Genomic DNA, 55,209 nt, shown 5'->3' with positions numbered 1-55,209 from the left:
AATTATTGTATCAAATATCAAAAGATTAAACATGACAAGGGTCTATTCTTGCATTTATTACAAATAACGTAAATTTATGTTAAATTCAGATTTAAATTTTTTAATAGATTTTTTTATTAATTCAAAATAAAAATAAAAGATTAAAGTAAAGAGCATTTATTCTCAGCCTAGTGTATTGGTATCGTTATTATTGCAGGATTTTAAGGCAGTTTTTAACGGCAAGGCACAATGAAAATCTTTAACAATGAAAAGATAAATTACCCTGTTCAATTAAAATATCTTATTATAGGTTATTTAATTATTATAGTAGGAATTTTGCAGACATTTGCCATAGCCAATTATTACAAACAAAGTAAAATAAATGTCTGCAAAATTCCAAGTAATAAGGTATAATTGCCATCACTAGCATCAAGTCTTTTAAAAACCATTAAAAAACTCGAATTTTGCTTTAATTCATCCAAAATCAAACAAAATTTGTATGTAAAGAACATTAATTCTGAGCCTAATGGATTAGTACCGTTATTATTGCGGGACTTTGGGGAAATTAAGACCATTAAAATTAACCTGTTCAATTGTAAATATGTAAATAAAATCAAAATTCTTTGTCAAGAATATATCATAACAATAGTTACAGGTAAATATTAAATATCTTATTATCCCTTTAATTAATTATTATAGCAGTATTTTTGCGGACATTTGCCATAACTGGTTAGTAAAGACAAAGTAATGATAAATGTCTGCAAAATTCCAAGTAATAAGGTATAATTGACATCACTAGCATCAAGTTTTTTAAAAACCATAATTGATAATTAATTGGTTCCTGCAGATCAAAAACCAATAAACTTAGCATTGATCATATAAGAAGTATTTAGTGAATGTGATCAAATATTATCGTTCATCATAAAATGCATTGTTGTATAAAATTACACATCATACAACGTTTTCCACATATTTGACTGCGAATTCGGCAGTGGTTAGCGGATGATTGTTGTAGGTCGGCCGCGGTGCCATGCCGCCACGGCCCTACGCGCTGCGCACACTGGTGCATTCAATCTCTTATTATTGGCGTGATTGTTGGCCTAATATCACAAAAGTCATATGTATATTGTTTGAAATTTAAAGCTCTTCATTTTACTAACTGGGTTGTATATACCTAATTTATGTATTAACGGAGTAAAATCAGAAAAAAATGAACTAGACACATTTGAAATAACAAAAATCGTATTTAAGCTACAATTATTATATATTAAAACTATGAAATACCAATAAATGTGTTATTTTCTTGAAGTAAACTTTCTTTAGAGTAGTTTGAGCTTCATACGATTATTTTAAGTAGAATAAATCTGTAGTTATAACATTTTCCGTAAAACCTTGCAAGTTTGATTTGTCTCGCCGCCATTTTCTAAGATGGCGGATTTTGCTGAAGTGGGATTTTTTGGGAATTCTCAGGAAATGTTAAGGAGTGTGTCCCAAACACATTCCAGAAGAGTTTACCTTTGAACTAATTTGTTCTAGGTTAGGGTCTTTTTTTGCATAACTGTCCTGTACTACTAGGCCTGTGAGGCTCACTCACCTGAGGTGCTGGAAGTTCTAGAGATAGGGTAGGCCTACAATTGGAAATTTCATTTCTTGCCTGTTCAACATCAGTAATTGAAGTATCACTATCAAAGTCTTCAGGTCCAGGATTCCAGATTTCCCCACTTCCAGATGAAAAATCAAGAAGAGATTCATCAGAGCTTTCATAATTTTCACATACACCATTCTGACCAATGTCACTATCAGGATCGTCGGCATCACTTTCAAGATCTTCTAAGTCATCAAAAGCGTTCAACGCATATCGAATAGCACTAGAATTGCTTAGTTCACTCATTTATAAATAATTTTTCTATTATAATGTTCTAATAAAACAAAAACACTATATAGGATTGTAAAACAGTCGTACACAACAACAAAACAGACAACAGTCAATGCCGGCAGACGACAGCTGACCAACGGCAACAATCCACAAAATCCAAAGACTTATAAAACAGATAATATTCGTTTTTGGATTGCCGACTGCCTTCTAAATATAAACTGACTGTTTCTCTTCAGTACTATATGAAAACTATTAAAATCGGGCGACGATTATTGATTTTCTGGCTGTAATAGTGACGCGCTGCAAAAGGTATCGCGATCGCGACTTTAGCGTTTTAAATAGGGTTAAAATAGTCGCGATCGCGACTCATAGCGGATAGAGGGTTAACCCTCCGAGTGTTAAGCGTCGCGTAATCGACGCACAACACACCCGCCGTGGTGTTATGCGTCGCTTTTGCGACACACAAACATCGTTTACGGCGAAGGCTCTGGGACTGACTGAATCAGATTGAACTGGATCGAGATTGGTATCGTTGTTTTCGGCAGATTCTAAGCTTTCTCCTGATGTCTGTTTCTAGACGCTTTTCATTTTAGTTCCGAAAATATTGTAGCAGACAGCTGACGTGCGTATTTGTAAACAACTTGGTTAACCTCGCACCGATGACTGATGTGTTTTATTACGTTTATCATTGTTTTAGTGTTAAAAATAAAAAGTAGTGATATACATGGTGCATTATAAGAAGATTTAAGTGATTTTGAAGGGCTGGTTGATGATTCTGAAGAAGTAGGTAGTGATATTGATGTACATTGTCGGCTAGATTCCTAGCTATGGTTAGGCCATGCATTTTTAGCTAACGCTAAATGTATGAAATCTGTTTTTCACCCATAACTTATTTATTTGCAAATTTACTTCATTATATTTTTGTAATCCTTAAAAAATTTAGAACAAAGTGGCTATTTTAAAATACTTGTAGACTTATAAATTATAAAAATTTATTGAGCGCAAACATAATTTTTTTCGTTTATTTTATAATTTTTGAGAAATGTTAACCCCACAAAAATTGTTGAAAATTTTTTTGTAATGTTTTATATTGAACCCATAATTTCCCAAACTAAATAATATATAAAACAGTATACTTTACATTATTTTTAAGATTCTAAGATACATTTTAATAAAACCCTGCAATTGTGTAATAAATGGGCGGACATTAATACCATTACTATGGACACTTGGAGGGTTAAAGAACAGTATTTCAGAATTCGTAACAGTGAAGTTTTTTTAATGTGATTTATCATATTAAAATAATGTCAGGATAGTAATTATGTTTTGTTAACTTGTTCATAAAGATTTCTAGACAGCTAAAGGTAACTCTTAGTGGTATTACACTGAAACTATTCTCTACATTACAGCCTTCAGAAACATATTTCATAAACTGCATTTTAGCACCTTGAAATACAAAAATTTCCGGGGGGCTCCAGACCCCCCTATCCTGAGAGACTATTCCTTACCCCCCCCCCCCCCCAAACAAAATCCTGGCTACAACACTGCAGTGGTGTATCATGATTTATTATGGGGAATACCACTAAGTTACAATGTTACAAACACTTTTTAATTTTAATTTTTAAAACAAAAGAGGTTGTACCATTTGCTAAGAGTTCAAAGAACTATAATGTACTAAATTTTAATCAAAACTAGTACAGCATTGGGGGTTGTAGCAACTTGTTAAGGGTCAAAGGAAATATCAAATTTTAATTAAAATCGTTCGGCCCATTTTTGAGAAAATTTTATATTTTGTTTGCTTTATTTTATTAATTTTTATGGGAAAATAACCATTGAAAATTAAAATTTAAAAACAAATCAAAAACACCTGGAAGCATTATGGATTAGTACCCACAAACAAAATATCATCCAAATCGCACACACGCGCGCACACCCACACACACACACACACATACACACATCACTTTGAAAACCACTTTATGGGTTCAGGAGGATGTAAATTGTATATAGGTAACTTCAACTCGAAAATGTTAAAAAACAATACTTTGTCCATATTAGGGGCACAAAGTAAAAGTTAAGACGTATCTCTTATTTAACTTGCCCAAGGAGTAGCCATTGATACTATCTGTGAGATTCTCAACAGTATGGTGCCAATTGTTAGTTGTGCAACATAACTTTTTGCCTTGATTATTTTAACATTGCAACATTCATTTACCTCCATTCATCATTGTCTTTCCTTCTACAGAAGGAACATATCTAAATGATTCAAAATCTTGGGCAAAAACCCTCTTCACATTTTAGTATATAGAAATATGAAAAAAACTATTGTTGTGACGATATGTTACGCTGATAGAAAGAATGAACTTGGGAATTTATTATCAATGTGCGACAATGGTAACAACTAAAACACTAAAAGCCAAATGTGCTCGATTAATTAAACAACTTACTGATAAAAAAAGCTCATCATCAAGTGGAGTTACTGGAATTGGGGAAGCAGTATTCTTCAATATTTTTTTTATAAAACAGTTGTCAGAAAAATGTTTTTCACAAATTTTTCGTAAAAGTAATTGATTTGGTGGTAGCTGGTAGAGAGACTCATCTTCACAATAACGGATCCACTGCTTGCAAAGGTCTTTGTCATGAGATGGGAAACAATAAAACTTAATAAATTCATCAACCATACTAGTACTAAAGCACCAATCAACAGAACAAAATTTTCCTTCAATAGCATTTATCTCCATCATCTGAAACAAAAAGATCAATTACATCTTTGAACTTAAGTTGTTTAAATTCATTCCCATTGTTTATAATGACTCATTAAAATTATATAAAATTGTTAAAATTCGGTTGTTATGAATCTACAACCAAGGGCAGATATCATATTAACTTATTAATCAAAATATGTATTAAGTGACATGTATTATGTGACCGTGGTACACATATATGTAGACATTCAATCTATATGAACGGGTACGCGTAATTGGCTAAATCCGGAACTTTGTAACCCCCTCTAAAATCCCGAAATCTACAAAGCCTGTTGTTGTTTCTTTTCGTCTATAAATGAAAGTTTCAGAAACTGAAGAAGGAGCTAGTAACTACAAAAATTCAGTGTGTTTATTTGTACATTTTCATCAATTTTTGTCATTAAAATAAGCTACAAAATCTTTAAAGTTATGGTTTAAGATCTGTGTTTCTCTGCAATTAAACAACAGTATATTAGACTGGGACGGTTGCGTTGTCCTGTAATCGAGCTACTAGGATTAATTATTACTGTATTGCACTGTGTATGTGATACTCCCTGGTGTGGATTAATGTCCGCACTAGTGAGTACTATAACTATGTGCAGTGCTATCCTGATAATTAAACCAATTTGATAATACCAAGGCAAAAATGTGGTTCCGATTCCACTATAAACTGTACAGTATGTCCCTTAGTTGCCATTAGCTGTATGGGCTATTAATTAACAGCTGTGTCTAAGGAATATGCCGGCCTTAGTCACCAACACGACTACAAGATCACGCTACTCATCCTACACTCATCTCCATTCATACTTGGCTTAAAATACCTACCTTTGTATGGTCACCATTTCAAAGAAAAAGTATTAGTTAATATGTTTAGAATATCAATGTCAAAGGAACAATTAATTATTTGCAATTGAGTTTCATCTACTTTAATACTTTCTTATTAAATGGCGACCATACAAAGTAGGTATTTTAAGTCCTTTGTCATTGTCATTATGCATAGGGCAAATTGTGCTTCAACAAATGTTGGTGCACAAAACAATATTCATATTTCTTTTGACAAAGCCTTTGAAATGAGGGGTCACTCAATAGGGGTTGCTATTTAAAAAAAATAAGTCACCAATACCCCCTACCCTGTAAGGGACGTTAAAAAATATTTTTGATGTAAAAACTGTGGATCCTTTGTTAAAAATCAATGCCACAAACAGAATATTTCTATCTATTTAGGTTAAAAAAATACACATTTGTTCCAATACTTAATTTACACACTGTATAATGTCAGTTCTTTTCAATATTTAGTAGTATTGAATATTTGGTAGTATACTTAATTTGGCCTTACAAGTAAATAAAGCCTATAACACACTCTAATAAAAAATGTTTGACTTACCCTTTTTATATGGCAGCTATTTTTTTCAATTACGACTTGTGTAGAAGGCTTAGGAATCTCAAGAAGAACATGCATTCCAGATGTTATATTAGTTCCCTTAATGTTCTCCAATGGTACATTACATTCTTCAGCATTTGACTCTCTTTTTTGTTTTTTCATGGCTGGTTCCTGTTAAATACAAAAACGGTTCATGTAAACAAAATTTATTTTGTAGCCTTCTATTAAAGCTACCAAAATTTAACTGTGTTGTCTTTGTGAAATCTCAAATGTACTCGACAGATATTATTTTTTAAATTTTAAGAAGAGGAATTAAGAAAACCTAAGGTTAATCCATCTCCTATAAACTTTTATTTAAAACTACTAGAGTAATTAAATGGGAAAAAATATATATGGCTGTCTCCATAACACAGACATAATACCAATTCGTAATCTCCACAATTGACCCAGTTAATAAATAATTGAGTTTGTTTCCTTTTTTCTAAGAAAATGTTCTATTATATTTCTCGGTTGGTTTTTCATAACATATGCAGTACCAGATATTTCATAATCATAACAGGGCTGATTGCTGCAACATATTACCATTGACTATTGGATACAGAAGTTGTTGTATTAATAATAGTCAAAGATATTACTTTGTTACAAATAAAAATAAACAATGCAAAATTGCGATTTCTATAGAAATTTCTGTTAATCTGATAACAAATTTTGCCCTAATTGGTCATTGTTCACTTGCTTTATTAGCAAGCTTTATTGATTTACACAAGCGTGGTTTTTAATCCTACTACTATCCTACTAATATTATAAATGAGAAAGTTTGGATGTATGGATGTATGTTTGTGACAAGTGAACGCCAAAAATACCGGTCGGATGGGATTGAAATTTGGTGTGATGATAGCTCACTTTCCCGATTAACATATAGACGCATTCTTATCTCAAAAGTCCTTTCGGGCTCCGCTCCATTGGCTCTGGAGTTTCCCATGTTAACCTTATAAAAGTAATCATATTTCAAAGGAATAAAAGCATTTTGTAAGCTGTTTCAAATACACAAGTTGGTTCTATGTTATTAAATATCATTAACCAATTATAAGGTTTACCAACAGGGTGCAGTGCTATTACTTTTTTTGTATTTATGACAACATCTAATTTCAACCAACTCGCAAAAAAAATGCTGTTAAAAATAGTAGAATTGCAATAATACATTAACTACTAACAAATATATATGTGGTTTGGTTCATTGACTTAAAATATTGCAGTTGAGTTAATTGTATGCAAGTTAAACTCATTCTAAACACATTCAAATATTTAACCAAACTTCTCTCTGTTGGTTGTTTAAACTTTTAAGTGTAAAAATGAAGCTTTTCAGTTTAGTTTTTCGTTAAACTAAGTGTTCTTAAATGTCTAAAAGAAAATCAAACCTTTCTCAAAGCTCAAAAAGAGCAAGATGGATGAAGTTAGCGAGAATTCGAGAGGAATCGCCTCAAGCAGAACAGCACAGACATGAGCAGGCTGAGCGACAGGTAGTCCTCAGACAGTTAGAGGCTCCAGAAGAGACTGAAAATAGGCGGCAGCAAAATGCTCAGTATCTAGCCACCCAGCGAGCAACAGAAACTCCAGAAGAGACTGAAAATAGGCGGCAGCAACATGCTCAGTATCTAGCCACCCAGCGAGCAACAGAAACCCCAGAAGAGATTGAAAATAGACGACAGCAACATGCTCAGTATATGGTCTTACAACGAGCAGCAGAAACCCTAGAAGAGATTGAAGCTAGACGGCAACAACATTCTCAGTATCTAGCCACACAGCGAGCTGTGGAGACAAATGAAGAAAGGGAGGCACGTAGACAAGCAATTGCTGAGAGTGCAGCACGCAGACGTCAGCTTTTAGCAAGAAATATCTGGGCTGGATTTGAATGTGCAGCTTTCAACTATGATGCAGAATTTGAATACCACCTCCATTCGCAGCTAAAAACTGATAGAATGAATAAAGAATGTGTTTTCTGTGGAGCATTGAGGTGGAAAGAAGAACCAGAGGGGATGTGTTGTTCAAAAGGTAAGATATCTATTCCAAGGTTGGTGGAACCAGTAGAACCATTAAGAGAACTTTTCATAAATGATACAGAAGAATCACGTCAATTCCTCAGCAACATTAGAAAGTACAACTCTTGCTTTCACATGACGTCCTTTGAAGCCGATAAAGTTGTATCAATGCCTGGTTTTTATCCAACATATACGATTCAAGGACAAGTATACCACCGAATCGGATCATTGCTTCCTGAATTAAACAGCAAGCCTCAGTTTTTGCAACTGTATTTTTTGGGGGACGATGAAACTGAGGAACATTGTCGGATTGTTCCAGGTGTTCAAAGAAGGACAATAGAAAAGATTCAACAGGTATTAAATGAAAACAACACTTTGGTCCAGGAGTTTAAAACCGCAATTGAGAACATGCCTGATGAAAGTTGTAAATTAGTAATACATCCTGATCGGGTTTTGCGTGGACAACATGAAAGGCGCTACAACGCACCTACTACCAACGAAATAGCGGCTGTTATAATTGCAGATGGTGAAAATACAACAAGTCGGGACATTGTCCTACGTAAACGAAACGACACGTTGATTCGAGTTTCTGATACTCATAGATTCTATGACGCTCTCCAGTATCCTGTAATTTTCTGGAATGGCCAGGAAGGTTATCATTTTGACATTCCACAAATTAACCCCGCTACTGGATGCCACACACCTAACAAAAGAGTATGGTGTATGTATTTTTATGCGTTTCACATTATGGTGCATCATAATGATTTTAATCTACTGCTGCGATGTAAGCAACTGCTTAACCAATTCTTGGTGGATATGTATGTGAAGGTGGAAAGCGAACGCTTAAGATTTATATCACTAAACCAGAAGAAACTTCGAGCAGAGAATTACATTCATCTTCAAGATGCTATAAGAGGTGAACCTAACGTGAATCCTAATAATTTGGGGAAAGTTGTGATCCTTCCATCTTCTTTTGTAAATAGTCCACGTTACCTCCATGAGTACACACAAGATGCTTTCACCTATGTACGTAAATATGGGCGACCTGATCTATTTATAACTTTAACATGCAATCCTGGTTGGGTTGAAATTACAGAGGAGCTTATGCCAGGCCAAAGACCAACTGATAGGCACGATCTTAAAGCCCCTGTATTTAAGATTAAAGTTCAAAAGTTAGTGTCTCTTCTTACAAAAGGAAGAATTTATGGCGAGGAACAATGTTTCATGTATAGTATCGAATGGCAAAAAACGTGGACTGCCTCACGTACACCTATTATTGTGGCTCAAAGAAAAATTACATGCGAACAATATTGACGACATAATAAGCGCTGAAATCCCAGATTCATCAACATATATGTGCCTGCACAACATAGTGCTTAAGAACATGGTAGGTCCCATAATCCAACGTCCCTATGTATGAGGAACAGAAAGTGCACTAAACAGTATCCCCCGAGCTCTAATAAAAGATATACAGACAAGTGACAATGGATATCCCGAGAACAGAAGGAGAGCACCTGAAGATGGAGGATACACTACCTCTATAAAAATTCGGGGTAGACAAGAAGAGATTATTATTGACAATGGCTGGATCGTCCCCTATTCACCTCTGTTAAAAATAAAATCTTCAAGGCTCATGTAAATGTAGAGTTTTGTAGTTCAGTGAAAGCCATTCAGTACATATGCAAGTATATTAATAAAAGGAGCGATCAGGCAGTTATCACCGTTGAGCCTGAAAACATTGTGCCAACGAAGCTGCATGGCGTCTTTTGGGACTGCCACTTCATGAGAGACATCCTACTGTCACGCACTTGGCAGTACACTTACCTAATGGTGAAATAGTCTACTATACGGATCAAAACTTTGAAGAGGGAATTACGACACCCCCAAAGACAACACTGACACATTTTTTCCATTTATGTGAAAATGACAATTTTGCAAAAACATTATTGTACGCCGAAACACCACAATACTACACTTGGAACCCAACTAGAAAAGAGTGGAAGCGTCGTGTTCAAGGGACGTCCATCGAGAACTGGCCGGGAGTGAAATCAAGAGATGCTCTGGGCCGAGTGTACACGGTGCATGTAAGTAATTTTGAATGCTTCTGCTTGCACATGCTTCTAAATAAGGTTAGAGGACCAACAAGCTTTATAATGACCTCAAGAAAGTGAATGGACAAGAGTATTCAACATTCAGAGAGGCGTGTGAGGTGTTAGGGTTGATGGAGCATGACAATCATTGGGATGACACAATGGAAGAAGCGGTTCTATGTCGCTCACCAGCAAAACTCAGAGAACTTTTTGCTATTATGATCAGTACTTGCGGCCTATCTAATCCCCTTCAGATGTGGAATAAATACAAAACAGCACTAACAGAAGATATAGCCCATATGTTTCAAGAGGTTGATGAGCTTATAGAAGGCCGCATTCATAACGAAGGACTTAAGATAATAGAAGACGAAGTTTCTTCAATAGCAGGGAGGAAACTATCCGATTTTTGATTACCTATGCCACAAAGAGATGAGCAACTTTGTAATGACGTTATAAGAGAACTTAACAACTACGATAGGGTGGATTTAGAAACTCAAGTTCGAGAATCAGTCTCCAAGCTATTGCCTGATCAAAGGGAAATATTTATAAAGATAGTACAAAAAGTAGAAACTGAAGACGGGGGTATCTATTTCATTGATGCACCATGAGGAACTGGAAAAACATTTCTATTGAACTTAATTTTGGCACAAGTTCGAAAAGATGGCAATATTGCTATTGCTATAGCTGTTGCTTCATCAGGTATAGCTGCAACTTTACTAACTGGGGGACGCACTGCACATTCTGTATTTAAACTGCCTCTTAACCTAACAAAGGAAGAAATGCCTACATGTAATATTAGTAAAGGTAGTGAACGGAGTGTAATTTTGGAGTGGTGCAAACTCGTTGTGTGGGACGAGTGCACAATGTCGCACAAACGTGCAGTGGAAGCAGTGGACAGAACTCTACAAGATATTCGGGGCAACTCGACTTTGATGGGTGGTGTAGTTGTTTTGTTGGCTGGTGATTTTAGGCAAACATTGCCTGTTATTGAGAGAGGAACCCCCGCAGATGAAATTGATTTGTGTTTAAAATCATCTTGTTTGTGGGCCAAGACAGAAAAATTGTACCTTAGAACCAACATGTGAGTTCAACTTTTCAATGATGAAGACGCTGGCACATTTGCCCAAAATCTATTGACAATTGGAGAAGATCAAATTAAAACCGATTCGGAAGGCAAAATTGCTCTAACAAGTTAATTCTGTCACCCTATGAGCTCTGAAGATGAACTAATTAGCAAAGTTTTCCCTGACCTCCAAAAAAATATCATGAACGATAAGTGGGTGTGTGAAAGAGCAATATTGGCTCCAAAAAATGAAACAGTTTCCAGGTTAAACAATAAAATCATCCAGAGATTAGACGGCAACACCTATGTCTACCGATCAATTGATACTGCCATCACAGATGATGATACTGTTAACTATCCACAAGAGTTTTTAAACTCTTTGGAATTAGCTGGTGTACCACAACACCAGCTGGTGGTAAAGGCGGGAGCTCCAGTGATCCTAATGAGAAATTTAGAAGCACCAAGACTGTGCAATGGAACCAGGTTGATCGTAACAGAATTAGGCAGAAACATCATAAAGCATCATCAAGTTCTCCATTGAAGATTTTCTGTTTAAATAAAAATGTATTAAAAAGAAAAAGGATTATTTTATTTTATTTTATGTTATTTATTTGTTTTAGTTTTCACTTTTATTTTACGCGGGCAAAGCCGCGGGTACAAGCTAGTCTTCAATATAATAAATTACATCTAATTTATTCAATTACAACAGAAAAATTTGTTAAATGGAATAAGTCATCCAACCCCAAAGGGTTAATAAGCATTTATACTAAAGGTTATGTTGTATACACATAAATGTTGTTTATTGATTTTTCCTACAGTATGGGCAACGAGAGTATGCAGTTGGCAGCAGCCAATACTAAGACTAGACTAGCACGACGCTGCAACATTGGCCGTTGACTACCACTCAGCCGTCATCGCAGGCTGTGGCGACCGTAATTAAAATTTACTAAACAATATTTTTAAATCAACTGGTATAAATTTCCACCGTGGAGACAAATTTGTCAAGCCTAAGTATATAATATTAATATATTACAGAAATTAACAGAGCAAAACGTGATAGTATTGTACTTAAAATATATTAATGTACCGGTAATCATTTATTTATCAATTATTAGATTTGGAAAAAATGCTCGGTCCTTGTTGGTTCTTTCAATGTTACGTGGTAAATAGGCTTCACCCTCAACTGCACTCTCTGGTGGTCCATATTTTAGTTTAGTTAACTGACTGGGAATCACTAATTTACTGTAAATGACCAATTTAAAAGAGATTTTATAAATAAAATTTTAAACTGGAAATGTGACTTACAAAGCTCAATACTTCTACTGTAGTTGGCTCTACCTCAGCGCTTTCTATATATATCTCCATTTCTTCTTGATTGTTGAACATATCAACAGCATTATTTACCACAGCTTTTGCATGATTTTGAGAAATGGTGCTAGTGGGTAGAGCTAATTCTTTTCCCCCATATACCAACGGCTCATTTGCTGGAAGCTCACATGCTAATGGCTCATTTGCTGGAAGCTCACATGCTAATGGCTCACTTGCTGACAGCTCACATGATAACAGTTCATTTGGTGGCAGAAGCTCACATATTAATGGCTCAGTTGCTGGCAGCTCACATACTAATGGCTCACTTGCTGGCAGCTCAGATACTAATGGCCCATTTGCTGGAAGCTCACATGCTAATGGCTCACTTGCTGACAGCTCACATGATAACAGTTCATTTGGTGGCAGAAGCTCACATATTAATGGCTCAGTTGCTGGCAGCTCAGATACTAATGGCTCATTTGCTGGAAGCTCACATGCTAATGGCTCACTTGCTGACAGCTCACATGATAACAGTTCATTTGGTGGCAGAAGCTCACATATTAATGGCTCAGTTGCTGGCAGCTCACATACTAATGGCTCACTTGCTGGCAGCTCAGATACTAATGGCCCATTTGCTGGCAGCTCACATATTAATGGCCCATTTGCTGGCAGCTCACATATTAATGGCCCATTTGCTGGCAGCTCACATATTAATGGCTCAGTTGCTGGCAGCTCACATACTAATGGCTCACTTGCTGGCAGCTCAGATACTAATGGCTCATTTGCTGCCTGCTCACATAATAATGGCTCACTTTCTGTTTGCTCACATACTAATGGCTCACTTGCTGCTTGCTCACATACTAATGGCTCACTTGCTGTCTGCTCACGTAATAATGGATCACTTGCTGGCAGCTCACCTACTAATGGCTCATTTGCTGTCTGCTCACATAATAAGGGCTCAGTTGCTGGCAGCTCACTTACTGTCTGCTCACATAATAAGGGCTTACTTGATGGAAGCTCACTTAATAACGGCTCACTCGCTGACGGCTCACCTCCACCTTCCTGCAAAGACATACACACCTGAAAACAAATATTCAGTACGGTAAAATAATAAGCCACGTCACTTTGAGCCCCAAAGACCAATATAGCTGTCATAAACAGTGGTAGAAGGGTGGATTATTTGAGCCCTTGAGATCCATAGTGGCAAAGGTCTTTTTTTTAAACTCAAGTATTTTGTACCAATGGATAACACTTTTTTAGTTCTATTTGTGGGCAAAGTGGTATAAGTCAATTGCAATCACCTTCAGAGGAGATTTCAGAGGGAATTTTTTTTTTCTCCCAAACAATCAGCTGGTATCTTCGGCAATTTCATTTAAAAGTATTAAAGTATTAAGTATTAAAGTATTAAGTATTAAGTAAAGTATTAAAGTACAGTGGTTCAAGTCAGACTTGTACCACTGCTGCAAACAACATTAGTTCAGTCAGTGACTAGTACCCAGGCCGAGTGTAGGAGTTTTGCCGACGGGTATCAGGTAGAAAGGGTCCCCATCCATGAATTCCACATACTGCGGAGTTTTGCCAACGGTTGTGGGTTGCGCGAGAGGGAGAGGGGGAGAGAGAGAGATTACATGTGACCGTGAGGGTGGCTTCCGCTAGGGGTGGACAAACCAGGCAGGATGCTGACTGTGTTCAAAGTAATGGAGTTATGCACCTCTGACTGTGAAAGGAAATGTATTGAATTTTTAACCTAACCTAACCTAACCTAACTTAACCTAACCTAACCTAACCCACTGCGACAAGCGCATAACTGCCAAGCGTAGACAACCTTGACAATCGCTCTCCCTCCTCCCTCCCTCCGTCACACTCTTTCTCCCACCACCACCGTTGGCAAATCTCCGCTTCAAGAGGTGGCCGAAGGCATCCCCCCATCTACCTGACACCCGTTGGCAAAACTCCGGTTCCCACCCAGGCCGCCTTTAACTCCAGGCCGCGGCCTTCGAAGTGGCAACGTCGCAAGTAGGGTTGTAACAGCTGTTTTGTTTGAAAGCAGCTAACGGTATTTAAGTGTATTTACGAAAGCTTGGTTATTTTCAATTTATATTGTTTTGGTTTTCAATTCCGTATGTTTTATTTTCAATATTTTATTGAATTTATGTTCATAAATTTAAAATTAAATTGATAAAGTGCAAATTAATGAGCTGATGTCACCTGTCTGTCATGTTATCTTATGGGACGTCTGACACTAAACAAACCTACTTGCGACGTTGCCAATTGTTAAAGGCGGCCGTGCTTGTACTACTCTGCCACTTCATAGACTGTGACACAAAGTATGGATAAACAAAGTTAAGGTTGTTGTTTTTCTGAAGTTTTCAGATCACGATTTTTTAAATCAGTGGCTGTGGTTTGTCAGAGAAATACCCTTAAAAATGCTATACAATGAATGCCTAAATTAAGAAATGGAATTTTGTGAAATCAACATCAGTAAAAAGAAAACGTGAAATAGGCCTACAGTACATTTAAAGACAATTTCACTCCAGCCTTTGTATACTAGTCAGGGCAGTACAGAGCAAAATAAAACAAGATTATGTTAGATTTGTTGCCCTACATGCCCCCGGTCAAACATGAGTTCTACAAGATTGTTGATACGCCAATTGCAACAAAGGAGCGTCCCGTTTCAGGCTCAGAAGATGACTAGGAGGATGAAGATTAATAAATTTATAAGGCCTACAGTTGATGTAGCTTAAATTATGCTTTAAGTCGATAAAAGTTAAATTTTGTATTCATTTGATAAAAAAATATTTTACTAATTTACCTAGCAGTTGCATGAAAATATTGTCAAGACAGAGTGGTATAAGTCATTTCAACCCCTACAGAACCACATCATACAACAAATTTCTACTAATCTATATTTATAAAAGAGGAAGTTTGTATATATATATATATATTTGAACGTTATGGACTCACAAACCGCTCGACAGATTGTAATGAAACTTTCAGGCATTATTAAGCATTATTCAAGGATGGTTTGTGTGAAGTTTGGTGCAAATCCGTCAAAAGGGCTCCGCCCCAGTGGCTCTAGAGTTTCCCATGTTAACCTTATGAATACTTATAGTTAAATGGAATTAAAGAATCTTAACAGCTGGTTCAACTAAACAATTTGATTCTGTAATGTTCAATCAAGGTGTATGAAAGAAGGTGTGTGCATAGTGACGTCAGTGCGAGCAAAACGTGTTTTATTTTACCAAATCATATGTTTTCTTGTAATTTTTTTTGTGTTTTTCATCATTACGAATTAGCATTGAATATATAACACCACAAATACTAGACAAATGTTTTTTTTTTCTAGTATTTGTGTATAACACTATTTTGTTATATATAATATTGTGTTGTATTCAACATTGAATATAATGTAGTAGTGTCATACAATGTGGCAGTAGTCTAAAACATTTCATAGTAAGTACCATCATAGATTAAACATACGAGTATGTTTAATCTATGGTACCATTTAATCGAAAAACAGTAAAGCAGTAAATACTTGATACGAGCCCTTGCTCAAATCCATCTGTGGGTTCGTCCTAACTCGCGTCGTGGGAACGAGGCTAGACGAGTGTGGCCACGGTCAAACTGTTCCATGTCGGTCGCATGTGAAAACGGAAAACCCAAACTCGCTGGTTACAGTTCGGACAAAGTTTCTGTGTGCGCGACCAGATCTGGTCGGGTTTTTGGCGAGGGTGTTGGCGGGGGTACTTTTGTGAAAACATTTGTGTCTAGCTACTCACTCACCCAACTACTAGTTGGGCCCAATACTAGTTGGGCTAGCGACCTGTCCGCGCGCACAGAAGTTTTGGCCGAACTGTACAAGTGTGGCCCTGGTCTAACAGGCAATACATTTTTTAGGTAACCATTTATAAATAGTTTTACTATAATACTGTACTTGTTTTGCTGCTCTTACATTTTATGTTTGATATCATTAAAACACTCTGATTTATATTATATATATATATCTGATCATATCTCAATCGTGGCAAGATTCATGATGACTTGCGTATCGCGGCAAAAGCCGTGATGATTTCTTGTGATTGCGGTGACGTCCTGTATTCGTGATAGTTTGCTGCGGCCGCGATTTCCCACAAAACGAGAGAGGCTATTCGGTAAGCGTCTAGTAAATTTTTTAAGTTATCAAGAAAAACCATAGTCCGAGGGGTTCCCATACGGGTTCAGTAGTTTAGTGCTTGGGTTTAGTGTATGTCATTAAAGTGTTATAAAATCTTTACAACTTAAGCTATATGTCATTTTGTGCTGTTTTGGTTAAATATATGTAAATACAATCTTGTCAATTTATTTGTAACTATTTATTTTCCACTAAGGCTACTTAGATGAGAGATTTTCAATTATATAAAACATAAATAGGAGCTGCAACAAAGGTATTATATTTAAAACTACTAGTGTACCTGTTGCTCGAATTTGAGCAATTGCGAAGCATTACAGGCGACTCACAAAGATTATGGAAATACTCACGATCTACACAACAGTTAGATATAATCAAAATCTTTTGTAAATATCTTATCTTTTCTCAAAAAGCTGATCTTGTTTTTTAGTGTTTCTAAAAATTTTTCCCTCTCATAGCCGCATTAGGTTGTCTATAATAACGATTACAAATGAAAAAAAAAAACATTATTATTATATGACTATTTCTATGTTTCCATTGTTTGCAAATCGGTTATTTCAATGATTGCTCAAGAAATGTAGCATATTGTTAATTCAGTATTATTTTTAGCCTATATCAAATTGTCCAGGATTTCTCGCTTTTTTCCATTGTAATAATTTCACCAACCCAAGTTTCGTCTACAGATGCAATACGCCAAAGAATATCACCTACGTACAATCTCCAAGAAGTGGTAAAAAAAGGCAGAAACCAAGCCATACAATAGATATAAGTTAACTCCATAAAAAATAATTAAAAGAGTTACTGTGATATTAGGATTTTCCACTGATTTGGTAATAGAACATTATAGGCTATTGCAAAACATGACACGATTCAGAATAAAATCGATTTTAAAATCAGAAAACCCCATTGCAAATACTGTACTTCATTTTGAAAAATTCAATAAATTAAAATTTTAATATTAACAGCTGTTTCATTAAAAAGTAGTGTAGAATTATGCCATAGATAAAACATACTCCCTTAGTAGATTTCTCATCCTTATGGAACAGCTGAAGACAATTTTATTGTTAATTCTGTACGGTTTTCTGTAGAGGTCGTGTTTTGTTTACAATTTGTTTCCCGTTATTACAGCCATTTAAAACCTCGTTTAACCAAATAATACGATCTAATCATAAACAATAACTTGTCCCCTAGTTATATAACCAAACAGTAAAGCACAAATCAAGAAATTAACCCTAAAATAATAGAAACAAAGTTTCGTCGACACTAGTGCCCAGTGTGGCGTACATGAACTAGACACGAAAAACGTGCTTCAAAATTTACAATGGGATGAGACATGATGGTTTGTTTGCATATGGTAAACAAATTTGAAGAGGCAACTTTAAAGGCTTCTGGGGCAGAGCCCCAAGGGAATTTACCTCGTTCCTCTTTTGATGGCTCATCTATAGACCAAGACCTTTCTTTAGAGACCCCTACCAAGTCTCTACGCCCAGCCGTTCTCTCAAATTAGCTGGGACAAAAACCCAGTTTTTCCTCCATAAGAATAACATGGGATGGGAATTCAAAGGCCACTGGGGCAGAGCCCCAAGGGAATTTACCACGTTTCTCTTTTGATGGCTCATCTACAGACCAAGACCTTTCTTTAGACACCCCTACCGAGTTTCTACGCCCAGCCGTTCTCTCAATTTAGCTATGACAAAGAAAAACTGTTTCAAATTAATATATAGATTTGCATGTGGTCACCTAAAAATATATTGCCTGTTAAGGCAGCCACAGTTACGATATTTACTGCTTTACGGTTTTTCAATTAAAAGGTACTTGCTATCAAAATGCTATAATACTAATACTACCACCACTGAATATACTGTATAACACTATGACTATATTCAATATTGAATACAACACTATATTGGATATAAAACGTTAGTTACATATTCAATGCTAATTTGTAATGATTGTCATTCAAAAGTCTTTGGAAAATTACAAGAAAACATATGATTTGGTAAAATAAAACACGTTTTGCTCGCACTGACGTCACTATGCACACACCTTCTTTCATACGCCTTGATGTTCAATAGCATTACAAAAATAATAGGTTCACCAACAGGGTGCAGCACTATTATTTTTTTTAAATTTATTTATGACAACAGCTAATTTGCAACCAAAGGGTGAGTGAGCGTAGCGAACGAATTTCAACCTAAAGGTGAGTAAGCGTAGGAAACAAACAAACTTCAAGGAGGACGTGATTGAGCAATGTGAACGAGCTCATCTTGAAAATGAACGAGCATTTGACATAAAACCACATTAGGACAGGGCGACGTCTGTCGGGCCAGCTAGTCTGATATAAAAAGATGTATACACTATTAAATTTAACACAAACCTGGTTTTAATTTATACAGTTATGAATACCGTACTAACAAACTTTAAATAAATTGTATGATTTTAATTAGTGTTGTCAACTGGCAATGTGGCAACGTCGCACTAGCCTTATGTCTTGTGATTGGCTGCCACCATCTGCAAACTTACGTGGTCACGACTTTAGTTAGCTGGCCTCAACAACACACACCAAAGCTAGATCTAAATTCCAGTTGCACTGTTGTTAAATCAATGAGCTACTAAAGCCGGGTTTTCCTAAGCGCGGAAGTGGAGAGCGGAGAGAGGAACGTGGAGAGCGGACTCCACTTGTCTTAGGTAATTTAATGGTAATGTTTTCCTAGAAGCGGAGCGGAACACCATGTTAATCTCTTTTCTGCTCTCCGCGTTCCTCTCTCCGTTCCGCGCCTAGGAAAACCCAGCTTTAGTAGCAGTGCTGTAAATATAATAATATATCTTCTTCCAAGCACTAACAAATTATATCAGATAGTGTCTGTACTAAGGCCCCAAAGCAGAACGTTTCTACACTTTCTGCAACGAACTAGGAAAAATACAACAATTTTCTTCGGGTTTACACGGTTCAAGTTGCATGTGTCATAATTTTCATGAATATTTGGGGAAAAAAAGTTTTCAAACTCTCGTATCCGCTCAAATACGCCTACTGTTATCACATTGAATCGCTTTAGTAATTCAGTTATATTATACGGTATGTAAATTAAGCCTTGAAACAAATCTGTATTTTAAAATCGAAATAGATAGAAATATTCTGTTTGTGGCAATAATTGTTAACAAAGGTTCTATTGAGTGACTCCTCATTTTGAAGGGTTTGTCAAAAGAAACACAATGACGCAAATCCGAGGTGAATTATCACCTCTAGCCAAAATGGCGGGTATTCCAAAATGGGTGCTTTTTCACATAAATTAAACTTTGGAATACCTGCCATTTTGGCAAAATGAGGGGTCACTCAATAGGGGTTGCTATTTGAAAAAAATAAGTCACCCCCTACTCTGTTAGGGGGGTTAAAAAATATTTATGATGTAAAAAATTGCAGAACCTCTTTGTTAACAATTATTGCCACAGACAGAATATTTCTATCTATTTCGGTTTTAGCGAATTTCCCTAAAGGGAAGTAGCTATTACCGTAGGTGGCACGGTAAGACCTAGACCCGGGACCGATTTACTTTTTCATTTTGATGTCCCCAGAGGCCAAAAACACTATTCGTTCAAATTTTTATATATGTATATATATATATATATATAGACTTATATATATATATATATATATATATATAAATACGTCCGTGAACGCGATAACTTGAGTAGTTTTTGTCCGATTTTGATGAAATTTGGTTTAAAGGTGTAAAGCGGGATAAACTTGAATGAGTTCGCGAACCAGCACGATCGGACCATGGGAACGGGGCTTTACGGGGGGTTTTATGGGGTAAAAATTGGTTTTTCTCACTTTTGACCCTCAAAACACAAAATTTCCCAATTTCTCTTTAGACCTTTTTAAAGAGCTTAAAAAAACAAATAATTTAGTATATAAAAGTATTTTTGTTCGATTATTAGTAACGGAGAAAATTAAAAAAAATTGTAAATTTAAAATTCCCATGTTATTCTTATGGAGAATATTGTCAAATGTTGTAGTTTGCTTGTTTATGAATATATTTTGATCAAACTTGGCAAATTTATTTATTTTGTACTAAGCTATCAATATTTTACTCAAAAACACACTTTATTAGTTTCCTTGTAGCAGCAAACCTAGGTACTCGTTAAACCTAATGTTATTAAAATATATTTAACTGAAAATCAATTCAGACAAATGGAAATTCGCTTAGTCGGCAGGTTTGCTGCGGCGGGGGTATTTAAAATACAGACTTGTTTCAAGACTTAATTTACACACTGTATATGTTCTTACTCACAATCGAGGCACCGAATATTGACATAAAAAATTGCAGAACTTTTGTTAACAATTATTGCCAGAAACATAATATTTCTACAGTATCTATTTCGGTTTTTAAAATACAGATTTGTGTCAAGACTTAATTTACACACTGTATGTTCTTACTCACGATTGAGGCACCGAATATTGACGTCACAGCTTCTGTTTATGTATTGCATGACGTTTTGTAGCCTTAAGGCCATACCACACCGACATCCGCCGCTACCTCGAGGCAAAACGCCCGTGGACGTTTTACTTCGAGCCATGTCACACCAAAAGTACCGCGTCCGCGGCGGGATTTTTAAGGTAACATTTATTACAATTTGTTTTACATTATAAACACATCTTACTAATTTAGTATTCCTTGTAAATTATCAGTTTTTTTAAATAGTTAAGTTTTTTAGAAACAATTGAATGTTTATTTATTTGTAGTATACATTAAAAAGTTAACTATAATTAATTATTTGTTTTATTTGAAAAATAATATAAAAGATTCATGTAATTTAGATATTAATGTCGCTCATCATGATTTGAAATATAAATATAAAGTATCAGTGAAAGAAGTAAAACTTCAAAGTAATGCATTTTATATAGAAAACAGCAGCAATAAATGTAAAGCAGCTTGGTATTTAATTAAGAAAAACAAAGTATCTATAGTCCTCGCCACCCTAAGTTGAGGCAGCCCAAAGCCGCACTAGATATACGGCGTGCGGCCTTAAGCTGCCTCAAGTTAGGGTGGCGAGGACTATAGTGATGTAATATCACCAAAGATTGATTCAGACATTATCAAAAATCTATCTATATATTAATTACGTAAGCCGACGTAGAACGACGGGAGAGGGCTCAAATTAAAGGTCTTGATCCCGTGACGGCGGGAAAAATAGTGAAATTCCCAAAATCTTAACACAAAATTAGAAATAACGTAAAATTTTCTCCATAAGAATAGCATTAGAAGGAATTTACTGCTGATTTGTGTTTACTTCAATACAGCTGATCGTGATTTATCATTAAGCAAGTAAGCTTACATTTGGATTACCGTACTCATTTGCCAGTCAATTCTGCAATGTAATGTGTACTATATAAAACCAACTATATAAAGGGATAACGTTACCCTTAATAATCAAGACTTTTTAGTTATGTCAAAGTTGAAATAAATTGATTTCAAGATTAAAGAAACGATTCAAGATTAAAAAAAGATCTTCTTTGTTTTGATTTCAAAACATATGTTAAAGATTTATTCCACACTTTTTTTTAAATTTACTAACATTTATATTTGAGATTTACTGTAGTGTTTAATCAATATTTTGTATGAAGTGGAATGACCTCAACGGTTAATCTTAGAAAACAATTTGGGAATAAAGATGAAGTAGGTTCGTACAGGTATTTGTTAATTAACCCGAAAAAAAAGCTGTAAACCTTTTTTCAAAAAACATTCCATTTTAACATTACCTTCTCTTTATATATTTGAAATAGCAAAGTATGTTCATGCAAATTCTTTCTTTTTTGAAAAATATAAAATAAATCATAACTATCAAACGAGAAATAATAACAAAACTTTTCAATATCCCAAACATTCGCACACAAAATTTGAAACTGGGCCTCTTTACATGGGATTAAAAATCTACAATCATTTACCTAATTCATACAGAACTTTATCAAAATCAAATTTTACATATAAACTGAAAGAGACTTTGAGCCAAAAAGCGTATTACAAACGTATACAACCGTACAAACGTTACAAGCGTATTCAGATGTTTTTTAAAGATAAATTGTAATAGTTTTTACTCTTGTCAGGGTATAATTAGATTAAGGAACCTAGATATAAATTGACCATGTACCAGCTTGGGAATTACTTTTGTGATTATTGTATCAGGCGTTATGTACAATAAAGCTTTGTCTATTGTCTATTGTCTAACCCTCCGAGTGTTGTGTCGAAAAATCAACACATAACACACTTTGTGTAGTGTTTTGTGACGATTTTTTGACTCACAAACACTGTTTACGGCGAAGGCTCTATGACTGACAAAATCGGATTGAACTGGATCGAGTTAGGTATCGTTTTATTTGGCAGATTCTAAGCTTTCTCCCGAGGTCTGTCTCTAAGGGCTTTTTTTTCTCGAGCCGATCATAATTGTAGCAGACAGCTGACGTGCGTATTTGTAAACAGCTTGGTTAACCTCGGACCGATGACTGATGTGTTTTATTACGTTTATCATTGTTTTAGTGTTAAAAATCAAAAGTAGTGATATACGTGGTGCATTATAAGAAGATTTAAGTGATTTTGAAGGGCTGGTTGATGATCCTGAAGAAGTAGGTAGTGATATTGATGTAAATTATCAGCCAGATTCCTAGCTATGGTTAGGCTATGCATTCTTAGCTAAACGCTATGTACCGAAATCTGTTTTTTGCCCATAACTTATTTATTTGCAAATCTACTTCCTTATATTATTATATTTTTGGAATCCTCATAAAATTCTGAACAAAGTGGCTATTTTCAAATATTTATAGGCCTATAATTTATACAATTTCATTGAGCGCAAACTTATTTTTTTTTGAAAATTTTCCAAAATATTTTTTTTTACCTACAAAATTTTTTTGAAACAAATGTTTCTTATGTTTTATGTATAATATTGAAGCCCATGATTTTCCAAACAAAATGGTATATAGAACAGTACAATTAACATTGTTTTTAAGCTTCTCAGAACCGTTTTATTAAAACCTTGCAAATGCGCAAAAAATAGGCAAACATTAAGGCCAAAACTAGGGACACTCGAGGGTTAAGTACTTAAGTACTGCTTTGTTAATTGCTCCAAGCAAAAAAGGTTCAAATAATATAGCCTAGCATGCACGGTAGAAAAGAAAGCATCTATATATAACAGTAGAACATAGAGGTAATTTCCGTTTCTTAAAACTAACAAAAAGTATTTATGTCGTGATTAGTTTCGATAACTAGGTAATGGAACCCAAACCAGTCGCAAAATAGTTAGTAATTAAACGTTGATTAGGCCCTTTTTTTTGTAGAATATGTAAATCAATCGCACCTTAAGGAGGATTACCACCACATATACTTACACTAGGCTAATAATAGTGGTTTTTTTATGTTCATCAGAAACAAATTTAAGGTTAAGTTCTGTCAATGGGATGCCTTTACTTAAGACTAATTTTGTTAAACCTTTACAAAATGAGCATAGACTTAGAAATAATAACTGGGTAGGGTAGGGATGCTAATTTAGCGGTTTTGACCAAGAACTAAGTTTATGTCAACACACCATTTTTTGCCTTTTCTTATTTGACGAAGACAATTTCCAATACTGTATTTCAATGGTGGAAGCCTTTTTATCAGCATTAACCAAATAACCAAAGCTACCTTAATAAACCAATATTTATTCTTTAGCAGTAAAACCTATGGAATCATTAAAATTCTATATTGAAAATAACATCAACAAAAGCAAACAAAAACAAATAACAAACTGTTTTTGTTTTTTTTACACAAAAGATATTAGACCATGAGCCACCAGTATGAAACCCCCCCCCCCCCCCCCGTGGGAATTTATGACTTATACTTTTTTTTGGTGGTATTACCTACCAGATTAAGATTTCAGTTGTTTGCCTCTTTTAAATTACAGCATATTCCGGAAAATGAAGAAAAACTGTTAAATTTAAAAACTGTTTTATTTAAATTACAAAAGGGTAGCCTACATTAATTATTACTGGTGCAATATTTTTTATGGACTTCTTCAGTATGTATTATTCAAAGGCTTCCAATGAAAATAAAAAAGTGAATAAAATACCCCCGCTACAGCAAACCTGCAGACTATGCGGATTTTAACTGGCCTGAATTGATTTTTAATAAAAATCTAATCAAATAACATTAGGTTTAACGAGTACCTAGGAAAGAGGTTTTAAGAGATTCTATCATAATAAAAGAAATTTTATTAAAAAACTTTAGACGTTAATTTAACTGGAATGTATACGGTTCGTCGTAAGAAGGTCGTAAGGTTCGTAGAGAAAATTTGTCTTATCAAAATCGGATTTGCAACGTTAATTTTATTTTTTAAAGCTATTTAAAAAATGTGCTACTTGATATGGGTTGCCATTTAAAAGTCTTTAAGTTACCCTCAGCAACCCTGTTTGGGGGTAGGGGGTGGATTTTAAAATATCACCAAAAAATACCTTACATTACCTTAGAAACGTGTATCAAAGCTCGTTTGAATATATGCATATTTGTGCTGAGCCCATTCATTATGTAGCAGGTTGACCAGTGTTATTCCTTATTTTTGCCATTATCTAGGAGTTTTTCCAATCCCGTGGAATCTTGGTTTTAGGACCTCTCATTAAAACGTATCTCCATATCCCCTTCTCTCTCTTTCAATTATTTTAATAGATACATCTAAATAGGTATCCGTAATAAAGTCTATCCTGCTGAATTGGAAAACGGCTCAAGACAATCTCTGCTAGTTCACCAGAGGTTTCTGGAATATTATTAAGAACCTAAAAGTAAGCCATGCCGTCAATTACATACATAAATTCTTCAGTCTTGGGAGGTTCATCACCTATTCACCCTTGTTCGCCAAAGCATGGAACAGTTTGGCTTTTTCTGTTTTTTGTTGGACATCCATCGGCAGTGGCTAAGGCCATGGTACTGGACCTGATGGGTACGTCCACAATGCACGGGTATGCCATCAGCGTCTCAAGGCTAATAATACATTCCTGGGACAGCAGTAAAACTCCAGCAAAAATATTTCTTTCGGCTCTTATCTCAATTAATCTGTTTGTAGGCAGCTTTCACTATATTTTCTACATTGAGTAAATTGTCTTCCACCGATTCGGGTACAGGTCTTCCAGATGATTAACAGAATATCCAGGAATTCTGATCACGGTTTTCAACTTCAATCAGATTAAAGTATTGTTCAAAAGTACAGTACTTCGTTTCATTTCATGTGCTTGCATGTCACGTTGAGAACAATCTGATGACTTTACCATACCTGCATTTTCAAATGCTAACTAGCTGTGGGCTTGTCCTACGCACAGGAATCAACTAATAAAATAAAATAAAATCAAATAATCTACACTAGAGGACCCATGCTGCTCCGCAGCGTTAAAATAAATATCATATCTGAAAAATAATAAAATTTATGGTATTTTGATTGTTTGTGTAACGTCTTAAACTTAACTGATTTAAACGATCAATAGCTCAAATTAAAGCCTATAATTTGTTGATTTGAGTCTGAAACATACAAGAAACATAAAGAATATACTGGAGCTATTGATTTTAAATCATAGAAAAGCCTTATAAAAATATATTTTATTTTGGATGTTCAGTGTTGTTTTTTATGTTTGCTTGAAACTCGTCCAGTTTGAATAACTAATACAGTATCTTAAATGCAAGCCAGTATTTTACTGAAGGTTCTTAGACCAAAATATATAGGATTATATAACTATAAATGGTGAAATACAACTTAAATTGAAGTAAGAATTCAAAAAATTATCAAATCTATGTTTTTTGGTCGAGTAATACAGTAGATAAATATATGCCGATGCTTGATGTAAAATCTATACGTGCATACTATCAATTTGAGACCTCAATCATGAAAATCGATCGAGTAGAAGAGCCAAACAAACTCCGAAAAGAAAAAAAAACTAATTTAATTCCCTTAAGAAATACATGGGTAGCAAATTTAGTTTACGTATAAGCCGAGTGGGACTGTAGATAAATATATACCGAAGCTTAATATGAAATCTGTGCGTGCATACCTTCAATTTGAGACCTCAATAATGAAAATCGGTCGGGTAGAAGCACCAAACCAACTCGGAAAAGAAAAACAAAATTTAACTCCCAAAAGAAATACATGGGGAGAAAATGTTGTTTACGTATAAGCCGAGTGGGACTGTAGATAAATATATCCAGATGCTTGATGTTAAATCTGTGCATTAATACCATCAATTTGAGACCTCAATCATAAAAATCGGTCGGGTAGAAGAGCCAAACGAACTCGGAAAAGAAAATCAATTTTTTTTTTAATAAATATATTCTAACTATCATTATATTTTTGTGTTTTTCCGGAACATGCTGTAATTCACAAGGGGCAAACACCTAAAACCTTAAAGTGCATGTCAATACAAGCACAAAAATGTGTAATTCAAAAATTCCCACCAGGGGGGGAGGGGGGGTATAGACCAGCCTCCGCTCTATATGTTGTAGCCTACTGGGATATCTATCCTGACACATGTCTCTTTTTAATTGTATTTAATATTACAATAATTTCTTTTCCATTTGAGCTTTTTAGGGACTTATGTCCCTACAAGCCACTAGTTACTTCATTAATTCTATTATTTATACATAAAAAAAAAAAAAAAAAACACTAGACAACCAAAGGACATATAGCTCTTATTTGGACATTGTAGATGAAAAATTTAATAAAAACAACACTGTATTTAGTTGGAATGAAATAACATCTAAAATGAAATGATAGTTAATGCAGTAAAGAAAATGAAAAATTATAATAGTAATGATGTGTATGGAATGTCAAACAAATTAGTAAAAGGTATTATCCATAGTTTAAATGTACCCCTTGCGATGAGTACAAATGCATTGTTAAGGGAAGGATTATTTCCAGATTCCATGAAGATTTCTCACGTTTGCGCGGTCTATGAGAAGGGTCCCAAAAACAAGCCCTAGAGTTATCGTCCTGTTTCAATTGTCCCAGTCCAACTAACGTTGCCGTCGGCGTCCCGTCACTTCTACCGCCTGAAGAGTTGGTTCTCAGTGTTCTAATTTTTTTCTACGCCAGTGGCACTTTACAAGGGGTCAATGTCAGAATAAAGGTGTTATGCAACGTTTTTGTGGTTGTTGTGCCGGGAATTAAATCCGTCCTTTCCGCATCTAAGTCTGAGACATTACCTACCATTTTGTTGTTGTTTCGTGGCTGGCAACATAACATAACAATTGGGTTGTGTTATTCTTAAATATGATATCAAGTGCTCTACATATGAATGATATTTAATATTGAAAGTTTTATAACTTTCTACGGTAATCATTGAATTACATTACTGTAATAACAAATTCCTATCGCTGAACTCAGATAAATTAATATTCAACTAAGTTACCTTTCAAGCTTTGACTATTGATAGAACTTCTTTTCTTTATCCAATACTTAATTCAAGTTTTCAACCATCTAGGTTAAAATGATTGATAACATTAAATGCCAAAAAATAAAATATGAAGAAAAATGCGGCCGAACGTCGAACGCCAGCATCGGACACTGCCGTTGCCGTATATGGCTGAAAGCGTCCGTCGTCTGCCAATCTTCCCTACTTTTCATAACACACAAAAAATAGTCAGACTCGAACGATCCCGAGGTTTGGGTTAGAGTTTGTGATTAGTCCATTCGTTCACCACAAGTGTAAACGCTACAATGAATTTCAATTTGGTAGAACGATTTGCAATAAAAATTATTAAAGTTCCCCTGGTATAATAGTTTATCTATATATACAATATTTTGGGGGGGTCATGACCCCCCTGGGACCGCCCTTGCATAACTGTGGGTTCATCAGATGACATTAGCACGAAAAACAGGATAATTACCGATACAAAGGATATGTTTGTAATGTCCACATCTTTACTTATGAAACTTGTTATAGATGTTGATACTTCTGAGACAAATGATAAGTTAAATTTATGAAATAGGTTGTATTAAATCTATAAATGTTCTTTTTATGTATTGTTTTATTAAAAACTATGAAACCTGATAGCTCCGCTTAACTGGCTCTCACTAATGAAAGCAAACCTAGTTATTCTATAAACTATTGCCTACTGAACTGCATTTAAAAGTTAACAGCCGATTTAGGCCTATGCCTTTTTTATGTGCCAAATACTGCTTCCATAAGTATTTCATTGGAACTTTGAGAGCCTATAGGGCGGATTCCTTGGATTATTTTTTAACACCATATAGATATTTGCACTCACCGATATGGTCTTTACCACCAGGCAAATTTTGATAAAAATTGCTTCAGCCATCTAGAAGGAGTTTGCTTATGACAACATGCAGAAGAGTCGACATATAAGAGCTTTGTTCAATAAATTTTAATGAATATAACTATATAAATTTGATTGGATGGTGTGTTTGGTCTCTGGGGAGCTCAAAATAATAAAGTAATTCAATCCAGAGTGTAGGTTTTACCTACTGTGAGACCTACGCTAATAGGTTATTATGTTTATGGGAAATTCACTGAAAGTAAAGCAGTACCAGGTTCAGGTCTCACCATCAGATCTATGGTACAGTAGACCCTCTCTAATCCGGCACTGCACCACTCCGGCACTCCAGTAATCCGGCGACTTTTGACGGGAGGTCTTCCCCGATCGCGGCAAAATTCTGATTATCTCCCGCGGCAGTGTAGACATCATAATTCTCTCACGTGGTCATGAAAACGTCATCGTCGTCTTGCGCGATCGCGGCAAATTCATGAACATCGCCAGCAGACGTATAGACGTTATCATCGCCTCCCGCGGTCACGGAAACGTCATCGTCGTCAAGCACGATCGCGGCAAAATCACGAACATCGCCAGCGAAGGTATAGACGTTATCATCGCCTCCCGCGGTCACGGAAACGTCATCGTCGTCAAGCACGATCGCGGCAAAATCAAGAAAATCTCCCGCGGACGTATAGACGTTATCATCGCCTCCCGCGGTCACGGAAACATCATCGTCGTCAAGCACGATCGCGGCAAAATCATGAACATCTCCCGCGGTCATGTAGACATAATTGTTGCCTTCCACGGCCGCAGCAAAAATTTTATCATCTCCCGCGGCCGTGTAAACATCATTGTCTACTCCCGCGGTCACGGAAACGTCATCGTCGTTTTGCGCGATCGCGGCAAAATCATTAACATCTCCCGCGGTCATGTAGACATTAATCGATGTCTTCCGCGGTCGCGGCAAAGATTTTATCATGTCCCGCGGCCGTGTAAACATCATTGTCTACTCCCGCAGTCCCGGAAATGTTATCGTCAACTTGCGCGATCGCGGCAAAATCATGAACATCTCCCGCGGTCACGAAAACGTCATCGTCGTCATGCGCGATGGCGGCAATTTTACGATTATCTCCCGCGGACGTGTAGACGTTATCATTGCCTCCCGCGAATACGTAATTGTCATGCCCGTTCGCGGCAATAGCGGTTTCCGATCACGCGAACTTCGGAGACGTGTTTTAATTGCATTTAAGTGTTTTTAATGATAACATTCCAGTAATCCGGCATTTTCACTAATCCGGCAGTATGGCGGTCCTATATCTGCCGGATTACTGAGAGTCTACTGTAGTAGATTATTCCTTCCATGGATTCGATAAAACAGTGTTGGTATGACAAAATATATGGTTCATAACATGAGCTTTATTTTGGCGTAGGTTGGAACTAAAATTTCCCGTAAAATCCCGTATCACAATGCTTTTGTCCCGGTTTCTGTGATTTCTCTGGTTTCGGGGATTTCTCTCTTCAAGCCATATTACAAGGCCACTGACTACTGATCCAGGCAGTGCTGCAATCACCGCTGCTCTTTTGTTTTTCGTCAGATTGAAATATTTTAGTGCCAATTGCGTTCGCTGATAAGGTGCCGCGCCGGGGCTCAGCCCGGGCCTCGCCCCCATTGGCGAGCGCCTGTTGGAATGCCTACACTGAACAAGTTAACTCTCTCTTGGCTTTTCATCGGTTGTTAAACTTGAGCTCATATAAAAAAAGAGTAACATTAGTCACTAATAATAAAATCCATACATCTTAGCTACCAACAATGAAAAAAAAAATAAAACAAAAAACATACTTGATGCAACAAATAATCTGTTTAATAAAAAATGTCCATTTATTTGGATAAGAAATGGTTTTAATCAACTTTCATAACAGTAAAATTAATGAATTTTGTGACTTCAATCATTTTCAGTGCAAGCTCCAATCAACTCTAGGAAGTTTAAGAAAATCTCTATGATATCAACGTATATTTGAACAGCACCAAGAATGTACTCTTCTGGGCTCAGAGAAACTCTTCTTCCTCCAATAATGGCTTGAGTATCAAATATTAAAAATAAAGAAAACAGAATAACACAAACTCCGGCATAGATGATATTGACAATGCGACTCTTCGTCACCATTACAATGATACCAGCAACAACTGCAAACAACATCACCACGACCATCATCACACATACAACCATCGTGCAACTGGTAAAGTCAAAGGGGCAGATGATGGCCATTACAGTAATGGCGACTGTCACTAAAACAGTTAACATGAAGGCGTAAAATACCACTTCTGTGTCCAACCTAGCAGTGGAGTAGCCACACACTCCTGCCATTCCTAGAGTCATGAGGAACAATAAGACAATATTTGTTGGAAAATTTCTTCGTGTGCTTTCACAACAAACAAGCATAAAGTAAGGGACCACAAAAACCACCAGACATATAAATATTCCCCATGGATAATCTGTCGCAAACTCCTGCACTTCGTCTATCATCAGGAAAGGTATGTTCAAGAGGGTGGTGAAAGCCAGTTGTAGAGTAAGGATTGTGTAAACCTTGAACACAAACTTTGACCGGATCTTGGAGTCGTCAAAAGCAGTATCAAACTGTTCATCATCAGAAAAGTCTGCTGAACTTTGTTCATTTATGATATAAGGCCCCGCTTTGCCACCTTTGGCACTAGCAATTTCTGCCATCTGAGCTCCCTTCACTCCAATCATTCTTATTCTTTACTACTTCTCAGTTGATAATATGCAGGAAAGTTGTATCACTAAACCTGTCCAAACAAAATACATTAAATTGGTCAATTAGTATTGGCATCCCCCAATTATTCTATTAGATTACTCATAAATAACTATTTGTATCTCTATTTCAACCGAAAATAAATGTTACTAGTGGCATGTGAAGTAAATAAATACTAGCCTATACAAAATAAAAGTTTTACTACCACATTGAGTAATATTTTATGGTTTTAGGGTTCCATTTCCCCGTTGTTGAAGCCAATATTGACAGTTGACACGAAAATCTTTGGTTTGGGTTTGGGTTTTCAAATAGTATCAATTATAGATAACGTTTTCCCTGGTTTTAATATAGTACACAGTGCATTACTGAGTTAACTGGCTAAGAAGTAAACCAACTGCTGCGTGTACTGAATACTGGCTTGGAAATATAGCGTGATTAACTATATTTAAGTAAAACAAAAATGAGCTGTGTATGGCTTCCAATGCTAATTTTTTGGAGAAAATGTTACGTTAAATCTAAATTTCAATTAAAATTTTGGGAATACCACTATTTTAATCGCCGTCACGGGATAGAGACCTTTAATTTGAGCCCTCTCCCATCGTTCTACGATTTTGGTACCTCTAGGCTCAATAATTCTTTCGCCCCCTATTCTGGTAAATGTTACTTTCTTATAAACCTGACAAATGCTGTCTTAAACACTTTTAATAATTTTATGAACTTAATAGTGGAATAAAGCTTGTGGGACTGAGACAAAACTATCCAACCCGCAGAACATTCCTGCAACAAAGCATGGCCATTGTTACTGCCGAAGTGGCTTCAAATTTCAGGCCTAAAACACTTACTCTATACAGTACAAGATACCATAGATTAAACATACTCCCTTAGTAGATTTGTCATCCTATTGGTTTAGCTGGAGACAATTTTTTAAACCATGATACCCCCTATACATTCATTTTGGTGCCATTTCAGTTACCTATTTAAAACCTCGTTTTACCAAATAAAACAATCCAATCATAAACAATACTTCATCCCCTGGTTAAATTACCACACAACTCATACAATTAATCCTAAAATAATAGAAACAAAATTTCTTTTACACTAGCACCCAGTGTCACCAACATTAACTAAATACTGTAGGCTACATGAAGAATATTCTTTAGAAGTTCCTTAAATTTGTGATGAGTAGTCTAATTTGTTGATTAGTCTATGGTGATACTGCATCTGATTATATTCGAAAAGCACAACAAAGTGATATATTTCAGCCAACCATACCGAACCTCAAGCCTGCTGAGGAGGGAATTGAAATAGTCCTTTGGAGGGTATTGATTTTTTTCAAACCTATTGCAAAACTAGATTCATATTTTTTCGATAATTTTCAAGACATTCTCATTGTTTTCTTGAACATTCAAAAAAACGTATGATGTATTTTTAGTTTATCCTGCAAGTTGTTGTTAGCAAATCAAAAGATAGGACAATAACTTTCATTTTGCGCGGTGAGGGTGGTACAAACACATGCACCTCTAATGGCACTAATCACTCCGAGCAGTAGTGCAGAGCCAGCGATAGGCAATGGCAATACAATGCGTACCGCTCGACAACATTCACCTACAGTAAGTATGACCAATTTTATAACAAATTTTATATGTACCTAGGTAGGAATCGCTAGGGGCTCAAAAGCGCATTTTAAAAATCTGCAACGATGACATCATAGTTTAGTTCAAAATTCCTCCGTTAACAGCGTTGTAGTAGAGCTGTCAGATCTCCTCTTGAGGGAACACCATTACCGCAACGAACGATACGGAATTCAGTCATCGTCATCTGCCTCGGTGGTGTAGTGGATAGCGTACCGAGCTGATAAACCGAAGATACTGGGTTCGAATCCCGCTGGCAGCACTAACTTTTTGTCAACAATTTGTTTTCATATCAGCAAGTTTGGTTGGTTTGGTTAGGTTATGACAGTTTAAATTTATAATAAAAAAAATATAAAATTGAATGTTAGACATTTATAATTTTATTTTATGAACAAAACTATTTTTTAGATTAGTAAACCTTCATTCGTTTTTTTTCATTATCAGCACGTTTGGTTAGGTTATGACAGTTTAATTTAATAATTGAAACATTTTAAAATTAATTTTATAATCTTTCTTAATTTTATAATTAACTAGGCCTAATAGTTAAGTAAAAATTACGCGTGTGCTCTCTACTACAACGCTGTTAACGGAGGGATTTTGAACTACACTATGATGTCATCGTTGCAGATTTTTAGAATGCGCTTTTGAGCCCCTAGCGATTCCTGTACCTAGGTAATGTTGGCAAGTAGTGTACCTTTACTGAGACAGATTTTCTAAAATATCAATTATGTTAAGTTACCAGTACTGGTAGCCTATGGTTATTTATTTTTATTTATAGATTTTTTTATATTTTCCCCTCGACCGTGCGCCTCCTAGGCCTATTGGGAAACCCAGCCAACAATTTAGGCTAATTATTTATGTTTAATATGGACGAGGCCTGTTCAAAAAGTATCTGACCTTACTTTTAATCTAGTACCTGTTGAACCTCATTGAGTTTTTTTTTGCTAACCAAAATGACAGAACGGGTGGAACCGCAAAACTAGGTGATACCCAAGTTTAACAATTCTCTTCAAGACGCTAGGGTGTTACACAACTAAAGTGTTACAACAGATTTAAAGGCGGAAGAACTTCGGTGGACAGTGATCCTCGTTCTGGGAGACCATCAACAAGTTGAAACATCAATCAAGATTGAGTTTTAGTGATGGAGGATTGACATATTTACTGTTCAAGAGCTAGCTACGGAAGTTGGAATCAATATTGGTTTAGTTCATTCAATTATAATGGAAGATTTGGCTTTGCACAGAGTTGTTGCAAAATTTGACCCAAAGAACTTGACTGATGAACAAAGAGAATTGTGGCTTGAAGTTGCTCAAGACCTGGACATGTATTCAGAATTACCCAAACTATCTCATAAACAGTTATAAATTGTGATGAGTGCATGAGTGAACGGGTATGACCCCGTAACCAATGCGCAGTCTAATCAGTGGAAACACTTAACATCGCTGCGGAAAAAAAGCACGCCAAGTTCAAAGCAAAATCTAAGTCATGCTGACTTGTTTTTTTTTTTACTGCAATGGAGTATTTTAACTGAGTTTTATAGTCATGAGTACGCATCTGAGGGACAAACCATTACTCAAGAAAGAGTAGCCTAGGTCTACTACTTAGAAGTTTTAGGATTCTAAGTACGTGTATACGCGATGCAGTGCGTCCCAAGCGTCCTTTAATTTGTCGGCCACAAACTCTTGGTGGCTTATCAGGACAACGCTCCAGCGCATTCTTCCAATCTGTTCAAAACTTCTTGGTAAATCATAGCAGCATTTTCCAGTGCTTCGCCAGGCCCCCTGAACCGGATGTGGCACCATATGACATCTGGCTGTTCTCTACCTTGGAAATGCTCTCAAAAGCAGAAACTTCAATGAAGAAGGAAGTTGTTGCAATGTTGCAATTATTCTGTTTATTGGTAATCATTCTGGGCAACCACTTGTCAAAAAGCTGTACTCAGAACCCAGGACCCTCTTCACATGCTGGCTGCTGATGTTGGGTAGAAGGCAGGTCAAGCAGGCACTTGCTTTCATCACTGGACATGACCATTTCAGGAAACACCTAGCTACACTATGGGAATCATAACTGAAAACCAGGAGTGTTGGGTTTGCAGCATGTCCGTGAGACTGCAACGCATCATTCTGGATTGCGACAAACTTGGGGTTAGGAGAAGGACTCTTATTTCTTCAAAAGCAGCCAGATGATGAACCAATCGCTAAGTTAACATTGGGCAAATGAGCTTATGGACATGGTCTAGGACACAGTTCTTGGCAAATGGTAAACGGGGCAAACACAATTTAAACCAGTACCTAGTATTTTTTTTTTTTTTTTGGGTGGTGGAAAAATGCATTTAAGCTTACTCACACATGCTCAATGGACTCTCAGTAGTACTGGATTCCCGCGGGCTCAATATCCGCAGACTACCGGCTACAAAACCCCTTCATCTCCTAGGAAACTAACTTAGCCTGAACTGTTTGACACATTAGCCTACTTCGGGCTAGGCCTTTTAACAATGCCACTAGGGCTTACCTTCTTATTTCCTCCGAAAACTAAAGCCGACCAAGAACTGCCAGCTGTTAAGAGAAAACTAAAGCCAATTAACTTAAGTTAGTTCTAAAATGAAAGGGACCACAATTTGACTCTCTGGAAAAGTTAGGGTAAAGTATAAAAGTATTAAAAAGTTTTTAAACTGATTCTTTAAAATAAAAATAGTCTAACTTATTGATGGATTGGTTGTTGGATTGATTTTTACCTAATGTAATAGCATAGCCTATAATCAACTACGTTATGAGCATAAGGGACGGCTGCACTTTACTTGACGTCCTACACTCATTCGATTGTTTTTTCGATTCGATATTTTCATTTGATTGTTTCATTCGATATATCGTTTGGTTAGTTAGGTTAGGTTAACCTTACCTAACTAACCAAACGATATATCGAATGAAGCAATCGATTAATCGATATATCGATCGATATTTTCATTCGAATGAGTGTAGGACGTCAAGTAAAGTGCAGCCTAAGGGACTAAGAGATGGTGCAGCATGGAGAGGAGCCTTAAGTTCAAAAAGACCCAAGTTTTATTTAATTTGTCTGAAAATCAAGGAATGCGGTTTATAAGTGGGTAGACTTCCATATATTTTGGCACAAACAACCGAATTAAAACACTGTATTGATTTTTTGATTGTTTCATTCTATATAGGTAGGGTATTGTTTGGTTAGTTAGGTTAGGCTAACCTTAGCCCTACCTAAGTTAACTAACCAAACTATATAGGCCTATCGAATAATCTAGATATATTAATCGATATTTTCATTCGGTTGTTTGTGCCAACAGATAGGCTACAGAAGTCTACCCTTATAAGTTATTGCAGACATAAGCACTTTGAATCAAAGGAAAACATTTCCCGGGGGATTGGTCCCAAGATTTAAGAGGGCTGAACACTCCATCACCTTTGGGCGCATATAATTTAGTCACAATAGCTTAGGTCTACCTATCTTATTGTAACTTAACACTTTTGCCATAGAAAAAGCCTAGGATGAAGTCAATATTATTGACTTAAGTTTAGGTAGGCTAGGTGCCCACAGTAGACAGGTACCGGTACTACCAAATAAACCTCTCCTAATTGTAAATCTTAGGCCGCCTAGGCCTATTTTGGCATAATGTTCCTTATGTCATTACACTTGCTTAAGTTACCTTATTACATGTGTCCATTAGCCTATATGTTAAGAATAAGATATTATAGTGAAAGCCAACATGCACTGATTATACCTAAGGGTATAATAAAACAAAGTCTTACTGTAGGTCCAGTGTCGGTGTTGAGTGATTGATGATTGTCTTGGTAACAACTTGAGTTCATTTTAAGCTTAAGTAAGCTGGACATTTTCGGAGGCAAACCATACGTTTAACCATTAAAGATTCGAAGTGAATAAAAGTAGGCCTAGGCAAGACAAAATTGGGTGAACAACTTTAAAGATTTTTGCTATAAGTTTTAATCGAAATTTGAACGAACGAATCACACACAATCCAACGACAGTATAAGAAACAGAAAACTTCTTTCAGTGTCTTTCCTGGGTTGCAGGCTGCAGTCTTCCTTGCTTCGCTTGACAATCCAATCTTCAATCAGTTCAATCTTACAAACAACAAGATTTAACAGAAAGAATTAAACAACAAACAGCTGTCAGTTACAGATGATCTGAAGTAATCTTGGAATTGGTGGAAGTAATGGTAATCATAGGAAACGTGCCATCACTATGACGCCGTGTAGTGTCCCGTGAGCCTTGCGGGAACTCGACCCAACAACAAGCTGGTGACCACTGGACCACGGCCACTTAACAAAAATGGACGAGGAATGGAACTGGAAAGTGTGAACGTCATGAAATTGTGACGCAGAGTCTACGTCATAGAGCGTCCCGTGAACCTTGCGGGAACACGACCCGTGGCGACATTGCTGCACTGCTCCTAGCTCCAAGCTCCAGAGCTGCATGTTAATGTTGCAGCTCCCACCCAGACTCAGCCATAGAGCCATTGTGTGTGTATTTTTGGAGTAGACAGCTTCCTTGAAATTTATAAATTGTGATTATTGTGAATAATTTACAACAATCTGAAGAGTTTTCGATTAACAAGTAATGTCAAAGACGGTGGACCTCGAACTGAAAAAGGTTAGGCCTATGATTTGTATTAAAAAAGAGGCTGCACTTTAGTTTCTGTGGTTTCTGTTCTACATTTACTCACATATACTGCATATTTGGTTTGAGGTTAGGTTTATTTAGTTAGGCCTAGTGGTGGGCATCATGAATGAAAATAACCGAATCAATCGGTTATTGATGCCAAACAGGCTAATTCGGTTATTTTATCCTGATTCAGTTAAATAAGTCTTACCGAGCGATTCGGTGATTTAACAAAAAGTTTGTCTGTTAAATTTATTTTACCCTACGATATTTTTTTACCTTTTAGCGAATTTCCCTATAGGGAAGTAGCTATTACCGTAGGTGGCACGGTAAGACCTAGACCTGGGACCGATTTATTTTTTTCATTTTGATGTCCCCAGAGGCCAAAAACACCATTCGTTCAAATTTTTATATATGTATATATATATACAAAGTCAAAGTCAAAGTCAAAGTCTTTATTGCCATTAAATACAACAAGTACAATAGGCTCGTCATTTAAATAAACAAAACATGCAAAATCAAATTCATCAACAAACAATTCAAATAAATAAGCTCTAGTCAAAAAACAAAACAAGAAAACATGCACAAACCATGCAGGTGTACCTGAAAATGACTCAAACGGTTACCACCAGATTACTTTTGTCACAGTTGAAAAATTCGGATATGTGGTAAAAAGGATTTAGAGTGAGCCAATTTTTTACAAAAGTGGAGAATTTTTTTGTGTGTAAATTTCTTGTACTTTGGGGCAATTTGTTGAAAAGTTTAATGCCTGAAACAGGAAAAGAACACAATGATTTTTGAAGCCTATTTCTAGGTACAAAGATATCAAACTTATTTCTAGTATCATAACTATGTACATCGCTATTTACATGAAGAGAGTCCTGTCTGGCTTTTATTGCCACCAGACACTGAAAAATGTACTCATTCACAATGGTCAAAATTTCATTTTCAACAAACAAAGGTCTGCAATGGTCAAGGTACCCAGCATTTGAAATTACTCTAACAGCTCTCTTTTGAATTAAAAGAATTCTCTGAGTACCAGTGGCATGGCCCCACAGCCTGGTTCCATAGGCCAAAATAGACTGAAAGAAAGCATGGTAGGCCTGCCTAACTGTTGGCCTTGGAAGCTCAGACATTAGCTTTCTAAGCAGGAACAACACTCTGCTAAGTCTCTTACACAGGACATCTATGTGACCTTCCCAAGACAGCTTGGGATCCAGTACAAAACCTAACAGTTTTACAGACAAACTTTCAGGTACATTAGGCAAAAGGCTGAAAGTTATTTCCTGGGTTTTCAAATCATTAAGAGCTAATTTGTTTAAAATGAACCATTGCTGAGCCAAGGCCAAAGAGTCATGCACTGCTGACTGAGCCAGGAACCAGTTTTTATCAGACGAAAATAAAGTTGTGTCGTCTGCAAATAGAATAATGTGACTATTAACATGGTAATGCAAATCATTGATGGCAATCAAAAATAAGAGGGGTCCCAAGATAGAGCCTTGGGGAACTCCATGGAGCACATCACCTTTCTCTGAAAAAGTCCCATTCCAACTAACAACTTGTTTCCTATTTGACAGGTAAGAGGAAACCACTTTGAGGGCAACATCTCCTAGACCATAGAATTTAAGTTTTACCAGAAGGGCATTGTGAGGAATGCAGTCAAAAGCACGTGACAAGTCGCAAAGAATTGCGTGTGTTGACTTTTTGGACTCAAAAGACTTGATAATTTCACACACCAAGGACTCTACAGCTAATATTGTCGATTTGGCTTTCCTAAAGCCAAACTGTGAGGGAACTAGGAGATTGTTCTCCTCAAAGTAGGAATACATTTGAGAGAACATTACAGATTCCATAACTTTGGCAAAAACAGGTATGATAGACACTGGTCTGTAACTAGACAAACTTTCACGGGGACCTTTTTTATAAATTGGGACTGTTTTAGCTACTTTTAGGGCATCTGGGAAACAACCAGTTGCAAGACAGTTGTTTATCAGAATTGTGAGCTCAGGTGCAACTGTGTGTATAACTTGCTTAACAATATCTGTTGACAAATCATAAACATCCCTACTTTTAGAGGCTTTGAAGTTGTGAACAATCTTTACAATATCATTTGGTTTTGTGGGAGTGAAAGAGAAACTTGTGTTTACCCTGGGAATATTAACAGTAAAATTGGCATCTACAAAAGGTATATCAGGTATTTTCCCAACAATATCGTTGACACTTTGGATAAAAAATACATTAAAATCAGTTGCTGAGAACTTCGACTCCAAGTTCACTGTTGGTCGAGGTCTGCTGTGATTAATCAAACTCCAAGCTGCCTTACATGGGTTGGATGAGCCTGTGATGAAAGCAGCGTTTGCAGAAATTTTTGCGCTTTTAATACCGTGGCGATACTCCCTGCGCAGACTTCTTACCAAGGGCAGTAACTCAGGCTGACTCGTGGACTGCTCATGGACCAGCATGATCCAGTTCTTCAGATGAGCTAAATCCTCACTATACCAATCAATCTTGCTAGGTGTAGCGTGCAATTTAGTTTTAGGCTGTGAGATTCTTTTTTTCTTTAGAGGAAAACAGAAATCAAAAATACATTTAAAACTATTTAGGAAAAACTCAAAACAGTCTTCGGGAGAAGAAAACATAGTGTGGGCCAAGTGTAAGCCACTAACAGCCCTTGACTGCAACGATTCAGTAAAATTTAGTACTGCATCGTCATTAAAAGACCTGAAATCAACAAACTTGTCTACAGAACAAAGACTATTTATATGTAGGCCTACACGGTGAAGGTTTATGTACATAAATACATGTTTATGATCAGCCACCTGATCTCTGCTTACACCTGCTTTAAAATCAGTCTTACACATGTTAGTAAATATATTGTCTAGAGGAGCAACACCACGAGTGGCCTCGGATATCACACCGTACAAATCAAAGCTTCGCAATAGGTTCTCAAAGTCCTTGGCATCACTGGGGAAATAGACAGGGTTCACATTATGATCGGTACCTATTATCACATACCTCCCTAGTGTCAACAAAAATACTAAACATTTTTCCAGTATATCAAAGAAATTACCCATTTTACCGCTCGGTGATCGGTACATAGTTACAACCACCAATGACAAGTCTGTAATAATTGAAGCAGAAAATTCAACCTCTTTTTCTACACTGTACATTGAGAGGTCCAGAGGCTTGACAGAGTAATTAAGTCTATTATTGAAGTACAGAGCCACGCCTCCAGTTGCAGACGTACGACAAAAACTATTAATTAGTTCCAAGTTACCAATACTTTTATAGTATTCAATTTCATCTTCAAGCAACTGATGTTCACAGACCATAAGGAAATCTACTTGATTGTCAGAGCATAATAATTCAAGTTCGATTGTCTTATTCCGCAAACACTGAACATTAATCAAACATAGGTTAAGCCTGACACAGTCTATTTCAGAATCAGTAGACTCAACACGATCTTTGCAAACTATTGACCTAAAAAAGGCTTCACATGTGTAGGACCAGGTTTTCTAGGAGTGAATTCCCTAATTAGAGTCCCTACAGGCCAAAAATCAGCATTCAAGATACCGTCAAAGTCATTAATTGGTACACCTACCTTGAAAGATGCATACGTCGGATACTTAGAGGTTAGTTTGACACAGTCAACACTTTTAATACCACCTCGTGTCACATAGTCCACTATAACTTTTTCAGTTACCTCTGGTTGACATCGAGAGATAAACAACCACGATTTCTTCTCCACAATTTTAAGGCTAGAACTGCCTTCATTAGACCCAAAATCAGTTTTTGTGCCAATGATAGGTTTCTTATTAGACCTGTACCGTGTATTGTATGTATACGTCCGTGAACGCGATAACTTGAGTAATTTTGGTCCGATTTTGATGAAATTTGGTTTAAAGGTGTAAAGCGAGATAAACGTGAATGAGTTCGCGAACCAGCATGATCGGACCATGGGAACGGGGCTTTAGGGGGGGGTTTTATGGGGTAAAAATTGGTTTTTCTCACTTTTGACCCTCAAAACACAAAATTTCCCAATTTCTTTTTAGACCTTTTTAAAGACCTTAAAAAAACAAATAATTTAGTATATAAAAGTATTTTTGTTCGATTATTAGTAACGGAGAAAATTAAAAAAATTTTAAATTTAAAATTCCCATGTTATTCTTATGGAGAATATTGTCAAATGTTGTAATTTGCTTGTTTATGGATATATTTTGATCAAACTTGGCAAATTTATTTATTTTGTACTAAGCTATCAATATTTTACTCAAAAACACACTTTATTAGGTTTCTTGTAGCAGCAAACCTAGGTACTCGTCAAACCTAATGTTATTAAAATATATTTAATTGAAAATCAATTCAGACAAATGGAAATTCGCTTAGTCGGCAGGTTTGCTGCGGCGGGGGTATTTGATGTTATAGGCTTGGCCTACCTATAAATTATTACAAACTGATATTTTTAACCCAAAAATTGTTACACTAAAATACTTTAAGTTATTACTTTTATAAATAAGTTTACTGGGTGGGCCTATTGACTAAATGTTAAGTTATTTGGTTTATCATCACATCATCAGGTAAAATTAAGTTGTTGTTTGGAATAGTGAATAATAACTAAAATTGATTCAGCGATTCATTCGACGAAAAATCACCGATTGACGATAAATGATTGCTAACTTATTCAGTTTCTCATAAGAAAAAAATAGTTGTGGTTTGGGACAGTAATGACTAAAATTGATTCGGCGATTCAATCAACTAAAAATAACATGATGGTTGGCCTCTGGATCGTTAAAGTTAGCACTAATAAGGTTTAAATTACCTGGCTTCTGTCTCCGATCCTGGTGTAATTTGTCGCGACTTATCCATCACCGGCGCCGCATCACGTTTCGCAGTCGTTCTTTAAATAATGTTTAACTTAAATGTTTCGTGTGTGTAAATGTCTACATGTTTTTTGTAAAACCATGAGGAACTCAACACTGAGGAATGTTTTATAAAGGAGCTGGCGTTCAACAAACCTGAAGATGTGCCAGTAATAGGCATGAAACGGCTTTAGTTTCATAAAACTACCGAGGATCGGAGACAGAAGCCAGGTAATTTAAACCTTATTAGTGCTAAAAATAACAGATTGATTATTCGATCATGGAAACCTTTCGGTTATCCCACCACTAGGTTTAGTATCAGAACAGTTTCATTTTGGTAAGGTAAATATACCCAGTAGTTGACATCAAGCCAGTACTTGAGTTAGTTGACACTTTACAAATCAAAAACTAATATTAAAAGTTCATGTTAAAGTTCCTTTGTGTTCAATATCTTAAAAAAAACTTCAAATGTTTTCCTTCATTTTCATTGCAACATACCCTTGGTTAGCTATGTGTTTGAAATGTGGTGTAGCTAAAAAGTTCACTCTACCTGTTGGAAGCCTCTCATCTTGTGATTTCTTATGGCTTTGAACAAGGTACAGGGTTGATAAATAACTTTGTTTGAAACATAATTTACCTACTTAAAGTCGGGACCACATAAGTTTGCAGTTGAGGGAGGAGCCTATTTACCACATGGTTTTGAATGGACCAATGAGAACGGTGCGGTGTAGCCAAATCTAATAACTTAATACCAGCTGATTTGAAAATATTGCTTTGTATATTTTAATTATAGTGTTGTCATTGGCGATGTGGCAACGTCGCAATAGCCTTGTCTTGTGATTGACTGCCACCAACTGCAAACTTATGTGGTCCCGACATTTCAGCCTCCTTAGTTTTTTTTTATACCATATAAATATTAATATAATTTCAACTTAGGTACCGGTAGGTAGGCCTACTTTTTTAACTTATGATTAATGGGTAATGATTTCCAGGCTAAAAACACCATTTGTTCAAATTTACACACAGCTTATATATATATATATATATATTTATATTAGTAAAAATGAAATAAATAATTAAACAGTTAGTACCCTTTATGTTACTAATTTATTGAATAACTAACATGTTTCAGCTCTTAGGTCATGATCACAGTTATGAACAAATAGTAAATGTTATGAAAAGAAATGTTTAGAAACCAAATTTAACTTACCTACTAGTGGCCCGTAGGGGCCATAGCCCCTAATTTAGACTACAATAAAGAAACCATATATAAAAAGACAAATATTTGAAATATGTTTTGTTAAATTATCAATTTTATGTTACTTAAAATTAACAGTGTTTCTTGTTTTATATCTTGGTTTTCCTTCCGTTGGAGTCGTATATTAGTTGCTTCTGATGTGACAATGAAATACAATTGTAAAATAATGATTAAATCAATAACACAACATATTAACAAATGGAAACGTACACACGGTTGGCCTGAACCCGGAGAACATCTTTTTTAGTTTAAAATTGATGATTTGTTTTGCAATCTTACGAATTCTCTTATAGTTTCCATTTTGAGAACCACATGTAAAGGACAAAATTATTATTAATTATTATGAAGGAAACTCCCCATTTCGCGGTAGTAAGTCAGAAATATATCTATGAATTTGTCCCTGAATGTCAAGACAGTAAGGCCCATTTCCCGGAATCTCTTTTTGTGTAGCGCAAAGCGACGCAAAAGCCATTGTACTGTTATATTGCCTTATGTTTTTTATGAATTTCGAATCATGTAAAAACAGTTATTTTAGTTCGTCATTTACTTGGTTGTGGCATGTCCATTGTGGCAACATGCGTTGAAATGTCCATTTGTGGCCTTCTCTGCAAAGTGAAATGCGCCACAATGCATGCAAGTGCTTTAATAGATTGTGAGAAACAACACTCAACTCATTTTCCAGCGTTCTTCTAAAGACAGGTTGTAAAACAGCTTCTGAATTTCTTTCACAGTTAGGCCCTACATGACGTTCTCTTTGGCATTTCTTAAGTCTGTCGAATTCCTGGACACTCTTCCCCGTCTTGCAAGTCTTCCCCTACCCTGTCTAGTTACTTCACTCATTAGTCATTATAAAAACGGAAAACAAAAAAATTAAACACAATTCAATAATTCATTTCGAAACATTATTTACCAACATTGACTTTCGGAATAAATGTAAACATTGCAAATAAATAAGTAACAGCTGATAGAATGCAGACGTTTTTCAGTCCCCATGCATTTCTTATGGTGGATATTTTATGTTTTATCGCGTTTTCTGGTAACTTTATGGGAATTCTGCTATTTTTCCCGAGTCCCTGGGGTCAAGACCTTTAATTTAAGACCCCTCCCACTTTTCTGCGACTTACCAGACGTCCACAATTTTCTGGTAAAAATTTGGTCTTCGAGAATTATATATAAGGATATGGTTTTATTCATCTTAATAATCTGCTACATTTTAAATGATAGAATTAACACAAAATTAAACATTAGGGTACATACATAAACAAAACAGCTGAAGAAATATTTGACAGTACAATAGAAATCATATTATAACATTCACCCCATCTTTTTTTTTATGTAGCCTAATCCCTTAGATAGGTGGGATGTCTTCGGACTCTATTGAAACGACGCAGGTTTGTTTCTTTGTTATTCCTCACAGAAGTAGGGGTCACGGCCTCATGCAGAGGGGATGCTTCGATTTCAGATTGAATAGAGTTCCCAATTTCAGGTTGAAGCAGGTTAGATTAACATCTCAGGTCTTGAAGTAAGGGATCTAGTTCTTGACTGGGATTTTCCGAAGTCACATACTCATCCTCTTGTTGGATAGCTTCAGTGGGAATAGCGAGATGTCGCACCGATACCAGAGCCTCTCTACCATCTCTATATTTGATGCGAGCATAGTCTGGATTAGCCTCTATCAGCTGAGCTTGTTTCACTAAAGGTTCATATTTATTATTTCTTACATGCCTTTCTCACTAATACTGGTCCTGGATTCATGAGCCATTGAGGTTGAGAGGTGCCATAAAATGATCGTCTCTGGTGTTTGAAAAGACGTTCATGTGGTGTGTCTCATTCGTAGCTGTACATAGTAACGAGCGTATACAATGCAAAGTTTCGGGCAAAACATACTCCCACTGTTCTGTCTTCAGACCCTTGTTTCTCAGAACAAGAGATACAGTCTTTCAAATCGTTCCATTATATCGCTCAGCTTGAGAATTACCTCGAGGGCTATAAAGGTTAAAATCGGCTAGTGGCGATTCTTTTGAGTGTAAGAAATCACTCAGTTCTTTTGACATGAAAGCAGAACCTTGGTCGGAGTGGACAAACGCAGGCATACCAAAGATAGTGAAGATTGATGTAAGTGCTTTGATGACAGAAGATGCTTATGTGTCTGAGCAAGGAATATCAAACGGATAACTTGAAAACTCATCAACAACCGTCAGTAGGCCTATATATTTATTCCTTGTCACATTGGCCCCTTAAAATCAATGTTAAGTCTCTTGAAAGGAGCCATTGCATGGATGAGTGTTGATGGGGTTTTTTGGTAGAACCGAGGTTTCACTTCCGCACAAACAGAGCCTGAAGCGGTCATTCGCCTGACATCTTCGATAGAGTAAGGGAGATTTTTACTTTTTAAGAAATGTTCTATTCCAGGATGTCCAATGTCACAATGAATTCTACGGAGTTTTTCGGAATCTCTACAAGAGATGGAAGATGAAACTCGTGAAAATGCATCTGCTACTACATTTTCCTTGCCAGAACGGTACACTATGTCGTAAGAGAAAGGTGCTAGTTCCAATCGCCACTTTAAAATCTTGTTGTTCTTAACCTTTTGCGCGTGTTTCTGATTGAACATATAGGACACAGATTTCTGGTCTGTAATTAATTTAAACCGTCTTCCAATCAGGAAATGCCACCATTTCTGTATTGAATCGAATAGTGTATTGTGAGGGCCTCTTTTTCCACAGCAGGTAGATGTTGTTCACTCTTAGTTATGGTTCTTGAAAAGAAACATATTTAGCCTTCCAGCTTGTGAAATGGTTTTTATATAAATATTCCAAATTTATATGGTTTTATTCAAATTAATAATCTGCTATATTTTAAATGAGAGAATTAATTATGTTTTCAGGACTTTTTTATGGTTTCTATATATGTAGAATTCTTCTTTAATGAACAATTTGTCTTTGTTTGGTTCAAATTCAATTACTGATAAATTATTATCTACGTTTTGATATTTATGATTAGTTTTTAGTAAGTGTTCTGCATAGTTTGATTTCATACTTGTTGAATTTTTAGACTTAAATGCCTGTATATGGAATCTTGGTATCTTGGAATCTACATTTAAAGCTTCTACTAGTTTGGCCAATATAATACTTGTTACAGTCTGTAAAGGAAATTTTTTAAATGCCGCTTTTGTTAAATTTCGATGATTCTTAGTTATTTGTTGATGTTTGGAAACTTTTGAATTTATAATCTTAAAGACGTTGTTTTTTGTTCTATATGTTGCTTTGTAATTTGTTTTAGATAAGGCTTTCCTTATTGCTTTATTTAATTTAGAGTTATGAGGGAGATGTAGGCCTACCTACTATTTTTTTTTTCAATTTCTCTTCTTTCTTCTTTTGTTTCTTAATTTTGTTCTTCATCATATTATCAATGAGATTGTCTTTATATTATATCCATTTTTGGCTGCAATATATTTTATTATCTTCTTTTCTTTTTCAAAATTTGTTTTGTTTAGTGGCAATGTAATTAGCCTGTAAATCATAGAATGAAATGCTGCAATTTTTTGTTGCCAAGGGTGGTTTGATGATTATTATGCATTATCATTCAATGCATTATCATTATTATTCACGCAAATTGCTATAAGAATGTGCAATTTGGATAGTTATATCTCACTTCTACTTCCGGCAACAGTCATTTTTAGAATTTTCCAAATTTCTTAACATTAGCTAATAAAATCTCATATTTCTCAACTTTTAACCTACATAATGATATTTTCAATGGCATTTTTAGAATCGTCATTAAATTTTCTATCAAACCACGTATAATATAGTACAGCTAAACCTATTTAAAAGCTTTTAAATTTAACATAAATAACAAATTTTAAAAAATCAATAAAAAGGGTGCTACAACTCGCTTAAGAAAATTTTGAATCAAGACGTGTTAAAAACTGTCAAATAGTATAAAAAACATCTCCACATTTTAAGCTTTAAAATGATATGCAATATGTGACATGTAATGTCAGCCTAAGGGGAGAAATACAGTATTGCATTAAACATAAAAATAATCATTTTTTATTTAAATCCACTCATTAATTACGAGAACGCATTTAGTGAAAGTTGTGTGCAAAAGGTATCTATTGTCGGGACCACGTAAGTTTGCAGTTGAGGGAGGAGCCTATTTACCATATGGTTTTGAATGAACCAATGAGAACCGTGCGGTGTTGCCAAATCTGTTAATACCAGCTGATTTTAATATAATGCTTAGTATATTTTAATTAGTGTTGTCAACGGGCGATGTGGCAACGTCGCACTAGCCTTGTCTTGTGATTGGCTGCCACCAACTGCAAACTTACGTGGTCCCGACAATAGTGAAAGTTGTGTGCAAAAGGTATCTGTATTACCCCAAGTAAACTTGTAAAATTTAATACTGTAGTATAGTACAGCCCAAACTAGTAGTGCTTTGAATGCCTCGTAAAATTAGTGAAATTTATAAATACACACGTTAGTTGTGATTACGAAGATACTGATCATATGTAATTAAGATTATTTCTACTGAACAAATTTTTAACCCTTTGAGGTCGAATTTTTTCCCCATGTCAAGAAATTTGGAAAATTCTAAAAACGGCTGTTGCCGGAAGTAGGAGTGAGATATAACCATCCAAATTGCGTATTTTTATAGAAATGTTTGTGCATAATATTGATTTAAAATATTTGACACTGACTACCAAACACCCTGTATAAATCTGCTAGGCCTAATAAGCCAGAAAGAGGGCTACACATTGCAAGACCATCATTCTGTTTGTAATATTTGTTATTGTATTCAAAGTAATTTTGTTCCAAAGTATTTTTGTGAGATTGATGATGTCTTTTATTTAATTTTGTTTTAGAGATTTGTTTCTTATTAACTCTTCTTGTATGATATTAATTGTTTCTTTCATTGGGATAGGCTATTTGAATACATGTTAACAAAACCGAAGGAAATAAATATTGAATTTTGTGGAATTTGTATGTTTTTTTTATGTTGTTTACCAATTCATATGAGTTTTTGATTTCAAAGTTATGTTTTTAATTTATGTTATTTTTTATTTTATCATTGAGAAATTTACTTCCATTGTATGTTGGTGCCTTTCTGAAGTCGAACACTGGTCTTATAGGAATGTTTGTTTTGTGGGTTTTTGGTCGACCTTGGAGTGTAGGAGATTTTGGATTGTTCATTTTTATGCGAGTTTTAGTTTGTTTTGGAATAGTTTTATATTTTGTAATAGCTTGGTTTATGTTTTTTGAATAATCATTAGTTGGATCTTTTGTCAAGGTGTCAAAGTCATTATTTTGAATGAACTCGGTAATTTTGGAATCATAATCTTGTTTGTTAATGATAACAATTGAATTGCCTTTGTAATAATTGCATTTTTTCTACTAATTTTTTTGATATTGATGATATTATCTTTAGTTCTTGTTTAGATTTGTTAACCATATTCGTTTTTGGAGTTTCTTTCTCTGTTTTATTAAGTTTGTGTATGAAGTTGTGTCTAATTGGTTCTTGCAATTTTACTTGTAATTTTACTTCTAATTGCTGCTTCAATATCTAATAGATCATTTTCGTAGACATTGTCTTTGAAATCTAGGATTATATTGTATCTCTGTGATTTTTCTAGTAGGTTTTTTTCATGATTTGTAAAATTGATATTACTTAGGTTTTGAAGTTCATTACTTAAATTTGTATCATAGATTTTGTTAATCTCTATATTTGTGTTATCTGCTTTTTGAGATTGAATAAGATTTGTAAATATTTTCTTTATTTAGAGTTGCAATTTTCTTTCTATTATTGGGCGAGTCCAGTTAGTTATGTATTGTATTATTTCGTCAATAGCAGAAACTATTGACGAAATAATACAATACATAACTAACTGGACTTTTTTGGTATGGTATGAATAAGAATAAGAATAAGAATATGTTTATTGTCTTTCAGGCTACATAAGCATTAACAAAGTCAAGTTTACAGCAGAAATGCCAAGTCTCTATACTAATAATTAGGCCTAAGGGTAATATCACATATCATAGAAATATACAATTCATAGGAACTATACAAGAATCAAAAATTATACATAACAGATTTCAAACATTAAAATTCTATCTGTTTTAATAAGAAAAATTCACTAAGTGAATAGAAAGGATTTTTAGATAACCACTCATAAAATTTGTTCTTAAAAACTTTAACAGTATATTTCTTACTAAGATTAATTACTTTATTATATACCTTAAGGGATAGTACTACATGACTAGACAGTGATTTGCTGAGCCTATTGTACTCAATTACTGCTTTATCCCTATTACGAGTGTTGTAACTGTGCATATCCCCAGTGAGTGTAACAAGATCCTGATTTTTTAGTATATAAGATACAAGTTCAAAAATATTATGTTTTGATTAGTTCATGGTAAATTTTCTTCTTTTGTTCAATAGTGATTTGTAGTTTGGAATATAGGTAGTTTATTTCTTCTTTTGTCCAAATTTTCCTTGATGTTTCTAATGTTTTTGTTGCGGCTTGAGATTTGCATTTTATGTTAACTTGGACATAATTTGGAATGATGTTTTCTCTCAAACAATTCTTATTAAATTTCAAATTTTTGTTATATATATGTCTATGTGTGTGTGTGTCCGTGAATGCAATAATTTTAGTAATTTTGTCCGATTTTGATGAAATTTGGTTTAAATGTGAAAGGCGGGATAAACTTGAATGAGTTCGTGAACCAGCACGATCGGACCATTGGAACGTGGTTTAATGGGTAAAAATTGGTTTTTCTCATTTTTGGCCCACAAAACACGAATTTTTAATTTTTCTCTAGATTTTTTTAGAGAGCTTAAAAAAACATATAATTTAGCATAAAAAGTGTTTTGTACGGTTATTGGTAACGGAAAAAATTCAAAAAATTGTAAATTTAAAATTCTCATGTTATTCTTATGGAGAATATTTTAAAATGTTGTAGTTTGCTTGTTTATGGATAGCCTATATTTTGATCAAGCTTGGCAATTTTATTTATTTTATACTAAGCTATTAATAGGTATGTTACTTAAAAACACACTTTATTAGTTTCCTTGTAGCAGCAGACCTAGGTACTCGTTAAACCTAATGTTATTTAAAAGATTTAATTGAAAGTCAATTCAGACAAATGGAAATTCGCTTAGTCAGCAGGTTTGCTGCGGCGGGGGTGTTTTATTTTCTATTATACATCTATTCTCTTATCCTCTATGATCATGGTCTCATCAGGAATTTAATATATTTTAGGCATTCACTGAACTTCAGCAAAAGATGATCGAAACCACAACAAAACTACAGCTGGCAGATATCCAGATTGATGGTCTAAAGCGCCAGAAGCACCATGCAGAATTGACGGCCCAAGAAATTAAGGTAAGGCACTTGAGCTCACAGGTTTCATAATCATAACTTTACCATATTTTAAGACATTATTGTGAGGTAGGGCCTATCTATATAACCTATTAAAGAATATTGGTTTTTTTTAGTCTGTTTGGCTCTTCTACCCAACCGATTTCTATAATTTTGGTCTTAAATTAAAGGTATGCATGCACCGATTTGCCATCAAGTATCATCACTCATTTATCTACTGTATTAGGCCTACTCGACCACAAAAACATAAATTTGATTTTTTAGCAAATTTCCCATATTTAGCGAATTTCCCATATAGGGAATAAGCTATTACCGCAGGTCTCATGGTAAGACCTAGACCCGGGACCAATTGACTTTTTCGTTTTAAGGTCCCCAGAGGCTAGGCTACAAGAGTTTTTTTTTTTGCTTAACAATAATTAAATATACCTAAACTTTCTTTTTTCCATTATATTGAATTTTAGCCTCCTGATCACAGTTAAATACTAAATAATGGTGTAAATACCTGCATTTATGTGATCAATTTGTTGCTAAATTGCAACCGGTTTCGACTCACAAAGGAGTCATCGTCGGGCCAGTACAGATGTCTTCTTGCTTCATTTGAAGGTTGTCAATTCATGATAAATAAATACATTTAACACGCACACGTACACGAACATAAAAACAAACATTTAGGGCTAAAACGAAAGATAATACAATACGGTAACGGGACACGACGTGATCGGGCGGGGGTTATGTCTAGACTGCCGGTCAGGATCAGCGTGGTCAGTGATGACGTCGTGCCTGGATTTCCCGATCAGCTGATAACTTCATTCACAACTGTCCCTTGCGCTAGTATCTTGATTGCAGTGTCGTAAATGTAATTTGATTGAAATGAAATCTTGTCATTGTTATTTAGAAATCAGATGTTCTGCTAAGGTCGAGGTCTGTGCCGCTGTAGTTCTTTTTGGTAGATGTTCTTTAAACCTTTTGTTGAAAGAACTGGATGTTTGGCCTATATAATATTTTGGGCAGTCATTACAATTGATTTGGTAACTGTTTTCTCAAAGGTTGCAGAAGGTGTCTTGGGACGATTTTTTAATAGCGAACCAAGTTTATTATCAGTTTTGAACGAAACTGTGATTTTATTGCTGTTCATTATATTTTTAAATTTAGTGTTGAGGAACGAACCATACTTCGCAGAAACATAGGTTTTCTTTTCTTTATTTTCGGTTTTTTTATTTTTATGCTTGGAAATCAGTTTATCAATCAGGTTGCTTTGGAAACCATTGGAAACAGCTATATGTTTGATTGGATTGATTTCTTCGGTATAATCTATTGTGTTCATTGGTATTTCTTTTTTTGTACATAAATGAACTCTTGGCATTAATCTACTTGTGTTTTTGCCATCATCAATACAGAATTCCATTCACCAATTAGATGGATTTATACGTTTCTAATTACATGTTGTATAATTTATAATTTTCAGACTCTATCCCCCGAAACAAAAACGTATGAAAGTGTAGGAAGAATGTTTGTACTGACAGAAATTCCAGTTGTTTGCAAAAACTTGCATGAAAAAATCAGTACATGTGATGAGAAAATAAAGTCTCTTGAGGTAAGCCCTAGAAAATATTTTGTTAAAGAATAGAAAGAGGTCATTGAGTGTTAGGAAGTCTTTTAAATTGCCCAGACTTGCATGAAGTTTTTAAGACAAGCTTTTAAGAAAACTTTCCACCGTTTACAACTATAAGATATTTTTTAGTTAACTTTGTGCTCTGAACCTTTGTTAGCATTAATTTTTTTTTTTTAAATAGCCTAACTTAAATATAGGGTTATTAAAAAAGAATGATGGAAAACTAAACGGTTGGTACCTACGTCTTTTTCCGTGATTTCAAATAGCTGATTGTTACACCAATGGAAATGGAGTGTGTATAAGTTTGTTTTAACAAATGTATGTTTAATCTCAGTTAATTAGTTGAGTACTACAAAGCCTGTCAACAAAATTGAAGAATATCAGCAAGAATCGAAGCTATGATATATGAAATATGTACTTTTTGGCTTGTCAGTGCCCTTTAATGCTTATAATAACTGCGGTTTGAATGGCTTTTGTCTCAAACGCTTGTGTAAACCCGTGGACGGTGGTATATCATGTTCCCTACCAGCTTTGACTGTCAAGGTTTTTGTTTATGGACTCCGTGCAATCTTGGCTTAAATTTTCTCCACAGCATCTGGCGGAGTCCGAGTTTACAGCATCGCGGACAACGACGATAACGTTTCACGATTTTGCCGCCGGATGTCGACGATGATGTTTCCGTGACCACAGGTGTCAATGATGATGTCTACACGGCTGCGGGAAATGTTCATAATTTTGCCGCGATCGCAGACGACGACGCTGACGTTTCCGAGACCGTTGGAGACAAGGATGACGTTTCCGTGACCGAGGGAGACAGTCAATGATGATGTCTACACGGTCGTGGAAGATTTTCATGATCGTAAAACACCCAAATTGGCTAGTTAGAATTTTTCATTGCTGCATATTTTTACTTGAAAACATCCCTTTATCTTACTAAAACTTAATAACAGAAAGACAGTGGTTAGTTTAATATAACCAAATTATTTCAAAAATGTAACCAACTGTAAAAATTGGTATCGTTATCATTGATCAAGAATCGAGAATCGGTTGGCCTACATTTCGGTATCAATTTATCACTAATAGTTTAAAAAAACTAGTCTTGAAAAATCTGGAATTAGTCTTGAATTTTAAAATGCAAATAAAATTGACACCCTGTGTAATCTATTTGACTATAATTGCGACGTTCCACGATCCCAGTGATGCAATAGGTTTTATTTTTTAACCTCTTAAACAAATCAAACACCTCGAGCAATTCTCGGTCCCCTGGTACTATCCTTTAAGTAAATTTTGTGCAGATTTATAACAGACCCTATAGTGATTTTGTGTTGTTTCAGAGCAACAAGGGCTATTTAGAGCGAAGTTTGAAAGATAGCAAGAACAACTTGAGAGAAATGGTTCAACAGCGCAAAGAGGCTCCTCAGGAAGCCACATAACTAATATTATAAATAGTTTGAGGTTAACAATGTAACAAAGAGCTCAAGGGCATAAATTTTTAGGATTTTTAGTGAGGATAGCAGGCTTACCTGATTGGGAAAGAGTCTAAATGACATAAGAGAACAAAACTTTACCCTATGAACACAAAACATTAGATATTTCAATGTCACTGACACTTTTCAACTAAGGAAGAGAGAGAGATATATTATATTATAGTGTACTTTTTGGCAACATTGTTGCAATAACTTCCTGGTCACCATTAGGCCTCTTTCTTCTTTAGTTGAAAATGCTGTCAGTGACAGTGAAATATTCTAATGTTTTGTGTTTATAGTGTAAAGATGTGTCTTTCTTGTGCCAGTTTGTACAGTTTTCTATTCAGGTAAGCCTGCTATCCTCATTACTAATCCTAATATTATAAATTACTAATCCCTCCTTTAGAAATATTTATTTATTAATAAATTTGTTAACACAACTTTATGATATTTTGTACTGTTTATTGAAATTAAACATTTGCAGTAAAATACTACAGTTTAGTTTATAATTTTAGCATGAGAATGTCTTAACCTGAGAATGAGGACTTAATTTTGTTCGGTTTAATTTATTAACTTAACATAATATCAATCACCTATTTAACCTTTCAACACATTACATACAGTAATATTGTATAAAAAAAGTATAAA

The 55,209-nt window shown here is 35.4% G+C and overlaps 3 protein-coding genes across 4 annotated transcripts; 1 reads left to right on the top strand and 2 right to left on the bottom strand.

Moving 5' to 3' along the window:
- Positions 1-974: 974 nt before the first annotated feature.
- Positions 975-37,042, bottom strand: LOC128983671 (uncharacterized). The gene is made up of 6 exons (XM_054403057.1): positions 37,009-37,042; positions 12,478-13,542; positions 5,984-6,151; positions 4,303-4,599; positions 1,574-1,762; positions 975-1,079 (listed from the first exon to the last, which is right to left on the bottom strand). Exons 1-6 carry the CDS (start codon positions 37,024-37,026, stop codon positions 975-977), a joined length of 1,842 nt encoding a protein of 613 aa, XP_054259032.1. The 5' UTR covers positions 37,027-37,042.
- On the bottom strand, positions 30,781-37,600 carry LOC129005089 (protein lifeguard 3-like). The gene is made up of 2 exons (XM_054433884.1): positions 37,112-37,600; positions 30,781-31,738 (listed from the first exon to the last, which is right to left on the bottom strand). The coding sequence occupies exon 2, from the start codon at positions 31,680-31,682 to the stop codon at positions 30,876-30,878; it is 807 nt and encodes a 268-aa protein (XP_054289859.1). The 5' UTR covers positions 31,683-31,738; positions 37,112-37,600; the 3' UTR covers positions 30,781-30,875.
- Positions 37,601-37,824: 224 nt separating this feature from the next.
- On the top strand, positions 37,825-54,649 carry LOC129005095 (prefoldin subunit 1-like). 2 transcript variants are annotated; one of them, XM_054433894.1, is made up of 4 exons: positions 37,825-37,973; positions 51,364-51,486; positions 52,949-53,077; positions 54,430-54,649. In XM_054433894.1, the coding sequence occupies exons 1-4, from the start codon at positions 37,941-37,943 to the stop codon at positions 54,526-54,528; spliced, it is 384 nt and encodes a 127-aa protein (XP_054289869.1). In that variant the 5' UTR covers positions 37,825-37,940; the 3' UTR covers positions 54,529-54,649. The 2 variants fall into 2 exon arrangements, with proteins under 2 accessions (XP_054289869.1, XP_054289875.1); XM_054433900.1 differs by lacking the exon at positions 37,825-37,973 and adding an exon at positions 43,408-43,437.
- The last annotated feature ends 560 nt before the right edge of the window (positions 54,650-55,209 follow it).

Source organism: Macrosteles quadrilineatus, unplaced genomic scaffold (assembly GCF_028750875.1).
Source record: "Macrosteles quadrilineatus isolate MER2022 unplaced genomic scaffold, UCM_ALF_1.0 Scaffold_1__1_contigs__length_201487025, whole genome shotgun sequence".
Lineage (NCBI taxonomy): Eukaryota > Metazoa > Arthropoda > Insecta > Hemiptera > Cicadellidae > Macrosteles > Macrosteles quadrilineatus.
The sequence above is the reverse complement of the archived record's forward strand: the minus strand, read 5'-3'. Positions and strand labels throughout refer to the sequence as shown.

Coding starts and splice junctions, on each gene's coding strand:
- LOC129005095 (XM_054433894.1), top strand. CDS start 37,941: ATGTCAAAGACGGTGGACCTCGAACTGAAAAAG. Junction 37,974..51,363: donor TGGACCTCGAACTGAAAAAG/GTTAGGCCTATG, acceptor AATATATTTTAG/GCATTCACTGAACTTCAGCA. Junction 53,078..54,429: donor AGAAAATAAAGTCTCTTGAG/GTAAGCCCTAGA, acceptor GTGTTGTTTCAG/AGCAACAAGGGCTATTTAGA.
- LOC128983671 (XM_054403057.1), bottom strand. Junction 6,152..12,477: donor CAGTAGAAGTATTGAGCTTT/GTAAGTCACATT, acceptor TGTATTTAACAG/GAACCAGCCATGAAAAAACA. Junction 4,600..5,983: donor ATAGCTGCCATATAAAAAGG/GTAAGTCAAACA, acceptor TTTTTGTTTCAG/ATGATGGAGATAAATGCTAT.
- LOC129005089 (XM_054433884.1), bottom strand. CDS start 31,682: ATGATTGGAGTGAAGGGAGCTCAGATGGCAGAAATTGCTAGTGCCAAA.